This window comes from Rhinoderma darwinii, chromosome 7 (genome assembly GCF_050947455.1).
Source record: "Rhinoderma darwinii isolate aRhiDar2 chromosome 7, aRhiDar2.hap1, whole genome shotgun sequence".
Classification (NCBI taxonomy): domain Eukaryota; kingdom Metazoa; phylum Chordata; class Amphibia; order Anura; family Rhinodermatidae; genus Rhinoderma; species Rhinoderma darwinii.
This window is the reverse complement of record NC_134693.1, coordinates 43,827,298-43,888,245: the sequence shown is the minus strand read 5'-3', so window position 1 is coordinate 43,888,245 and position 60,948 is coordinate 43,827,298. Positions and strand designations below refer to the sequence as shown.

The following is a 60,948-nucleotide window of genomic DNA, read 5'->3' as shown; positions in this document are numbered from 1 at the left end:
GAAGCGCCGACCGCTATTCCTTTTGCTGTTTACAAATGATCAATTGAGTTTATCCCAGTTATTTCCTTATAGTCACTAGTTCTTGTCCGTGACAGATTGTTTGTCCGTATATGGCATATAATGTCTAATATGTAACAAAGGTCATATGATAAGACAGTTATATATCTCTCCAGAAACGTTTCTTTTGTCGGCTGAGTAAGATGTAAAATGGCTCTCCTTAATCTGCTTGTATTACTATCAATCTCTCATTTGTTAAATACAAGTAAAGGGTCTCTGGTAAAGGTTAACAATGGCGGATATGAAGATATTGTGTTTGCAATCAACCCAGATGTGAAAGAAGATATCAGAATTATTGAGAACATTCAGGTAGGACTATAGCACTAAGTACATGTGAGGAATATACTCAGTATCTTGTTATTCTAGTAGTACGGGAAACATTGGTTGATTTCTAAACGACCTATTAAATAAATAATGAAATAAAAGTTTAGGTACGGGTGGTATAATAGCTGATGAATGATGTGATTTACTGCTATAATGTTTAATGTTTAACTGAAGCATAGTTATAGGGTGGGCTGCCTGGCGGAGTATGTTTCCCGGGCACAAGGGGGGTGGAGTTACAAGTCAAACTGTCATAGCCAGAGTATTTAGGTACAGGGCTAGGGCAGCCATGGTGATGAATTGACATTATATCTGTGTGTGTGTATATATATATATACAGAAAAAAAGCAGAACAAAAGCAGCACCGTTTCTTCCAGTATAGGGTGCACAAGTACCTGTTCAGACACACTCCCAGCGTCTCACATAAACAATGAAATCCAATACACAGGAATATCTTGGAGTGCTGTCCTGTGTATTGGATTTTGTGTTATATATATATATATATATATATATATATATATATATATATATATATACATATACATATATGTGTATATACATACATATATATATATATATGTATATATACACATCATATCATTATATATATCTGTTTCTATGTGTATATATTGCGAGCAAATTGAAAAAAAAATGTAATCAAAATTAATCATCATGTGTAAATCTGTTGTAAATTCGCTGAAATCAAAAATTCAACATTATTTTTTATTTAACATTTGGGTGTCTTAAAAATTATTTTAAAGGCATAGTAGTGGCTTGGATAATATTGTATGATGGGAATTATGGCAGCATCTAGTAACACAGCACATATAAAGCATTGGATATCATGTGCTTAAGGCCCTGTTCACACAGACTATTTTGCAGGCAGAAAAAATCTGACTCAAAATTCACCCGCTGCCCTTGAGCGCCGCAGACAAAAAACGTAGCGAAAAATGCTTTCTCGGCGTCACATTGATTTCAATGGGAGGTCAGAGACAGAACCGTGGGAAGAAAGAGCATGTCACTTTTTTTTCCCGCGAGAGGCTAAAGCCGCGAGCAGGAAAAAACGCCTCCGGCTCCCATTGGAATCAATGGGAGGCGGTTTCAGGCATCAAACTATGTGTGAACAGGACCTTAAAGAGGCTCTGTCACCAGATTTTGCAACCCCTATCTGCTATTGCAGCAGATAGGCGCTGCAATGTAGATTACAGTGACGTTTTTAGTTTTTAAAAACGAGCATTTTTGGCCAAGTTATGACCATTTTTGTATTTATGCAAATGAGGCTTGCAAAAGTCCAAGTGGGTGTGTTTAAAAGTAAAAGTCCAAGTGGGCGTGTATTATGTGCGTACATCGGGGCGTTTTTAATACTTTTACTAGCTGGGCGTTCTGAGGAGAAGTATCATCCACTTCTCTTCAGAACGCCCAGCTTCTGGCAGTGCAGACACAGCCGTGTTCTCGAGAGATCACGCTGTGTCGTCACTCACAGGTCCTGCATCGTGTCGGATGAGCGAGGACACATCGGCACCAGAGGCTTCAGTTGATTCTGCAGCAGCATCGGCGTTTGCAGGTAAGTAGCTACATCGACTTACCTGTTGCGCGAATCACGTGCCGTGCGAGATTTTCACGCACCCATTGACTTCAATGGGTGCGTGATGCGCGAAAAACGGCCAAGCATAGGACATGTCATGAGTTTTACGCAGCGGACATACGGTGCGTGAAAATCACGGACTGTCTGAATGGCCCCATTCACTAACATAGGTCGGTGATACACGCGTGATTTTCACTCGCGTATCACGGACGTAATACACATTTGTGTGAATAAGGCCTTACAGTCCCGAACGGACACTGTTCTATTAGGAAGTGGAGTGGTGGTTATTGCTTAAATATACTTCTGCCGATGGCACAACAGTTTACAGTAGGACAATTATGAATGTGTGTGTGTCTGTATGTGCGTGTGTGCGTGCATGCGTGTGTGTATGTGTGTGTGTGTGCATATATATATATATATATATATATATATAAATATATATATATATGTATGTGTGTAATAAGACTAATTAAGGTACTTATTATAATGAAGGAATGGATTGCTGGAAGTGGAAATATTACCAGTGATAAAAGGTTTATTTTTGAGGCAGAAACTTTGCCTGATGAAGTTAGCAAATGGTAGAATTATATTATGTTCACACGGCTCGCAAACGCCCCGAAAAACGGCTGAAAATATGGGGGCTGAACCCCTCCAAACATCTGCTTATTGATTTAGATGGGAAAAACGGCATATCGTTCCGACAGGGCATTTTTTTTGCGCCTATTTTAAAAAACTGTGCGTAATAAAAGCCCCGTAAAAAGAAGTGCATGTCACTTCTTGAGCAATTTTTGGAGCCGTTTTTCATTGACTCAATAAAAAAACATCTCCAAAATCAGCCTAAAAAAAGCGCATCAAAAAACGCTTGATGCTTAAAAAAACAGCTGAAAATCAAAGGCTGTTTCCCTTGAAAACAGCTCCGTATTTTACAGCCGTTTTTCGTTTTGCGTGTGGGCATACACTAAGTGTAAATAAAATAGTGGATGAGCCAAGCTTGTGAGGCTGAGGCTAAACCTAGACTTGTTATGATTTATGGCTTTTATCACTGTCCATAGAAACAAAGTAGCTTGAAAATATTTTCAAAATTGCTCTAGTCAAGTCGCAAGCAATTTCTTTTTTTAATCTCTCCATGCAGTGATTTTTGAAAGCATTAGTTCCTTTTTTCCTTAAAGTGGTTGTTCACTATCTGTCCGTATAGGTCATCAATGTATGATCGGTGCATGTCCGACACCCAGACTCCGCACCGTTTAGCTGCTCCAGCTGCCTCCAGGCACCTGACCCTTCATTCAAGTGAATAGGTACAGAGCTGCAGTTCTGCAACATGGCCGCTATGCAGTGTACGGAGCCAACTGCTTCCGGCTCCGTACAATGTATACTATTCAATGCCTGGAGGCAGCCGGAGCAGCTGATCGGTACGGAGTCCGGGTGTCGGACCCGCACCTATCATATACTGATGACCTATCCGATGGATAGGTCGTCAGTTGTCTGGTAGTGGAAAACCCCTTTAATAGAGCAACATGAAAATCGCTTGGAAATCGCTCATTAAGGTTTTAAATACTCTATAGGATTTTTTTTTAGAATGAGTCCACATGTAAAAAGATAGGCATACTTCTACTGGAGCTCTAACTCCAGTCCTCCTGAAGGGCAGGAGGTACAATTTTTACTTCAGTAATATGGAAGCAAATGAAAACCTGTATTACGCTTGTGCTTAAGTACAAGAGAATCAGTCAGCACTGCTGGGACCAGTAGTCCTTCTGGACATTCGGCAGTTCACTGCGCATTGAGGCGCAAACAGGGGCTGCGGTATAAGTCTAGGGAGGTGCTGAGCTTCGTAGGTAAGACCATATATAACACAATGCAAGTAGAGAGAAAAAAGCTGCACTCACCTGATGTAGAAAATTATTAAATGCTTGTAAAAAGGTGTGGGGGGGGAGACGAAGACAGTGTCAAGCAACAGCCGTTTCACGTACAGCGCTTTCTCAAGCCCTTGAGGTGTGAGTGGCACGAATGTGTCCAGCTTGTGGGTTGCATCTGTGTGTCATGTGTCCAGCATGTGAGTGCGTGTGTATATGGCTGAATATAAAATATAAACCATACTATTTAGTTACATTATGGTGATATTTTAGCATTGTATACTGGTATAATTTGCAATCTTTATACGTCAGTATTAGGCCATGATCAAGCAATCAGTATTTGATTAGGACTAAGTCTCTGATTCCACAACTAAATCTCTATGAAATTCACTAACAATTCTGCATCCAATACAAGTGAATGGGCTATTTTATACCCCATTCACATGCAGCAGAAATAAGCGTGCTTGCATTTTTTTCCACTCCGCAAAAAAAATCCTCTAGAATAACGAGCATGTTCATTATTCTCGTAGAAAAACAGTGGATTCGTTGGAGTTGGAGCTATCAGGACTATTCCTCTTTACATTTACACCTGTTTTAATAAATCTCCCCATGTCTTGTATAGCTGAAAGGTGGTCCCATGTACTCCAGCCCAACACTGGCGGCTGCGTATGGCCTGCGGTGGGCCTGCTTAAAAATGCCAGGGCTGATTTTAAGTCCAAGTCCGGCCCTGCAGATGTGACATTAGAAGCAAAGTATAGATCGAGTTGCTTCCCAATTTCGGTTCTGAGCTTTAGCTCTTCTAGGAGGGTCTTATAAAGACACCATGGTCACAAACAAGGACGAAGGGTTGGAAAAGAGACGGTAAGAGCTATCATGGCATGGTTTGAAAAGGAAGAGAGTCAAATAGGAAGTACAGTAAGAGTTGTTAGGTTGTGAGAAGAAAATATAATCCTGACCTGTGGGGTTAAGAATCCTCCAAGAGTCAACCAATTGGTGTTCATTCAATATCTGTCGAAAGAGATGGAGTGTGAAAGCGGAGATATGTAAGGTGCCCCTAAAGATATTTAAAGCAGGATCTAAATGGAAATATATGTCACCCCCATTTTCAGGATCCTCTCAGCAAATTTATCTAAATCAGAGAGTGCTCGTTCTAGGAAAGAGATGTGTCCAGGGTTGGGGAGGTATGGAAAGGCAAGGTGGATTACCATATTGGAAATATTACCATTAATTAACCTCTTAACACCGAAGGACGGATATATCCGTCCTCAGCAGCTGCTAGTTCGCACAGGAGGATGGATATATCCATCCTGTGATAGCGTGGCTACTGACAGTTTACCTACGCGATCAGCGGCAGGAGCACGGCTGTTATACACAGCCTGGCTCCTGCTGCAACTGCCGGAATCGAAGCGCGCTCCGATTCCAGCAGTTTAACCCATTAAATGCCGCTGTCAATAGTTACAGCGGCATCTAATGTGTTTGACAGAGGGAGGGAGCTCCCTCTGTCACCCGATCGGCGCCGCCGCAAAGAAATAGCGGGTCGCCGTCGGGTTTCCATGGCAGCCGGGGGCCTAACAAAGACCCCCAGGTCTGCCTTCAGCAAATGCCTGTTAGGCGATGCCGGAGGCATGACCTAACAGATTGCCTGTCAGTTTTACACTGACAGGCAATAATGCTTTGGTACACTAAGTATACCAAAGCATTATATATGCGATCGGCAGATCGCATAGTGAAGTCCCCTGGTGGGACAAAAAAAAAAAATGTAAATCAGTTAAATAAAGTTTGTGAAAAAAAAATTAAAAATTACAGTCAAAATCAAATAAAACGACTTTTTTTGCCCAAAAAGTGGTTTTATTTAGTAAAAGTGTCAAAACAAATAACACATGCATATGGTATCCCCGCGATCGTAACAACTTAAACAATAAAATTAACACATTAAGTAAACCGCCGGATGAACGGCGCCCAAAAAAACCGCAACAAACTAGGTTGCTAGGATATATGGACGCGTCTCATTTCTAGCATTTGTGCAGTACAACTTTTGATCATGCGCAGTGGGGAGCGCTGGACGCCGAGAACACCGTGGATTGGTTTATGTTATGATTCGGATTTCCATCTTTATAAACTGCTGTAATTGTACTTTTGACTTCCTATTGCCCATAACGATCCATGATTTTTGTTTTACTACTGTGTTTGAAATGTATGTATTATTTAGACACTAATGTATATGCATATGTAATTAAAAAGGTGGAGCTCTAACCCCTATATGAGATCCACCATGCACTTTGTTTAATTGCTTGAAAAAAAAACCATTAGGGTTGAAACGTTGCATTGTTCGATGAATAAAGATTTTAAGCTTATTTTTGGATGACTGCTGCAGCTTTTCTTCTTTTAGGGCATGACCACACGTAGCGGAATTGCTCTGGAATTCTGCTGCGGACAGTCCGCAGCAGAAATCCGCAGCGTACACGTTTCTCCATTGCCTTCCACAGCTTTGTGGTTGGGTTCGTTTATACGTTGCGGACAATTCCGCTGCGTAGCATAGGCTGCGTAGCGGAATTTGGTGTCCGCAGCATACAATGGTTGTTGCGGACGTGTAGCGGACTCATTGCGGAATTTCTCCATTGACTTCAATGGAGAGTCAAGATTCCGCAATGAAGTCCGCAGATGTTATGCAGATGTTATGTGTGCTGCGGAGCGTATTGGTTTTACCTAACATGACATTTCTTCATTCTGGCTGGACCTATGTATTTCTAGGTCTACAGCCAGACTGAGGAAGTCAATGGGGCTCCTGTAATTACGGGTGACTACGTGTGTGCACCCGTAATTACGGAGCGTTGCTAGGCGACGTCAGTAAATAGTCACTGTCCAGAGTGCTGAAAGAGTTAAGCGATCGTCAGTAACTGTTTCTGCACCCTGGACAGTGACTACCGATCACAATATACATCAACCTGTAAAAAAAAATAGAAGTTCATACTTACCGAGAACTCCCTGCTTCTTCCTCCAGTCCGGCTTCCCAGGATGACGTTTCAGTCTAAGTGACGGCTGCAGCCAATCACAGGCTGCAGCGGTCACATGGACTGCCACGTCATCCAGGGAGGTCGGGCTGGATGCCGAAAGAGGGACGCATCACCAAGACAACGGCCGGGTAAGTATGAAATTCTTTTACTTTCACTAGGGAAAGTGCTGTCCCTTCTCTCTATCCTGCACTGATAGAGAGAAGGGAAGTACTTCACCTCAATACGCAACGGCTAGTCCGCATCAATTTAATGCCCATTTTGGGCAGAGCCGCAACAGAATCTGCAATGCAGATTCTGTGCGGCATTGATGCGGACAGTAGCGGAAGAATTCCGCCACGTCTGGGCATGCCCTTACTGATATCTGAGGGCTTATAGACTGCAGCCTGACACTGCGAGTACTGTTGAAGTACAATTACCAAAAGGACATTTTATGTCAGTTTGCTGGAGTACTGCTGATTTCCGAAATTTTGTGACCAATGCCTGACAGTACCCATAGACTATTATGGGATCCATTTAATGCATACATCATAAAAAAAAGTCATAAGAGTGTGTTTAACAGATCCCACAACAGCCTATTGGTAACAGATGCCACTGTTAGGCATCCTTCACAACCTAAGGCAGGGTTTACACGAGCATGTGCTTTTTGCGCACGCAAAAAAACGTGGCGTTTTGCCTGCGCAAAAGGCACTTAACAGCTCTGTGTGTCATCAGCATATGATGCGCGGCTGCGTGCTTTTCGCGTGGTGCTTTTCTGTTTTCATTCATCCTTTTCACAGCTGTTGCACGAATCACGCTGGTCGCACGGAAGTGCTTCCGTGTGGCATGCGTGGTTTTCATGCACCCATTGACTTCAATGGGTGCGTGATGCACGAAAAACGCCCAAAGAAGAACGTGACTTTTTTTCAGCGGACTCACGCTGAGTAAAAATCACGCAATGTCTGCACGGCCCCATAGACTAATATAGGTCCGTGCGACGCGCGTGAAAATCACGGACGTATATAACGTTCGTCTGAATAAGCCCTAAGTTTAACATATAATTTGGGAGCTTTTGCTGGCGTATACATCAAAAGGAGTCCATAAGCACAGTGTGAAAGGGGCTGTATTTGACAGAAGGGCTTTTAGGCCCCCTCATGCACCAGGGCCTGGGTGCAACTGCTATCGCTGCACCCCGATGAGCTTCACCTTTGACTTTATTTGAATGTATGTCAGCAAAGACTTAAGACATTATTCCTTAAAAGGGTTGTCCACTTTTGAAAAACTATTAAGCAATACTAATTAAATATTTATTAAAGTATTTTTTAAATATACTTACCATTTCAAAGTTGCAGATATCTTCTAATTCCGTCTAGTGTCATGCGACTCTTCCACCGTCGGAACTTTGCTCTTCCGCTGACGTCTCGTTCGATCTTCTTCAATCTTGACTTCTGGACGAGCTCCTCTTCTGGCCTTCTTGCTTCCTCTCTTCCCATTGCACCTGCGCGTTCCGACCTATTTATATTTTTCATGCATGCGCAGTAACATACAATATTTAGCGCATGCGCATTGAAAGCAATTTCATTGCGCATGCGCATTAACAGTAAGTTCGTTGCGCCTGCGTTTTATTAATTGCGCCTGTGCAAAAAAATATATTATTTTATCTATTTTTATTCGGCTTGACTTCGGCCATACACACGGGTTCGAGGCATGCTATTGGTTCAAAGCCTCCTCAATGCCTGCCCCGTTCTTTCTGTGATTACTCCTCAATGCGAGCACTATTTTATTTTCGTTCATGTTATTCCTCAGTGCCCGCGTGTTATCCCTCAGTGCCATTATCACTGTAGATACCATCTTTGCGGGGCACAAGGGCACTGACGGATAACATGAATGAAAATAAAATAGGGCTGGCATTGAGGCGTAATCTAAGAAAGAACGCGGCGGGTATTGAAGAGGCTTTAGACCAATAGGATGCCTCGAATATTAGTGTATGGCAGAAGTGAAGCAGAATCTAAAAGGCTCAAACATTTATTTCATTTTTTTGTACAGGCGCAATTAATTGTATTTAAAAGCGCAGGCACAATGAACAGACTTTTAATGCGCATGCACGATTGAATTGCTTTCATTGCGCACGCGCAAAATATTGTAAACAAACATCAGGATATAAACAATAAAGCATAAAGCTGATTTTAATATATAAAATTGTGAAAACGATAGTCAAGAGGGACTATGTTTCTGTCTTGTTATATTATTTGATATGACGTCTGTCTTGTTATATTATTATATAACAAGACAGAAGCATTGCAATGATTTAAATAAAAATAAAAAAGTTGTGGAAATCCCCTTTAATCCTTATATTTTCAAGTATCTGACATTTGATCTGGGTTTTTAAGGGGTTGTCCAGTTTCGCCAAATCAATATTATTTTTTGTACCATATAATTAAAAATTATGCAATATATTTCCAATATACTTTCTGTATTCATTCCTCACGGTCTTCAAGATCCCTGCTAGTTATAATTCAGAAGGAACATTAATTGTTTACTTCCAGTGGATAAAATTCTGTCCATGGTCATGAGATGTCACACAGGTGCTGAGATCGTTACAAGACACAGCTCTGATACACATACTGTAACTGTAACGAGCCGTGCACCTGTGTGTCCATCTCGTTCACACGCACTGTTTTCAGACGTAATTTGGGCGTTTTACGCCTCGAATTACGCCTGAAAAGAACGCCCCTAATACGCCTACAAACATCTGCCCATTGCTTTCAATGGGAATTACGATGTTCTGTTCTCACGAGCCTTTATTTTACGCGTCGCTGTCAAAATACAGCTGTAATATTAGTATTGCAGTGGTGTAACATCATGAATGGAATTCCTAAGCAGTTTAGTGTCCACCTCTTTAAAATGTGTACTGTATGCTTCAACTAGGGTTAAACTAGGTAAACATGGGACAAGTCTATAGCCTGGTCTCAAAAATGGGTAAATGCCCAAATAACAAACCGTTGAAATGATTTATGCAGTGAACAGGATTCCTCCTTTTTCTCACAGAAAAGTGTAGGTTGGTATTTATTCCTCATGTCCCTTAGCAAAAAGGCATCCAAGAAAAGGCAGATGTCTTACTAGTCGTTGTTAGTGAAATATTGTATCTTCTTATATAAGGCTACCCAAAATTCCAATTTCATATAAAAACTTTTTTTTTTTTCCGTTCTAGGAAATGGTAAAAGAAGCAACAAGTTATTTATTTCAGGCCACAAAGAAAAGACTTTTCATAAAAAATATTAAAATCCTTATCCCATCTACTTGGACACCAAGAAATGATTATACAAAACCAGCGACAGAAACATACAGCACAGTAAGTGGTTAAGCAATTGCTACAACTTAGAAAATATTCTCATCTTGAGCATGTTCTACGACTACATCCTATAGTTTCCCCCATGCCCTACATGTTAGTGCTAATTTTGTCCAAGACTGCACTAGGCAAAACGCCGGAAACCTTAACATCAATGCTTTTTTATCAGGACCACCCTTGTTTTCTCTCCAAAAAAGACATATATAACAATGATCTTTTTTAAAAATCTGTGGGGTTAGCACACAGCTTTTATTAGTATTCAATAGTCACGGTCATTCAGGTCTTAATAATTTTGGGGTCTGATCTGGGGTTTGATTTAGGTATCTGGAGTCTTATTTAGAGGTCTGGTCTGGGATCTCATTTAGGGGTTTGGTCTGGGGTCTGATTTAGTAGCCTAATCTGGGGTCTCATTTAGTGGTCTGGTCTGGGGTCTCTTTTAGAGGTCTTATCTGGGGTCTGATTTAGGGTTCTGGTCTGGTTTCTGATTTAGGGGTCTGGTATGGGGTCTGAATTTATTTAGGGGTCTGGTCTGGGGTCTGATTAAATTAGGAGTCTGGTCTGGGGTCTGAATTTTGAGGTATGGTCTGGGGTCTGATTAATATAGGGTTCTGGTGGTCTGAATTTGTTTGGTGTCTTGCTTCACTTTGATGCCTTCTCTTCCCCCCTTCTACATGTTTTACTTAGGGTCCTTAGCCCATTTTGGCCGTAACAACGGGTGCCGATCAACGAGGCAGCATGTTCATCGGTGCTCATTTTCTCCTTTCACAAGGAGCTATGTATGCGAATGAGCGCTCGTTACTACGATCGTTCATCCCCATACATTTCTATCATGTCGGCAGCATGTCTCCCTGTTTACACAGGGATATGTGCTGGTGACAACGATAACATTTTAGGCTGCAGAAACTATACGATTGGCACGATTAACTCGTTCATCGGCTGATCGTTGCCGTGTTCACACAGGGCAATGATCGGGAACAAGCGTTCTGTGAACACTCTTTTGCCTGAAATTTTGTCAGTGTAAAAGAGCCCTTACAGTATATGGCTGATACTATTTAAGATACCATAGTACCAGTATGCTCCAATCATTTAGCAGGTAATGCTGGTAATGCTGGAAGTTATGTTTTTTTATCGTGACTCAGCTAACAAGTGTGACTTAAATTTAACTTGAGGCTGGTAAATGTTTGTTGGGGGGGGGGCATTCAATTTATTATCTGATGTTAGAATATGCAATACTGTTACTAACATCTTCCAAATTAAAAGGTGGTTTACATTGTGCAGTATGATTGAAACAAGTTATGCAGTTGTATAGTGTTTCACCTAACTAGAGAAGAAGACTTTGCCCTAAATTAGTTATGTGCCAAAAATGGTTACCACTTTCTTTCCATAATGCAGCACTGAATTGGGATGTAGTCCTTGTAGTCGTAAATGAACATCTGCCAAATATAGAAGTCCAAATGCTGTGTACAGTCCCAAAGCATGAAGAATTTACCACGTGGAATGTACAAAGAACATTCTGGGTAGATATATCTGGAAAGTTTAGAGGTGACTTCTGTGGTCTACAATTGCAAGAGAAAATTATTGAAAACAAATATATTTACACGTCATACATATGGATAATATATTAATGTTTTGCATTTCAGGCAGATATAATTATTACAAACCCGTACCTGAAATATGGAGATGATCCTTATACCTTACAGTATGGACAATGTGGAGAGCCAGGAAGATATATCCATCTGACCCCAAACTTCTTAGTGGATGACAATCTTCTCTCAGTGTATGGACCTAGAGGTAAATGTTTCTACCAGATATATTATGACTATGAAAGTACTGTAACAACATGATACAACTTTGCTGTCCTTTTTAAATGAAGTATTTCATATGAGTCTTAATGTCTCTGCTAGAGATGAGCACAGGGGTAAGCAGGGGGAGGAAGTAGGAGCATCGTGAGAATGAAACAGGCCACTGGTAAGATTTCTATGTCATCCCAATGCTGGATTCTCAGCTACACCTGTCTGTAATGTTGTATAATCTACTCCATGTTGCTGCAGCTTATGTATATAAATACACACATATATATATACTGTATATATGTGATGGATAGAGATAGGAGAGCAGGATTCTCCTCTTCTATGCATGCAGTTTATAGAAGAGATGATAGCCGTTAGGCTCTGCCCACAAGCTCAGAGACAACTGAGAATTATAGATAGAGCCTGCAGAGAGGAACAGTGCTAAAAAAAAATGCAGAATACAAGTCATATAATGGCCAGAAATAGTGTTATTCCTCATGTAGGCACATATTACAGCTTATTCTAAAAAGTTAGGTACGCTTTAGGTTGGCCCTAGATATAATTCAGACCTTTATTTAACATTTAGTGCACCACTTAAAAAACAATGGTAGACGTAATCACACTTAATTCATGAAAAACGAAAGTTGTCTTAAAAAAAAAAAAAAGACTAAGCCCTAGCATTCGTATCCTGTAAACCAGTGGTCTATAATCTGTGGCTCTCTAGCTTTTGCAAAACGACAACTTCCAGTATTCCCTGGAAGCTCTAGAGACTAGAATTAATATGAACAGAGTTTTCCATCTCCGTTGATTACACATATGTATGTCACATTTCATTTGTGTTAATATAGAAACTGAAAATAATGTCACATCCATTATTTAATATCTAGGAAGAGTGTTTGTCCATGAGTGGGCACATCTTCGATGGGGCGTCTATGATGAGTACAATGAGGAAAAACCCTACTATGTTACAGGAGACCGCAAAGTAGAAACTACAAGGTATGCGTTCTATTATGTGTAAATGCTAAACTACTGCTCAAAATACTAGCTGCTGTGGTATGATTAAAGAAGATCTCCAGGCTCCTTCCTCATTGAGGTTCATCTGTCTCAGTATATACATCTCAGTTGCCTGGTAATAGTATGTATAATCACTGATGCTTATATTTTCTAATCATTAAAGTGTAATCGCTGCATTAAAAAAAATTAAAAAATAAGGAAATCTCCCATGCACTGACTCTCTGGTGAGTTTGTGGTGGGCTTGTGCTTATGCACAGGAGCCTATTGAAAAAAGCAGAGCTGCAATACAAAGCATGGGAAGAGCCAGAACAATAACCTGAGCCTCTAATGATACGGGACTTGAATTTTAGACTAGCTTAGATTCAGATTAGTCGATATAACTAAGGGGAAGAACCTGATCTTAGCTATAAAGCCACCAAACAGCCAAAAGTAAAGGATAAATAGCAGGTAAGCACTTCCCAAATGTATTAATTTACTAGTAATTTTAGAACTTCTAACGTAAGTGAAGATCATCGAGTGTAGTGGTATTATTCTGGGGGATCCACTCAGTTTTGGCATATTAGAGTGGACATAAAAATATATGACATTTCAATGGACCTTGGGAACATTATCCTGGTATGTGTTTATTTGGTTATACGCGTCTCTCGTTTTTTTCTCTAGGTGTTCCTTTGATATTTTAGGTACAAATTTAATAAAAACAAGTGACTGTCATGGAGAAAACTGTCCTATAAAGGCTTGCCACTTTGATTCAGCAACTGGACTTTATGAAGAAGGTTGTGTATTTCTGCCAGATACATTCCAGTTTTCACAGGACTCTATCATGTATTCACAGGCTCTGTCCACGGTGAGTATTAAGTCTATAAATTCACTTTACTACCAGACAAGGATTTTTCAAGGACAAGTCCACCTTAAGAAAAAAATAAAAGTCTTGGACACGTTTGAGAAGGTAGTTTTGGTGGGCAAGAATATCCACCAACGTTTTGTGGAGGCTTCAGACCAATCTCATTTGGCTCTTGTTTCCGATCTCTTCCACGGTCCTAGATTTGAAAACCCATTGATTTTAATGGTTCTGTATTATGCATGTGTAGTAAACCTCTAGTACATGATATATCCTGGTATAATCTAATGACATGTCAGGAGAGTGTGTAAAGTATAATCCCTCTTTATGCTGTGAATCACATTTTACTTGTAAATTGTCATGAATATTGATAAGTTTTAGTAGTTCTCCTTTAAGTTTTAACTTGTGTATTCAGTGATTTGGATTGGCCATTATGCACCTACATAAACATTTTATAACAGAACACTTATAAATCATATTAAAGCAGTTATCCTTATTATGATACTTATTATCATTGTTCTCATTATAATTACTATTAATATTATTACTCATTGTATATTAGAACAATAATTAGTAACATTTTGGATAAGTAACAATCTTTTCTAATTCTTATGAGAGAATTGTCAGGATCTTATAATACACAGACACTACACACCTGTGAGCACATATTCTGCTCTCCTGCCACACTGTGTGCTGTGGCCAGTTGCCCACCACTGATCTAGAGACGAGATTCTCCGGTTTTAACCGATTAAGGCCACATGCCCATGGCTCTAATACGACACTCTATAGTCCCATACTATACCTCCATGTGCCTCCAATTTCATACTGAAGCATACAGACGTTTCTGTCTCATAAAACCATAAAAGGCCCTGTTCACACAGAGTTTTGCTGCAGGCAGAAAAATCTGCATTTTGAGGCAGATTTTGACCTGCCTGCAAATTCTTGCCCTGATTTTCGTGGAGTTTTTTGCCCGCGGCCATTGAGCGCCTCGGACAAAAAACTCTTTCTCTGCCTCCCTTTGATTTCAATGGTAGGTCAGAGGCGGAACTGCAGCAAGAAAGAGCATGCCGCTTTTTTTTATTGCGAGCTGCTAAAAACCGCCATGGAAATAAAAAATTCCTCCCATTGAAATCAATGGGAGGCAGTATTGGTCATTTTTTTGCTGCTGATTCCGACGCGGTTTCCATGTCAAAATCAGCGTCAAAGAACTCTGTGTGAACTGGGCCTAAAATGGATGAGGTTAAAAAAATAATTACATGCTCCCTTGTATGCCCTATTAGGGCATGACCACACATGGCGGAATTCCTCCGCAACTGTCCGCATCAATGCCGCACAGAATCTGCGTTGCAGATTCTGCAGCGGATCTGCACAAAATGTGCAGAAAATTGATGCGGACTGGCCGCTGCGGACTGCAGGAAAAGTGCTTCTCTTCTCCCTATTCAGTGCAGGATAGAGAGAAGGGACAGCACTTTCCCTAGTGAAAGTCAAAGAAATTCATACTTACCGCCCGTTGTCTTGGTGACGCGTCCCTCTTTCGGCATCCGGCCCGACCTCCCTGGATGACGCTCCAGTCCATGTGACCGCTGCAGCCTGTGCTTGGCCTGTGATTGGCTGCAGCCGTCACTTACACTGAAACGTCATCCTGGGAGGCCGGACTGGAGACAGACGCAGGGAGTTCTCGGTAAGTATGAACTTATATTTTTTTTTACAGATACATGTATATTGAGATCGGTAGTCACTGTCCCGGGTGCAGAAACAGTTACTGCCGATCGCGTAACTCTTTCAGCACCCTGGACAGTGACTATTTACAGACGTCTCCTAGCAACGCTCCCGTCATTACGGGAGCCCCATTGACTTCCTCAGTCTGGCTGTAGACCTAGAAATACATAGGTCCAGCCAGAATGAAGAAATGTCATGGTAGTAAAAACAATACGCTCCGCAGCACACATAAGATCTGCGGACTTCATTGCGGAATTTTGACTCTCCATTGAAGTCAATGGAGAAATTCCGCCATGAGTCCGCAACCAGTCCGCCACTGCTCCGCAACAGACAGAGCATGCTGCGGACACCAAATTCCGCTCCGCAGCCTATGCTCCGCAGCGGAATTGTACGCATCGTGTAAACGAACACTGCTAAATTAAAGTGAAAGTCAATGGAGAAACGGCTCCGCTGCGGATTAACGCTGCGGAGTGTCCGCAGCGGAATTTAAGTGAAATTCCGCTATGTGTGAACCCGCCCTTATAGAGGTATTTTATCAGTGAGAAAATGCCAGGGAAGACGCTATAAAGTGGCACATGGAGTGACTGCGGGTCCATAAGACAGACCTGTAAAAGCTCTATGTGCCACTGTACAGCTTTGTTATGTGCATGGGGTGTAATATTCACAGCTGTATGTTATGATGAGTGGAAGTAAAAAATACCTATCATTAAATACCTATCCCCCAATATATATATATATATTCTCAGCGAGTATAACCTTATTTAGTTATTCCTTTCTATCTGAATACTTCTCAGAGTGCTTCTTTAAATATTAATATTTAAATATTAAATATAGAGCCTGTTTATGCATACATTTATTTGGACTAATTATCAATACATTTTTCAGGTAACTGATTTCTGTGACTCCAGTACCCACAACACAGAAGCTCCAAATCTACAAAACAGAATGTGCAATTTTCGCAGTACATGGGATGTTATCAAGAACTCCATAGATATAAGCTCCAGTCCGCCAAGTCCTGACATCAGTCTTCCTGTCCCATCCTTCACTTTGCTGCAGTCTAGAGACAGAGTGATTACTCTAGTCCTTGATGTATCTGGAAGCATGTTACTGGTGGGTTCCAACATAGTTCATCTCTTGGAACAAGGCAAAAAGAGACAACGTTTATTCTCTTATGGACTTTTAACATAACTACTTTAATTCACTATATAATTCTTTATAAGGCCTCATGCACACGACCATAAGGGATTTTGCTGTCCGCAAATACGGACCCTATGGCTATGGATACACATCCGTAGCCGTCCGCAATTGCGGAAGCACCCATAGAGTCCATGCCACAATTGGCAATAAGAATACGACATGTCCTATAATATGCAGATCATTTCTACGGCACGGACACATATCCGTAAATATACGGAAAGGAGTCCGTGGCCAATAGAAATGAATGGGTCCGCAATTTCATCCATAATTACGGATTTCGGAATTACGGCTGAAAATTACGGTCACGTGCATGAGGCCTTCGTCTTTAAAAAGCCTCATTCACACGCGTCGCACGGACCTATGTTACTGAATGGGGCCGTTCAGGCTGTCAGTGAATTTCACGCAGCGTATGAGCGTTGCGTAAAACTCACGACTTGTCCTATATTTGGCCGTGTTTCGCGCTGCACGCACCCATTGAACTCAATGGGTGCGTGCAAATCGCGCTCCTCACACGGAAGCACTTCCGGGTGCCATGCGTGATTCGCACCACAGTAGTAAAATGAATGAATGAAAACAGAAATGCACCACGTGCTTTTCTGTTTACAAGCATAAAAACAGAGTGTCATAATGATGCCCGCTGAATGAAAATCATGCAGCCGCGAACCATATGCTGATGACACACGGACCTTTTGCACGCGCAAAACGCCGCGTTTTTTGCACGGGCAAAACGCACATCCGACCTTAATAACATGCCATTTTTAGGTCTATCATTCTCTTCTGATTATTTTCTTAATATATCCTAATAACGGAGCACTATTTATCTGCTAGAGAGCTGCATATTCCTCCATAGACAGAGTTAAAAAAATTACATTTTTGCTGCCTTCAGTTACCACTAGAAGGAGCTTAATGCATAATATTTCATAATTGAGTTCAATGTATAAACTGTATCAATTTAGCTCTTAAGCTCCTCCTAATGGACACTGCAGGCAGGCAGAATTTTATCTGAATTCTGGCTGGACAGGGGATTTGGATCTGTGTATTATAAAAACAGAAATCCAGCCACTATAAAGATATATAAAGAAATTAATAAGCATAAGAATTTGGACCTTTTTAGAATATGACGGGTAATTTATTGAGAAAGGTTGAACCTGATGGACCTATGTCATTTTTCAACCTATGTAACTTTGTAATATCAGAAAAAAATTGTGTTTAAAGGTGTTTTCCACCACCGGACAACTGATGATCTATTCATCGGATAGATCATCAGTATATGATCTGTGGGTCAGACACCAGGACCCCGCACCGATCAGCCACTCCTGCTGTCTCTGTGCACCAGACATCCATGCCGGAAGCAGATGGCTCTCGTCACGGAATAGCAGCTGAGCTGCAATACTGCAGCTCTGTTCCTATTCAAGTAAATAGAAGCAGAGCTGCAGTTCTGCAGCGCGGCCGGTATGCAATGTACGGAGCCAACTGCTTCCGGCTCCGTACACTGCATACTGTGCAATGAAATCCGGTGCCTGCAGGCAGCCGGAACAGCTGATCGGTGCGGGGTCCAGGTGTCAGACCCCCACAGATCATATACTGATGACCTCTCCGGTGGAGAGGTCATGAGTTGTCCGGTAGTGGACAACCCCTTTAATGGTGGACATTACACAAGTATTTCTGCCTCTTTCCATTTACAGCTGATTTTCTGCCATTTCTTTTACAATCAGTCTTTGTCATCATAAACGGAATTAATAAACTATGGCAAAGATTTACTAAAAGAAACATTTTATACGCCAGTCTCAGACTGAATCATGTTGGAATCATTTGTTACAAATTTATTAAGAGGTGCACGCCTCCTAATAAATTTGTTGCATCTTAGGTTGTCTATGCACCACAAGGTGAAATTTCCGCACAATTTTTGCTATATTTTATGCCAAGTTATATGCCAATTTCTGGCGTAAATTATAGTAAACTTGTCGGGCCGTGGGTAGCTTCACCACTTCCGTTCAGCCACTTTAGGGGATTGTCCACACGTAATAAAGTTGCTTCAGAAAATTTCCGCAGCAATTCCGTAGCAGACATTCCAGCTGCGAAAATTTTTTACTGCAGAAAATGGTGCGTAGTTTGCTGCATTTTTCTTAATGTTGGAAGATGGTGACATCACTTCTGAAAAACGCAGCAATTCAGTCCACTTTCCGCAGCAGTAATTGACATACGCACCGCAGGTCAATTTTTGGTTGGAATTTTTACGCAGCGTGTGAAAGAGATTTGTTAAATCCCACCCACTTTGCTGCTACTGTATTCTGCTGCGTATTTTCCCTCCGCAATTCTGGACAGAAAATGTGCAGCAATTCCGCTACGTGTGGACAAGTCCTAAAAAGGCACGAAAGTGGCATATAAAGGTAAAAGATCACAAACATTTGCACAAAAAAATTTGTGCGCCAAAAAGCGCTACTTTTTATACGCCACTTTAGTGGCGAAGAACTCTTTATGTATTCCCCCCTAAATATCTGTTAATCAATTTCTGCTTCAGGAGAAATAAAAAAAATAGAGGTCTCCAATAGAGGAAGCCCTGTGGCTGCAAAATGTTCAATATGTCAAGATATATATTTGAAGTTTCTGTAAATTGTTTTAGTTCATGACTAACATGTTAGGGGTTTGGGATATATACAGTGTGTATGTATATATATATATATATATATATATATATATATTTACTTATTTTTTGTATATATATATATATATATATATATATATATATATATATATATATATATATATATACTGTAGTATCTGACCCAGATTTTGGATAATTAAATAAGGTGTTCAAATACTAAATCCTTTATGGCTAAATATAGATAGTAATCTAAAAATGACACTCATGGGTCAGATGCTACATAATATTGTCACTGCATTTCCTTTTTATGCAGGAGATATATTATATGTCTGTTGTCTATTTGCTACATTTGGAATTTCACCATTGTTTTTTTAATAATGTTTCTAAAAGAAAATATTTTATGATAGATCATATGTGATCTTGAAAAAGACAAATAAATGAAAACAAAGATGTAAGTATTACATACAAATAATACTAAATTAAGATATATAAACTAATACAGTATCACATTGTGTCGAATGAGAAAGTAGCACGCATGTGAATTATACTTGACAATTCTGTGGTGCTTACTGCTTACTATTATGCCTCATGAACATGGATGAGCAGTGTGCAGGTGGATGTATGGCGGAGTACCTGTGGCTCTATACTACAAACATTAGGCAATCCAACTTGCTCCATACTGGGCTGTATGATGAAGTTATTCTCCCTAGAAAAAATGCTTCTAGGGAACAACATCCCAGTAACTCAGATTCTGATGGAGCATGCTACAATTTTTTTTTCTTCAGATTTCTACTAAATCGGACAGAAAAAAAACAACTTTGTATGAAGTCATAGGAATAGGAAGGTACAGTAGGGCCCCATAGAAGTGTATGGGTGCCGTTTTACAGCTCCATACAACTCGGAGATTGTATGGAGATGTAATACACTCATATACATAAGCACTAATAATATAGTTTTAACTTTTTGTCTTTGTCCTTATTTCATGTATTCATTTTTAAACATACAAATCTGTACAAGGAATATATTTAATCAATTGCAGAACGATCGTCTAGGACGACTACACGAGGCTGTGGACATATTCCTTACCCAGATTTTTGGAACCTCAACTTATGTTGGAATTGTCCAGTTCTCCGGGACTGCATCTGTCATTTCGTCACTAGAGAAAATAAATGAACGACATTGGGAGAAGCTGAAATTACTGATTCCATCTTCAGCAACTGATGAAGGGATTAACATTTGTTCTGGGATTGTCACTGGACTAGAGGTAGTGTACCAGCATTTCTGAATCTTAAGGCTGGGTTCACACGACCATGTTACGTCCGTAATGTACGGAACGTATTTCGGCCGGAAGACTCGGACCGAACACAGTGCAGGGAGCCGGGCTCCTAGCATCATAGTGATGTACGACGCTAGGAGTCCCTGCCTCTGCGTGGAACTACTGTCCCGTACTGTAATCATGATTACAGTACGGGACAGTTGTCCTGCAGCGAGGCAGGGACTCCTAGCGTCGTACATCACTATGATGCTAGGAGCCTGGCTCCCTGCACTGTGTTCGGTCCGGGTCTTCCTGCCGAAATACGTTCCGTACATTACGGACGTAACATGGTCGTGTGAACCCAGCCTCATAATGCAGCTTAAATTAAAAGAAAAAACTCTTCTCAAATTCCTTTTTTGGGTTAAAGGGATTGTTCCACTATTACATTTTATTGCAATATAATTCAGCGTTAAAAATTAATTTGTTTTGTAATTTATCTTATGTTACAAAAATGCTTCAGTTGCGAGATATTATCTTCACTTCATAATAGTGGCGCCCACTGGTGTTCAATCTGTATTGTAATGCGACGTCCTCCTACTGAGCTTAATGAGGGAGGACGCACATGCTCAGTTCAACTCTGCAACTGCCACTAGCCAATAGAAAATGACTTCTCTGCTTGTCAGTAAAAAAGTAGAGAAGCTTTAACTCAAAAACACAGCTTGTAGTGTGGATGGAGACTCACACTGCATGAAACACACAGGAGAGCCAGCAGTCTGTTTAGATGAAGAGAGAGAGCCTGCATACAGTACTGCTTACATACAGTGTTGAGCTCTCCACTCTCCTGCTCATCCTCTCACGGTGTGTAAGCTGCAGGCTCTCCCTTTCCTTGAGTTACATAGGGCTGGGCTCTCCCTATAAAAATACATGTAATGGGCGACATTTGTAAAGCTTCTCCAAGAGAGGAGCAGAGGTAGTGAAACAGAACAATCTGACTATACAATCTATGACAGGGAGAGGGAGGAGCTTCAGCAGAAAGTACACGCCCCCTGAGCTGCCAGCCTGAAGAAAATCTAGCAGAGAAATTGGAGCAATGCATTTGGAGATACTGGACTGGTTCTAGCTTTGTTAGAAAGAGATTGTCATTGACTTTATTATGTCTATATTTTATTTTTTATTTATAATAATATTTCTAGGGCAATCCCTTTAAGTGTAGCTAAAAAGTTGGAGTTTTCCATAGCCTAGATTAAGTCTATCCATAGATATGAGATAGATTGTTTGGATCACGACACCTCTGATTTTTTTCAGATGTACATCATGCTACACTCTTAAGGGCAATTAATAAATCAAAATAGGTCTCTCACACCACACAGGGGGAGTACTACACTATAATATTTGTATTGGACAGAAACTTTGTGCAAACACAACCCAATTGGATACTCCCACTAACTGTGATTTATTTTGTATATAGTGAAATTTAAAACTAAAAATGTTAAATGATATACTCTAAAAAATGTATATGATGTCAAACCACAGACACAAAGGACGGACATGTGCACATTAAAATATTTTGTCCATGGACCGCCGGTATTACGTTTATCAGTACTTTACTTTTATAGTGCAGGTAGCAGAGGTACTGATATCTAATATATGTTCCCACAGCCACTGAGATTTGAATGTTCCAAATGAAATAATAATATTATGTTGGGGTTATTACTCCTATTTTTCCAGGTGAGCACCGGAGGTACTCCTTCTATTTGAATAGCTGGTATTGCAGGCGTTCCTCTTGCATTATAACTCAGATGACAACACTGGCATTTAACATGTATCCCAGTTTAAAAGCACTTTCAGCATTTATATTAATGTATATATGGGTGGCATTCCTCGTATTTTCTGCAGCTTAGTGCTGGAGACATTACTCCTATCTAGCGGAAATTGGAGGCATTTCCCATATTAGCTTGGACGACATGAACAGAGCTTACCACTCGTGTCCTCTGCAATACCTAAATACACCTTATATTTATATCAGTGGCGTAACTACCGCCGTAGCAGCCGTAGCGGCTGCTACGGGGCCCACGGCATGAGGGGGCCTGTCTCACCCGCCAGCACGGGCCCCCACCATGGCCGGAGGCTCCGCTAGCAGCTGCTATGGCTGCTACAGCACGACGCCACTGAACACTACGGCAGAGCATGGAGGTATCTCCCCACTCTGCCATTAAACAAAAGACATGTATCCCCTATCCACAGGATAGGGGATATATGTGTGATCGCTGGCATTGATAGGGAGAACGGGGGACTGAAAGTCCCCTGAAGTTCTCCATCACAAACCTCGGACTTCCGGGGTATGTGTCGGCAGCTCCGTAGAAATGAATGGAGCGCCGGTCACGCTTGTGCGCATGCGTGACCAGTGCTCCTTTAATTTTTATTGAGCTGCGCAGACGCCGTAAGTCAGAGGTTAGTCATGGAGGACTTCGTTGGACTTTCAGTCTCCCGTTCTCCCTATCAATGGCAGCGATCACACATGTATCCCCTATCCTGTGGATAGGGGATACATGTCTTTTGTAGGACACACTGTAGGTCGCATTTTTTTGGGAGGGGGGATGCTGTATGGCGTTCCCTACAGGGGGGGCTGTATGGCGTTCCCTACACGGGGGGCTGTATGGCGTTCCCTACAGGGGGCTGTATGGCGTTCCCTACAGGGGGGGCTGTATGGCGTTCCCTACAGGGGGGGCTGTATGGTATTCCCTACAGGGGGGGGGCTGTATGGCGTTCTCTACAGTGGGGGCTGTATGGCGTTCCCTACAGGTGGGGGCTGTATGCCGTTCTCTACAGGGGGACAGGGGGGGCTGTATGGCGTTCTCTACAGGGGGGCTGTATGGCGTTAGCCCCCTCTGTAGAGAACGCCATACAGCCCCCCTGTAGATAACGCCATACAGCCCCCTCTGTAGATAACGCCATACAGCCCCCACTGTAGAGAACGCCATACAGCCCCCACTGTAGAGAACGCTATACAGCCCCCACTGTAGAGAACGCCATACAGAGCCCCCCTGTAGATAACGCCATACAGCCACCTCTGTAGATAACGCCATACAGCCCCCTCTGTAGACAACTCCATACAGCCCCCTCTGTAGATATCTACAGTGGGGGCTGTTTGGCGTTATCTACAGGGGGGCTGTATGGCGTTCTCTACAGAGGGGGCTGTATGGTGTTATCTACAGGGGGGGCTGTATGGCGTTATCTACAGGGGGATGTATGGCGCTATCTACAGAGGGGGCTGTATGCCGTTATTTACAGGGGGGGGCTGTATGGCGTTATCTACAGGGGGGGCTGTAAAAAAGGCACTATCTACAAGGGGGGGTTGTATGACACCCTGGGGAGGGGGGGCCCCAGTCAAAAGTTTGCTATGGGGCCCAGTCTTTCCTAGTTACGCCCCTGATTTGTATAGAACAGCAGTCCACATGGATGTGATTTAGTCTCCCTACATGTTTCACCACTTAAAATAGCATCTTCAGGGGAGAACGTCTGTTTTGTATGTACAGCCTGTTATGGCTATGGGGTATGTGGACCCCCTGGGCCGCTCTGCCGTAGCGGAGTAGCAGCTGCTCAAACAAAATGTCAATGACAGGCACTAGGGAGGAAGTACCTGGGTTGCTGGCTTGTGCCGAATAATCAGAAGCAGGCTTGTGCCAGACTATTGGAACTTGTCTCGGATACTCGACTTGAACACAGAAGTAATCTCGTACAATGGACTTGGCAAGGACACAGATGGTGAAGTCGTCTCGGACACTTGACTTGAACACAGAAGACGTCTCGAACAAATGGTAGTTTGAAAAGTTTGAGGAAAAAAACTGATAACTGGTAAAACCCTTATTGAGTAGTGAGGATTTAAAACAAGCAAATGTAATATCAAATATTGTATTATTTCCTACGCGTTTCGAGGCCGGACCGGCCTCTTCATCAGTGCTCAATGAACGCTGTGTATAGGAATAGAGACAGCAGCAGCGGCGCTGTCTCTATTGCTCCCGGTGGTCATGTGACTGGTCACATGATCGCCGGGTGCCATTACTGACAGACTGCTGCTGGGTATTACTAGACCCAGCACAGCCCAGTTAGTGACAATCGTCACTATGAGAGGGCTGATTTCCCCTGTAACTGGGGCTGCTGTGCAGCCCCAGTTACAGTGGAAAAACATGGTGTAAAAGAAAGAAAAAATATATATAAAGTTCCCCAAAGGTCTTTTTTGACCTTTGAGGGACAGACCATAGTAATAAAAAAAGAGTAAAGTAAAGTGCAAAAAAAAAATAAATAATAAATGCACATAAAATACCCACCCCAAAAAAAAACGTTCCCCCCCCCCCCCGCCAATCATTGTTGTAACGCTAGCGCTGACCCAATTACCCTAATATAGACATGTAATATATTAAAATTTACGGTAGACAATGACTATCACTAATAAAAGGTCTATTTTAGGGTAAAAATATGTTAAAATTCAGCTAAAATTCAAGCTCCAACTACCGTAATGTTATATGTATTTAATGTGTTTGTATTTATCACAAATCCAGGTGAATGCAAATTTAGATGGTTCAGCAAGAGGAACTGAAATTGTGCTGGTGACAGATGGAGAAGACACTTATGACACCAGGCTTTGTTTTCCAAATATAACATCAAGCGGAGCCATTATACATGTCATAGCTCTTGGACCTAATGCAGAAAAAGAACTTGAAAATATTGCAAGAATGACTGGTAATACAAAGCACACATTAAAAACAATGTGACATAGATTAAACCAAAGAATAGCAAAGATTATACACACAAGACGCCTAATGCTTTACATCTGGATAGTAGTGATGTATGTGCCAGACCTCATGTAGGAACACACTCACAGTACATATATATGCAAACCCAAAAGAACACAAAAGAGTGCATACAGGCCAATTGTTGGTAAAAATAAGAAGTGATTTATTAGATATACATTGAAAATACAATTAAAAATGTGTCTCAGAATAACAAGCCTGGACGCCAATAAGTTGAGTGTAGATGTTGAATACAGATTTTACAAGCTCTATGTAGTTTCCCCAAATAAACAGTGGAATATGTTGAAAGATAAGACTCAGTGTGGTCGGTTGGGCTTGATCTGGTCAACCGTTCACTTATTTGTCTACTGAACACGACTGTAAAAAAAACTCTGGAATTGCGGACTGTAATACGGTTTGCAATTACGGACCTGTTCAGTTCTATTGGTCGCGGACACCTTTCCGTATCGCTACGCATAGGTGTCCATGCCGTAGAACTGTGCCGGAAATTATGGAGCATGTCCTACTTTTTGTATTTTACGGGCTGTGCTCCCATACTTTAGACCCCATGCACACGGGCCGTGATTACGGGCACGGCCGTGTGCATGAGGCCTAATCTCTGTTAATATAAATCCAGCGAGTCTGGTAACATCAAAGCTAGATTTTTTGTTATAACGAAATCTATAATTTTTTTAGGAGGACAACGATTTTTTGCTTTGGATCGTTTGGACAATAATGATTTAATTGACGCCTTTCGTGGACTTTTGCTTGTAAATGTAGAGATTCAGAAGACTATTCAGGTGATGCCTTTAGATGTGTAGAGTTATGAAATAGATTATTATCAAATAGATTATTTTGTGTGTGAAACATTGGCAAGCAGCCAGTGTTATATTTTAAATATATGGATTTGCAGAGGGTTTGGAGCTCTGTGTCACCCAGCTCCAACTGCTATAAATATATATAAGTTAATTAATCAACACAGAATTTTGGACACGGTCTTAAAAGGTAACAAAAAAGTAAATATTTATTGTTAAAAGGTTATTCCCATCTTAGACATTTATGACATATTCACCCGGTATGCCATAAATGTTTAATATATGCGGTTCTCAGCTCTGGGATCCACACCTACCTCCACAATGTTGGATACACGTCTCCCGTAGGGTGAGGCAACCATCACATCTAGGCAGAGAATGAATGGAGAGGTAGTCGTACATGTGCACTGCTTTCTCCATTTACTTCTATGAGAGTTACGCTGCTATATGCCAGAAAGTGTTTAACCCCTATAACAACATTTCATGTGCAGTTACGTCGCTGCAGTTAAGTACTTAACGCAACAGCATGTAACTGTAGGTGACAGTGATGGAGCAGGCTCACAAGCTAAGCCAGCGCGATCACCAGCGGGTGTCAGCTGTATATTACAGCTGAAACCCTGCTCTAAGGCCAGGACCGGAGTTAGCCTAGGATCCTGCCAATCAAAATCGATCGCTGCATCTAGGTGGTTTTTAGCACATCGGCACCTCTGTGACGCGATTGCGCGGGTGCCGATGGTTGCAATGGAAACTGGAGGCCTAACAATGGCCCTCTGGTCTGCCAAGTATGGAAGCCCTTTAGGCCCCACCAGGAGGCAGGGCCTAAAATGCTTGCTGAAAGTGGCAAGAAGACAGCTCAGGCTCAGCAGCTGAGCCTGCGCAATCACTCGCGGGTGTCAGCTGTATGTTACAGCTGACACTCTGCTTTAATAGCCAGGATCAGAGCTAGCCCCAAATCTGGCTGATTAACCCCTTAAATGTAGCGATCAAAATAGATCGCTGCATCTAGGTGGTTTTTAGCACATTGGCACCTCTGTGACGCGATCGCGCGGGTGCCGATGGCTGCAATGGCAACTGGAGGCCTAACAATGGCCCCCTGGTCTGCCAAGTATGGAAGCCCTTTAGGCCCCACCAGGAGAAAATGCTTGCTGGAAGGGGCAAGAAGACAGCTCAGGCTCAGCAGCTGAGCCTGCGCAATCACTCGTGGGTGTCAGCTGTATGTTACAGCTGACACTCTGCTATAATAGCCAGGATCAGAGCTAGCCCCAAATCTGGCTGATTAACCCCTTAAATGTAGCGATCAAAAGCGATCACTGCATCTAGGTGGTTACTAGCGATTGGCACGACCAAGACATGATCGTGGGGGTGCCGATGGTTGCCATGGCAATGGGAGACCAGATGATGGCCTCCTGGCCTTCCATGTACGGAAGCCTATTAGGCCCTGCCTGGAGGCAGAACGTAATAGGCTTGCTATCAGTGTATAACTGACCACTCTAATACACTGCACTATGTAGGTAGTGCAGTGTATTATAAAAGCGATCAGGGCTTCATGCCCTCAAGTCCCCTAGTGGGACAAAAAAAAGTCTAAAAAAGTAAATAAAAATGTTATACAAAAGTATAAAAATAAAAGTTTCAAGTTAAAAAAACAATAACCGCTTTTTTTCCCATAAGTCTTTTATTATATGAAAAAACTGAAAACATTTAAAAAAGTTGCATTTCTCTGGTAAAACCTTCTGTGTCAGAGAAAAATATGGATTAGAATGAAATTTTGCAAAAAAATGAAATTTGAAAATTTCACCTCCACTTTGCTTAAATTCCTGTGAAACACCTAAAGGGTTAAGAAACTTTCTAAATGCTGTTCTGAATACTTTGCGGGGTGCATTTTTAAAATGGAGCAATTTATGGGGGTTTCTAACATAAGGCCCTTAAAACCACTTCAGGACTACACTGGTCCCTAAAAAAAATAGGTTTTGGAAATGTTTTTGAAAATGTGAGAGTCTTGTATCCTCCTAGGAAAAAAAAAAGAAGAACGTTCAAAAAACAATGGCAACATAAAGTAGACATATGGGTAATGTTAACTAGTAACTATTTTGGGTGGTAAAACTATCTGTCTTACAAGCAGATATATTTAAATTTCGAAAAGTTTTTCACAATAAACACTAAATGTATCGACCAAATTTTTCCACTAACATAAAGTACAATGTGTCACAAGAAAAAACGCTCAGAATCATTTGAATAAATAAAAGCATTTTAAAGTTATTACCAGATAAAGTGACACGTCAGATTTAAAAATTGGCCTGGTCAATAAGGCCAAAACAGGCGGAGTCCTAAATGGGTTAAGGTGGGAATACCCCTTAAAATATTTTTTTTTTATCTAAATAGGTTTCAAATCCTTTGTTTATTAATCTCTTAAAATGGCTTTATAGCGGCCGCAGCTCCGTTTTTCTGATATAGAGCTAAAAATCCCATGCATAGACATAAATTTAAAACATAAGATGCAGGCTACCTTCAGCTGCGACTAGAGAAAGTATGGGAGCTAGCTGCATACTGTTATATGTTGAACTCCATGCCCCTCTAGTGGCGGCTGCAAGTAGCTAGCATGTTATGTTTTAAACGTATGTCTGAGCAGGGGATTTGGAGGTCTGTATGTGTTAGAAAAACAAATCTCACTAAACACTCTATGTGTGTATATATATATATATATATATATATATATATATATATATATATATAGTATAGCTATATTAAGAAATGTATTTGCACTGAATTGTAGACCTAGAAACCTAGAAATACATCATGATAATAAACAGAGATTCACTTTAAAGGGTTTATGGCTGACACTTGTAAAAATTTTCATAAATGTAATTTATCTCATATCTATAATTTATGGTCAGTCGTTTTTTTATTTAGGTAAAACTTCAGCCTATTGCTTTTTCTCAACCTATAAATATAATGCCTATGGTTAGGGTGCTCTGGTATCTTGCTGGTTTGTGGTACCACTATTGCAGGGATTAGATCATTAGACCTGTGAATAGAGTAATATTTGCTACGTATTGCACCTTCAGACATAATGACATAATCCTGTTCTATGTTTTTTCCCAGTTCTCTTATCAAATACATTGCAATTATTTCTACTGATCTAATATTTACTAATATTATGTCTTTATTATAATAGCTGGAGAGTACGTCTCTAGAGCGTCAACCAAGAACATGTTTGAATGGCACCGTCTTCATTGACAGGACAGTGGGGAACGACACCTCTTTTATGGTCAGCTGGCAGACAGCTGTACCAAATATTCATTTACAAGATCCAAAGGGGATCATTTATAATGAAGCACAGTTCAGCAGCAATTCCAATTCAAAATTATCCAGTCTTCAGCTTTCGGGAACAGCAGAGGTAATGGGGGGAATTTATGAAGGGCTGTACACCACTTAAGTGGCGTAAAAAAGTTACAAATTTCTGCGCACGGCCGTTATGTGCAAAAATTTGCAACTTTTACCATTTTGCGCCACTCTCAACCCTTTGAAAAAGGCTTAACGGAAGGGGCAGGGCCATCAACAGCCCGACAAATTTACTATAATTCACACCAGAAATAGGGGTGAATTATAGCCGAAATCCTTGTCAGCTTGTAGATGGCGTAGATTTCACTTTGTAGCACACGGCCAGCACAAGATGCGGCAAATTCGTTAAAGGGGTATTTTCATCTCAGATATGCCATAAATGTCCAATAGATGTTAATTCCACCTCTGAGCCCCTCACCTATCTCTAGAACGGGCCCTATGTTCCCCGTCCTACCTTGTTACGCTGTCACTGCTCAGAAACAGCCAAGCTTGTTAAAGAAGTGAATGGGAGTTACGCAAACAGCATTGCGCAGCGGGCTAAGCTGTTTCCAGGACTTGGGAGCTACGGAAACAGCATAACGCGCTGTGCTACGTTGTTTCTGTAACTCCCTTTAACTTCTTTGGGAGTAACAGAAACAGCATAGCTCAGCGCGCCCGGCTGTTTCCATACTCCCAGCCATCTCGTAGCTCAATGGCCGGGGACCAGCTACAGCGGGAGAAAGTAGGACGTGGTTCTGGGAGCCCCATTCTAGAGATAGATGCAGGTCCCAGAGGTGGAAGCCGCATGTGTGTCTGAGATGAGAATACTACTTTAGAAGGCATGTGAATCTTACTCCAGCAGGCTTCAGTCTAAGACTGGCATGTAAAACACCAGCCTTAGTGAATCTGCCCCAATGTTGTATAGGATGAAACATTCAAAAGACTGCAAAAGATTGCAAAAAATAGGTAGATGGTGGTGCTGCTTGACAAACTTGGAAAATAACTGGTCTACTCATATATAAGTTTTAAAACATTTATTTAATCAGGTGTAAATAAAACCGTTGCATTTTGGAATCTGGACCAGACCGTTCCCTTTCTCAAGCACGGCTGCTATACAGTGGTTGGAGCATTCTGCTTTCGGCACCGACCATTGCAAAACTTCCGGTGCTGGGGGCAGCCGAAAACAGCAGGTGTCAGCCCCCCACCAATCATATAGTGAAGTTCTATCTTTTATTGCAAAGGGCCTTTGTAGGGTGAGTTTCCGTGTAAATTGATGAAGATCCATGAACAGTTCAAAGTTATCCAGATTGTTGGTGGGACAGAAAGACAAGCCTTTTCCAAGGACCTAAATTTCATACAGGGTTATGACTCATACAGATGTTAAAAATTTTGATAGTACTTTTTTCTTGTTAGGTTATCTAGATAATACAAAAACGAACTACAGGAATTTTATTTATTTACTCTTTTATTTTTATTTTTTTGTTATCCTTTTTTTAATCAATATACCCCTTACAAGGTCATAAGAGATCCTTGTGGGACAATTTAACGTTATTCTATTATACCCTGTAATGGTGGCTCTCATATCAACCCTAGTTAGAGGGAAGATACAGCCTTGATCCTTACACTATAGAGCTGATCTAGATCTTTTAAGGTCCAGGGTCAAAGCACACTATGCGTATTAAGTGCGGTTTTGCCACACGTACTTGCGTGCAGCAAATCCGCAGCGTGATACAATCCCAGCATAGTCAATGAGATTCCAGTAAATCTCATGTACACGCTGCATTATTTTTTCGGGATGGAAATTGACCTGCGGTGCATATTTTAAAGAGGCTCTGTCACCAGATTTTGCAACCCCTATCTCCTATTGCAGCAGATCGGCGCTGCAATGTAGATAAGAGTAACGTTTTTTTTTTTTTTTTAAATGAGCATTTTAGGCCAAGTTATGACCATTTTTATATTTATGTAAATGAGGCTTTCTAAAGTCCAAGTGGGCGTGTTTAAAGTAAAAGTACAACTGGGCGTGTATTATGTGCGTACATCTGGGCGTTTTTACTTCTTTTACTAGCTGGGCGTTGTGAATGGGAGTGTATGATGCTGACGAATCAGCATCATCCACTTCTCTTCGTTAACACCCAGCTTCTGGCAGTGCAGATACAGCGTGTTCTCGAGAGATCATGCTGTGACGTCACTCACTTCCTGCCCCAGGTCCTGCATCGTGTCGGACGAGCGAGGACACATCGGCACCAGAGGCTACAGTTGACTCTGCAGCAGCATCGGCGTTTGCAGGTAAGTCGATGTAGCTACTTACCTGCAAACGCTGATGCTGCTGCAGAATCAACTGTAGCCTCTGGTGCCGATGTGTCCTCGCTCGTCCGACACGATGCAGGACCTGGGGCAGGAAGTGAGTGACGTCACAGCGTGATCTCTCGAGAACACGCTGCGTCTGTGCACTGCCAGAAGCTGGGTGTTAACGAAGAGAAGTGGATGATGCTGATTCGTCAGCAGCATCATACACTCCCATTCACAACGCCCAGCTAGTAAAAGAAGTAAAAACGCCCAGATGTACGCACATAATACACGCCCAGTTGTACTTTTACTTTAAACACGCCCAGTTGTACTTTAGAAAGCCTCATTTGCATAAATATAAAAATGGTCATAACTTGGCCAAAAATGCTCGTTTTTAAAAAGAAAACAACGTTACTCTTATCTACATTGCAGCGCCGATCTGCTGCAATAGGAGATAGGGGTTGCAAAATCTGGTGACAGAGCCTCTTTAAAGTCTGCAGCATGTCAATTCATCTTGTATTTCCACTTGCAAATTGTATCTGCCTAGAGCTGAGTAAAATAGCATAAAAAACCGCAGCATGAAAACGCACCGATTTACACAGCAACATGTAAAAACCACACCAAAAACGCATCGAAAAACGCGCGATCTGGAGTTGTTTTTACCTGCGAATTTCCTGCGTATTGTTGCAATTTTTGTGCGCATTTTCCGCAGCAAATTATGCAACGTGTGCATGTAGCCTTAGAGTGGAAGGGTACAAATGAACACATATGTGCCAAAGAGTGTAGGATATTGTCAGTGGTAACATAGTTACACAGTTAATAAGGGTTGAAAGAAGGCATAGGTACATCCAACCAATGACCCTACAGTGTTGAGTCAGTGGAGGGCACAAAAAACCCTATGAGTAATCTAGTAAATATAACTTGTGATATTAAATCTTTCAAGAAATGCATCCAGGCCACTCTTGAACTTGTGAAACGTGTCAACCATAATAACATCCCGTGGCAGTAAGTTCCATAGTATGGTCTGACAAGTGAATGGGAGGAAGCTGTAATAATGTAAACTGGCGATACGAATGTGTCTAAATTTTAAAGTATGGAGCAGCATAAGCGATGAAGTGGAAGAAGCACTCTCTGGAGCACCGTGGCCCCTTCAAACAGTACCATGGCCCAAACGATCAGATATTGATGACCTATACTGAGGATAGGCCATACATTTTCTATCACCGGATAACCTCTTTAAGTTTACTGTCCACCAATATCCCCATGTCCCGCTCAGTGGGAGTTTTACCCAGTTTTACTCTTTAATACGCAATTGTAAAAGTTGTTTTCTCGGCCCAAGTGCATAACCTTACATTTATTTTGCTCTCCAAAAGCCAAATGGCGCTCCCTCCCTTCTGAGCCGTACACTGTGCCCAAACAGAAGTTTACATCCAAATATATGGCATCGCCATACCTGGGGGAACCCTTTTAACAACTTTTGGGGTGCGTGTCTCCAGTGGAACAAACTGGGCACAACATGTTTGTCACTGAAATAGCATATCTAGGTAAAAAGTTAAATTATTAATTTGCACCATCCGCAGTGCAACCATTTATTGAAATGACCTGTGGGGTCAAAATGCTCACTACACCCCTTAATAAATGCCTTGATTGGTATAGTTTCCAAAATGGGGTCACTTCACCGGGATTTCTTTTATTATTTCACAACAGAGTCTCTGCAATTGTGAACCAATACATTGTAAATCGCCAAATCAAATGAGGCCACAATTTTGCATGGTACTCTTTCACTCCTGAGCCCTGCTGAATGTCCGGGCAAAACATTAGGGCCACATGTAGGGCGTTTTTAAAACCGGGAACCACGACATAATAATTAGAGATCTGTCTTTTCATGGTGGCACAAGCTTGGCACCGCATATTGGACACTGAAATAGTATATCTATAGAAAAATGACAATATTCACTCTGTAACATTGAATGCACACTAATTTCTGCAAAACACCTGTGGGATTAACATGCTCACTCCACCCCTAGGCAAATACCTTGAGGGGTGTAGTTTCCAAAATGAAGTCACTTCTCGGGGGTTTCCACTGTTTTGGTCCCACAGGAGCTCTGCAAATGTGCCATGGTGCCCAGAAATCAATCCTGCAAAATCTGCGCTCCTTCCCTTCAGAGCCCTGTCGTGTGATCAAACAGCAGTTTGACCTCATATAGGGTATTGCCATACTCGAGAGAAATTGCTTTACAAATATTGTGGTTCTTTTTCTCCTTTTATTTGTTGAGAAAATGAAAAATTTTAAGCTAAAGCTACATGATATTGGAAATAAAATGTAATTTTTATTTTCATTGCCCAATTCTAATAAAATCTATGAAACACCTGTGGGGTCAAAATGCTCACTACACCCCTAGATGAATTCCTCAAGGGGTTTAGTTTCCCAAATGGAGTCACTTTTTGGGAATTTCCACTGTACTGATACCTTAGGAGCTTTGCAAAAGCGACATGGTGGCGAGAAACCAATCCAGTAAAATCTGCGCTCCAAATGCAAAATGCTGCTCCTTCCATTCTGAGCCTTGCCGTGAGCCCAAACAGCAGTTTATGACCACATATGAGGTATTTCTGTAATCTGGAGAAGTTGCTTTTCAAATGTTGGAGGAATTTTTCTCCTTTATTCCTTGTGGAAATTGTTGTTGTTTTTTTTAGCTAAAACTACATCTTATTGGAAAAATCGTAACTTTTAAATTTTCACATCCAAATTCTTTTAAAATCTATGAAACACCTGTGGTGTCAAAATGCTCACTGCACTCCTAGATGAATTCCTTGTGGGGTGTAGTTTCTAAAATAGGGTCTTCTTTGGGGTGTTTCCTTTGTTTTGGCCCCACAAGACCTCTTCAACCTGACATAGTGCCTAAAATATAATCTAATAAAAAGAAGGCCCCAAAATCCACTAGGTGCTCCTTTGCTTCTAAGGTCTGTGTTTCAGTCCATTAGCACACTAGAGCAACGAGTGGGATATTTCTAAAAACTTCAGAATCTGGGCAATATTGACTTGTGTTTCTGTGGTAAAACCTTCTGTGTTACAAAAAAAATGCATTAAAACGGAATTTCCTGGAAAAAAAAAAAAAATGAAATTTGTAAATTTCACCCCCACTTTGCTTTAATTCCTGTGAAACGCCTAAAGGGTTAAGAAACGTTCTAAATGCTGTTTCGAATACTTTGAGCTGTGCAGTTTTTAAAAAGGGTTATTTATGGGGGTTTCAAATATATAGGCCAGAACTAAACTGGTCGCTAAAAAAATAGGCTTTTGAAATTTTTGTGAAAATGTGAGAAATTTCTTCTAAACATATAAGCCTTGTTGAGTCCTATAAAAATAAAATGGTGTTCGAATACAATGCCAACATAAAGTAGACATATGGGAAATGCTAATTAGTAACTATTTAGTGTGGTATAACTGCCTGTCTTAGTGGCAGATACATTTTAAATTTAGAAAAATGCTTATGTTTTAAAATTTTCTAAAAATGTTGGTGTTTTTCCACAAATGAACGCTGAATGTATTGACCAAATTTTACCTCTGACATGAAGTACAATATGTCCTGAGAAACCAATTTCAGAATTGCTTGGATAGGTAAAAGTATTCCAAAGTTATTACAACTTAAAGTGACACATGTCAGATTTGAAAAATGAGGCTCTGTTAGGAAGGTCAGAAAGTAGCTGCAGCGGGAAGGGGTTAAACTTTGCAAAAAAAAAATGCTTAACTGCTGTAATTAATGTTTATTTTCAGAGAGGCCGCTGGGATTATAAACTTTGTAACCCCTTTACATCAAATCAAGTCATAGGCCTTACTGTGACTTCAAAAGCAGCAGATGAAAATGTGCCACCGATTATTGCCAGCTGCCATATGAACAGGAATACAAATAATTACCCAGACCCTATGGTTATCTATGCATCTGTTAGCCAAGGCCTGCTGCCTGTGGCTGGAGTGAAAGTGACTGCTATCATTGAAGCAGATAGTGGAAACACAGTGACTACAGAGCTGTTGGATACTGGTGCAGGTAAGAAATCTGCATGAAAAATAAGGGCTCATGCAGATGCCATATTACGGCTCTGTACAATCTCTAAGTTGTACGGCGCCCATAGAAATCTAAGGGCCCATATCTTTTATTTATATGGAGACAAACCAAAGGTTTTTCTATTGGATTCATGTGAAATCAGACAGGAAAAAATTCCCTTGCGCCATCGAATTCTGTCTCGTAGAGATATCCATATTGGTGGCACATACATCCTTTTGTATTGTTTATATAGAAAGTGCAGCAGGGTGTGTGTGCTTTATGGCATCTGCCCTGAATTATAGTTAATTGTCAGAAAAAAGCCAATTGACTAATTCAGTCTCCATGAAGTGATGTAGAACAGCTTCCCTCCTCCAGAGAGTGACAGAAGAGAGGATTACTGAGTCTTATCTGTGTGTATAGTGTAGCTTTTATGGCATGTTCAGACGTGGCGGAATTTTTCCGCTGCAAATGTTGTTGCAGATTTGGGGCAATTACGCAACGAATCTGAACCAACATTTGCATATTTGACAGATAGTTCAGACGTTGCAGAAAACACAGCGCACTTGCCACAGATTTCAGTTTTTGCATTGCAAAGGCTGAAATCCGCAGTGAAATTCCGCTTCTTCTCCGCAACAGACAGTGCATGCTGCGGACTAAAAATTCTGCACCGCAGCCTATGGTCCGCAGCGGAGTTTTCCGCAACGTCTGAACTAACTTTCCTAAAAATTTATAGAAACAAATGTAAAAAACGGCCGCTGGAGAATTCCACTGCGGACTGTCCACAGCGGATTTCCACAGCAATTCTGCCATGTCTGAACCTGCCCTTATAGTGGTTATACAACAGCACAGCATTTGGCATTTAACAAAGCTTAACATTCATGCATGAAGCATTAACATACAACCTTTATATAGACCCCCTTACATCTCCCCTGGGCTTAAAGAGGCTCTGTCACCAGATTTTGCAGCCCCTATCTGCTATTGCAGCAGATAGGCGCTGCAATGTAGATTACAGTAACGTTTTTATTTTTTAAAAACGAGCATTTTTGGCCAAGTTATGACCATTTTCGTATTTATGCAAATGAGGCTTGCAAAAGTACAACTGGTCGTGTTGAAAAGTAAAAGTACAACTGGGCGTGTATTATGTGCGTACATCGGGGCGTGTTTACTACTTTTACTAGCTGGGCGTTGTGTATAGAAGTATCATCCACTTCTCTTCACAACGCCCAGCTTCTGGCAGTGCAGACACAGCCGTGTTCTCCAGAGATCACGCTGTGTCGTCACTCACAGGTCCTGCATCGTGTCAGACGAGCGAGGACACATCGGCACCAGAGGCTACAGATGATTCTGCAGCAGCATCGGCGTTTGCAGGTAAGTCGATGTAGCTACTTACCTGCAAACGCTGATGCTGCTGCAGAATCAACTGTAGCCTCTGGTGCCGATGTGGCCGACACGATGCAGGACCTGTGAATGACGTCACAGATCTGCACTGCCAGAAGCTGGGCGTTCTGAAGAGAAGTGGATGATACTTCTCGTCAGAACGCCCAGCTAGTAAAAGTATTAAAAACGCCCCGATGTACGCACATAATACACGCCCACTTGGACTTTTGCAAGCCTCATTTGCATAACTACAAAAATGGTCATAACTTGGCCAAAAATGCTCGTTTTTTTAAAAATAAAAACGTTACTGTAATCTACATTGCAGCGCCTATCTGCTGCAATAGCAGATAGGGGTTGCAAAATCTGGTGACAGAGCCTCTTTAAGGGATGCCTGCTCTCGTCCGTTGCACTTGCGAGCAGGGTGCAGTTAAAAAATTTTTTGCCAGAGTGGCCAGCAGTTGCCTTCCATTAGTCTCTCATTTCCTAACTGTATAGCAGGGAGGTTCATAGAGGGTTCTGCCAGCCCTCTGTGCTATTATCTTGTCTTTCCATATGGTCATCACTTCCTTTAGGTCTCTGACCATATGCTCCAAGGAATTCACTATGGCTTTCAATGCCTTTTACAAAAGTTGCATACTGTTCTGCCTTCTCTTTGGTGACACACCCTAGCTTGACAATCAGTATTCTCTTTAACCAACTGGCTATAGCATTACAGATGGTTGCATTCATTTCTTGCTTCTATACCCCATGTTAGCATTCATACCTATTGTTTGCAAGCACCAGTGCTCAATCCATTGAATATACAGAGCATTTCACTGCCGTTTCCCTTTCCGCCACACATATAAATATTTTGCTCATAAAAAAAAGCCTAGTGACTGTTTAAAACCTCAGTAACCTAAGTCTTTCTGCAATAATATTTCAACAGGCTGTATGCGAATATAATACTGCACAAACCATGATCCAAAACAGGATGTAGGAGACTAAACAATGCAGTCCCATTATTCCCAATATTCTATTATACTATCAATAATCATGTTTTCATGAGATATACAGTACCGTGCTCATTCAAGTCATTTTATTTCTTAATATTCTCTATGATATTTTCCATATAAAAAGGACTGTAGGCTATGGCTATTTTCTACAATCATTGACTATATCGAGTATATGACATGACTAGTATTTATGACACTTCCTTCAGACTTTTTATGTTTTCAATACATTTTACTCAGAATTCTTTGACATTTATATGGTTCTTAAAAGGTTCTGACTTAGCAAGAAATGATGGAATCTACTCCAGATACTTCACCTCTTTTAGTGCAAATGGAAGATACAGCTTGAAAGTGCGGGTTATCAGTGAAGACAACAAAAGTCAACTGACGTTACCAAAGAGTCGTGTTCTTTATATACCTGGCTACGTCGACAATGGTAGGAATCCTCCTGATATAGGACTTTTTGAAATAGGGCATTGCCTCCTTACTAATCCCAAAATAAGAAATGTATTACTAATATACGGCTAGTAGGATGGGCCCGGGAATAATCTCTATGCAGTTAGATATGATTAAATAAGTATATATTAGTGTCGACAGTACTCCAAACTTTCTTGCGCTTAGAGTGGTATATAATTATTTATTTTTTATTTAGCCCTCTTATTCTTGAATACAATGCAATACAATACAATGTTTGTTTAAAAAATGTCCTACCTCCCTTCCTGCGGCCCCCACTGAACTGAGCACCGCTTCATGCAAACATTGCAACAGCGCTCAATTTGGTAGATGCCCCCCGACTCACAGTTTGTGCAATGTACGGGACACCGTATATACATTTTAAAAAAGATATCTCCTGAGAACCCCATTAAGTATTATTTATTAACATCTGTGGTTAGTAGGAGTGCTAAACATCTGAACAAGGATCCACAATTCCGAAATGTCACTGCTATTGTGAAACCACAGATCTCTGTGTTTACATGCATTTGATTGGATCCTTGGCCCGTGGAAATGAGAACGTGCACCTAGTCCCTATTTTCGATATAGTAGCCAAGTGTGACCATTGCAATATTACAAATTACTATCAAGCAACCAGCTCAAAATCCAAAGTGTGAACAATAAGAAAATCTGAACTTTTGTTGGTCATACTCATTCCCATTTTACCACTCAGTCAAACAGCAGGATCCAATCTATTCAATATAAACATCCCCAGTTTAGCCATATTACATGACATCAGGCTATTAGCTCCTATCTCAGTACATTTGTTATGTTTTCTATTTAAACATAGGCATCAGTTATGCTATAAAGCTGCAATCTGTCCCCAAATTAAAGGTCAGTTATTGTTCACACAGGGTTGATGCACTGGAAAAGTTCACAGCATGTCTGACCCAGAACCCACAGGGAGTTCCGGCCAAAAGTCTGCACCAAATTTGTACAGATTTTGGGCCGATGTGGTAAGCAGAGCCGATAAAAATATTCCATACTCACCTCCCTGACGTTGCCATAGCAACACATTCCTTCTTTCCACATCTGGTCTTAATGCAGTCGACCTCCTATGATAACACTACATCCAATGTGAACATTGCAGCCTGTGATTGGCTAAAGCGGTCACATGGGATGAAACGTCATCACAGGAGGCCAGCAGCAAAGAGAACATCCGGGGGAACAAGGAGCCATCGCTATGGCAACGCCATTGTGGTAAGTATGGTTTTTTTTTATGTTTTAAAGGAAATATTTCTTTTTGTTCCTACTTGCGATTTTAGCTGCGGATTCGTGGCTTTTCCGCAGCAAAATTGCAACATTTCCAATTTGTTGCAGATTTTGACATCCCATTAAACTCATTGGGAAAAATACACAACAAAAATGCAATGATTCCGCAGCATAACATAACATGTGGATTAAAAGTCTGCACTGCAGGCAAATTTATGCACATTTTCTTGTCTGATTTTTTTCACAGCGTGTGGATGAGATTTGTTAAAATCTCAACCACTTTGCTGCTACCGTAATACGCTGAAGATTTTCGGTCCGCAAATCCGGACGGGAAATCCACCGTTTATCCACTCTGTGTGAACATACCCTTAATCTCCTGGGGCTAAGTTAGGTGCAATGAATAAATAGGAACTTTTATTCACTGCAACCATTTAGATGTTAAGTATGGAATGTAGGTTAGAAAACAACTCACACCTTTGCGTAATAGTACGTCAAGGATCTGAGGGTGTGCGGACAATTTGGCATTCTATTAAGTCAAACATTTACCAGCAGGAAGATGGAGTTGGTTTCTGTTTGTTTCCGTTCCGTAAAGTTTCCATTTTTTTTGCGGAAACAATACGTAGTCCCCTACACTATTGTTTCCGCGGAAAAACTGAAATCAATGGTTATACAAAACGGAAGCTATGGTTTCCATTTGGCTTTCCGTTAATCGGTTCCTCCAATGGAAAGGTCTAATGAAACTGATGAACGGAAGTCCGCCGCTGATATGAACAGGCCCATACAAAGCCAAAATCACTGGACCTGACAGTTAGTTACAAAATAAATAATAATAAACATAAAAATAACAACACAAAGCACCATTTTTTAATGAACTAATAGACAGTCACCATAAAAATAACCCCAACATATTAGGTATCCCCATTACCGTAACAAGATGCACTATAAAGACAATATGGAGCCATTTATATATAGATTTTTCTTTATTTATCTTTCAGGCAAGATCACTTTAAATCCATCAAGACCTAAAGTTAGTGATGATGACCTGCAGCTTAATTTTGGATCATTTAGCAGGACAGCATCTGGTGGATCTTTTGTTGTGTCCAATGTACCTTCGGGGGTGCAGCCAGATATTTACAAACCCGAGAAAATATCTGACTTGGAAGCAAGACACGAACAATTCAGGATCGTGTTATCTTGGACAGCAACTGGGGATGATCTGGACCAAGGACAAGGTGAATAAATGACCTGCTAAAATAAGATCATTTACTACACAAACTTATGTGGTCATAAATGTAAAAATATCACTTGTATTTGGATATATATATAATATAAAAATGTCAAAAAAGCAGCACCGTTCAAGTTGTACAGGGTGCATAGTCCTTGTCCGAACATACAACCAATATCCCAAATTACCCAGCAAAATCCAAAATCCAAGGCAGCACTCCAAATTCAATGAAAAAATAGGATCAGCTTAATCACCACTTGCGATTTTGATTTTATATATATATATATATATATATATATAGTTATTTGGGATGGGTAGATATGTGCTTTTGCACAAAGCACTGTAGACTGTTTGAAAATGCCATTTTTTGTGTGTTTTGAGTTGTGAGTTTTACATATGGACAAGGCCGCCATCAGAACTTTTGGGGCCCCATACAGTGAGATTGGTCAGGGCCCCTGGGGGTTTACCGTGTGAGCTTTAGTGGGAGGGAAGTGAGCAGAATGCTCAGCGGGAAGCATAGTAAGCAGCGACCACCGGGGAAAGTTGTCAAAGGTGTTTTCTGAAATATTAAATTTAATATGACCTTAGGTTGAAAATAGATCAAATTGTAATGTACTTCTCTTAGTAATTCTGTGCCATTCCCGCACCGCAGTTACCCGTCTGTCCCCAATCATCTCTGTTTACCTTACAACGACGTGATGTGTTCATGTCACGTGATTGTGGCAGCCAGTCACCGCCGTACTAAGTAAGGGTACTGGAGGTGTGGGAACGACACAGTATTTAAAGTGAACACAAACACGATTACACTTATTTTTAAAGTTCTAGCCCTATTGAACCTAATTTAAATGGAATCCGTCACCGGGTTTATGCTGCCCTATCCTAATGTCTATCCACACTTCGCATTGTATAATCAGTTACTTTGATCCATTTTTAGATCAGAATAAAGATAAAAACGGATCCATTAAAGATCCCATTGAAATCTAAATAACAAATGCAAACAGGTTACAATCCATTTGTATTTGTTTTACATTGACACTAATGATAAAAATAACCCATCCGTTAGACATCCGTTTTTTTTTAAACTGAGAAAAAGTCCTGTACTTTGCACTTTTATCTCCGTCAAAAAAACAGATGGCTGGCATAACGGACTCAAACGGACGCTAACAAATTCAATTAAAAATATCATGGATTTTAATACGATTTTTAACAGATCTGTTCTTATCCTTATTCTCATCTTAAAACGGATCAGAGTAACAGATTATGCAACGCAAGTGTGAACTCAGCCTAAAACAAAAAAATGACAGAAAATGCAATATTACTTTAATCTCACCCTAGAAACCAAGATTCTTCCACATCTGAACCAATATTCTCTCAACCCATGCATTTTACGAAACATATTTAACATTATGATTATACAATTTAAACAATATTGATCAACGATAAAAAAAACATGTCGATTTTCAAACTCATGAGAACTGAGGTTGAGATTAGTTGGAAATAGTAATTTTAATAATGTTAAAATAGAAACCACATATTTCTATCTATTGCATTGCTGTAAATATTCATATATAAAAGTTCTTCATCATTCAAAATCATCTTTAATATGTGATGTCACAAAAAAATGCTGGCTGAGAGGTCACCACTGCGCCCAGAGCTCAAATCATGAGATTGATTCTAGCCAAACGTCTGCAGACTTTTAAGCTGTCGTCATGTTTACATGGTCTTCCTCCAGTTGCCCCAGTTTCCCTCAAGAGCCTAGAAAACACATTAGTGGAATAAATGGCTTTTGACAAAATGATACAGAGCCGGGTTATTTAACCACAGCCACAGTGCCTACTAAGTGTACAGAGTTTGGGATAAAGAATAACGTCTAAGTACAGTCATGCTGAACTCTCCGTACTTTAATAAAATGTTATTCTAAATTTATTTTTTTCAGCTTCAAAATATGAACTCAGAATGAGCAATGACCCAAAGGGAATCAGAAACCACTTTGAAACTAGCACGCTGGTGAACACTGCCAGTCTCATCCCACAGCCAGCTGGATTCAAGGAGAACTTTATGTTTGCACCTGAAAATATTACCATAGGAAATGGCACTGTCCTTTACTTTGCAATAGTTGCTGTTGACAAAGCTGCGCAGAAATCAGATATGTCTAACATTGCACAATCCGTTTTCTATAATGTCCCGCTGCCACCTCCTACTACATCAAGTGCAGAAACAACTACATCAAGTCTCATCACTTCTGCATTGAATACACCCTCTGAAGACCCTAATGGGAAAATTAGCCCAATAGCCATAACTGTTATAGTATGTTCTGCAATAATTCTAATATGTCTTCTTGTATGTATAGTCATTTGCATTGTTGCCTGCCCAAAAAATAAAGGACGCCGAGCTTAGAATTCATGTGGATTGGTAACATTATAAGGTTTTATTCAAACGAACGGGAATTACGTCCGTGCAACGCGCGTGATTTGCACGCGCGTTGCACGGACCTATATTAGTCTATGGGGCCGTGCAGACATGTCCGTGATTTTTACTCAGCGTTTTGCGCGAATCATGCACCCATTGAAGTCAATGGGTGGGTGAAAACCACGCATGCCGCACGGAAGCACTTCCGTGCAAACAGCGCGGTTCGCGCAACAGCTGTCAAACTCTGAATGTAAACAGAAAAGCAACACGTGCTTTTCTGTTTACAAACATCCAAATGGAGTGTCATAATGATGGCGGCTGCGCGAAAAGCACGCAGCCGCGCATCATATGCTGCTGCCACACGGAGCTGTTAAGTGGATTTTGCGCACGCAAAACGCTGCGTTTTTGCGTGCGCAAAAACGCCACGCTCGTTTGAATTCAGCCTTAGGCCGGGTTTACATATGTAAGCCGTATTTAGAAAAACTTGTCCGTTTTGTCCATCGCATCCAATCACTGTGCACTTTCATTATTCCAAAGCCATGTAAAGGCTCGTCCACACATAGCGAAATCGCTCTGTATTGTCCCGTATTTGCACCAGAATAAGCACCATTTTCTGCAGTTAAAAACACAGTTAATGGTGCGTTTTTGCCGCAGCGGAAAATCTGCTACTTTCAACCAAATTTCTGTAGCAATTCTGTTATGTGTGGACGAGCCCTAAGATATGAGAGCTGAACTTTAATTAGTTACTATGGACATCCAGGTCAGTTTTTCTGTTAGGCCTCATGCACACGACCGTAGCCATGTGCGCAGCAGTGATTTTCAGGTCGGCCGGCCGGCCGGCCGCGGAGTGTTGCCCGCGAGCCGCCCGCAAATCGCGGGCCATACACATGGCAGCGTGCATTATTTTCTATGAGCCTGGACCGCAAAACACAGCCGTAATAAGACATGTCCGTTCTTTTTGCGATCCAGGCTCCTGGGCCATGCACGGACCGTGTAAACTCTCCAAAAAATGGCTTAAAAAATGGAAGCTGAACGGCCTCCAAACATCTGCCTATTGATCTCAATGCATTTTGTTCCGACAGGGCGTTTGAAAAAACGGCGCGTAAAAAAACGCCCTGTAAAAAGAAGTGCATGTCACTTCTTGAGCCATGTTGGAGCGGTTTCTCATTGTGTCAATAGAAAAACAGCTCCAAAAATGGTCGCAAAAAAACACATCAAAAAACGTTTGATGCTTAAAAAACGGCTGAAAATCAGAGGCTATTTTCCCTTGAAAACAGCTCCGGATTTTACAGCCGTTTTTTGTTTTGCGAGTACTAGTTTTACATTTTTATTTTGTCCTTTTAGGGCATGGCCAGACGTGGCGGAATTGCGTTGGAATTCCGCTGCGGACAGTCCGCTGGGGAAATCGCAGCGTACACGTTTCTCCATTGCTTTCCACAGCTTTTTAGTTAGGTTCATGCACACGTTGCGGAAAACTCCGCTGCAGACCATAGGCTGCGGTGCGGAATTTAGTGTCCGCAGCATATACTGGCTGTTGCGGATGTGTAGCGGACTTGTTGCGGAATTTCTCCATTGACTTCAATGGAGAGTCAAAATTCCGCAATGAAGTATGCAGATGTTATGTGTGTTGCGTAGCGTATTGGTTTTACGAACATGATATTTCTTCATTCTGGCTGGACCTATGTATTTCTAGGTATTTCTAGGTCTATAGCCAGACTGAGGGCCCATGCACGCTAACGTAAAAACGCCCATAATCACGGGCCGTTATTACGGCACGAGCAGGCCCATAGAAGTGAATGGGGCTCCCGTAATTACGCGTGACTACGTGTGTGCACCCGTAATTACGGGAGCGTTGCTAGGCGACGTCAGGAGATAGTCACTGTCCAGGGTGCTGAAAGAGTTAAACCATCGGCAGTAACTGTTTCAGCACCCTGGACAGTGACTTCCGATCACAATATAGATCAACCTGTAAAAAAAATAGAAGTTCCTACTTACCGAGAACTCCCTGCTTCTTCCTCCAGTCCGGCCTCCCGGGATGACGTTTCAGTCCAAGTGACGGCTGCAGCCAATCACAGGCTGCAGTGGTCACATGGACTGCCGCGTCATCCAGGGAGGTCGGGCTGGATGTCGAAAGAGGGACGCGTCACCAAGACAACGGCCGGGTATGTATGAATTTATTTTACTTTTACTAGGGAAAGGGCTGTCCCTTCTCTCTATCCTGCATTGATAGCGAGAAGAGATGTACTCTTCACCTGAATACGCAACGGATAATACACATCAATTTAATGCCCATTTTAGGCAAAGCCGCAACAGAATCTGCAACGCAGATTATGTGCGGCATTGATGCGGACAGTGGCGGAAGAAATACGCCACGTCTGGTCATGCCCTTAAAATGAAACAGATCTCAGAAATGGAGGAAAGATTTCTGACATTCATTCCTGTAGCTTTCTAGATGTTTTCATTAGAATTTCCGACTTCAAAATGTTATGTAAAAGAAAAAATAAATAAATAAATATTTCATGTAATGAAAGTGAAACTCCGCCTTTGGAGCGATGTGAATTCATAAGAGAAATGCATTATCAATAATAATAATAATAATAATAATAATCATAATAATAATAATAAAAAATAAATAATGATTATAAATAATAATGATAATATACCAAAAACAATAATTTTGTGCATGTAGCACCAACATATTCTGCAGCGCTTAACAAATGGGGAATTAACCAAGGCCAGAAATGGATTCATAAGAAAACACTGACCATCTCCTTTCATTTGTGTTCATTCCTGTGTTTGGCTCAAAAAACTAAGCCAAAAAGTGCCACAAAAACTGCATTAAAACTGTGTATGTGATCCTGGCCTAACAAGTAAAATGACAAATAATCAAAATAAATAAACAAACAATAACACAAAAGGAAAGCCCATATGAGCTTACAATCTAAGCAATATCTAGCCTCTAACCACCCAGCACTATTAGGCCAGGATCATACACACAGTTGCTAATGAAGTTTTTGGCTTTGTTTTTTGTGCCAAAGCTAGAGGCGGATCCAAAAGTAAGAAAAGGCATAAAGAAAAGACTGAGGCGTCTCCTTTCTTTTGAGTCCACTTCTGGCTTTGGCTCAAAAAACTGATCCAAAAACTGCGTAAATACTGAATGTGTGTGAACTTCAGTATAATGGCTGTAGTATGTGATCCTGGAGGGGAATTCGATTGTTCTGCCATTGCCCTGTCCTATTACCTTAATTGCTCCTGCACAGATAGGAATCCATTCAAAGTCTCGTGTATTGTGCCAGATTTCTGCTTCTAGGTGAGAGATTATCAGTAATATGTTTTCCAATAGAACATTGCACAATTTTGTTTCTATCGGATACATATGGAATCCGACTGAAAAAGAAACTATGTATGCCTTTGAATTCAGTAACACACTAAGGCCTAATTCACACGAGCATATTTCACGTCCGTGTTACGCGCGTGAAAATAACGCACGTCACACGGACCTATGCAAGTCAATGGGGCCATTCAGACATTCAGTGTTTTTCACGCAGCGTGTGTCCGCTGCGTGAAACTTACCGCATGTCCTATACTTGTGCGTTTTTTGCGCATCACGCACTCATTGAAGTCAATGGGTGCGTGAAAATCACAGACAGCACACGGACGCACATCCATGTGCTGTGCGTGATTCACACAACAGTTGCTTAAGGAATGATTTTGAAAAAGAAAAACACCTCCTTCAGTTTATTTTGCTGACGAGAAACGCATGACATACTGATGACATACGCATGTAAAAAACGCAGACACGCACCATACACTGATGTCACACAGAACTGCAATGCAGGAAAAACGCTGCGTTTTTTACGTGCGCAAAACTGACATGTTCGTGTGAATAAGGCTTTAGGCACGGACCTATATAAGTCAATGGGGCCATTCAGACATTCCGTATTTTTCACGCAGCGTGTGTCCACTGCATGTCCTATACTTTAAAGTTTTTTGCACATCACGCACCCATTGAAGTTAATGGGTGCGTGAAAATCACGCGCAGCACACGGACGCATTTCTGTGTGCTGCGCGTGATTCGCGCAACAGTGGTTCAAGAAATGAAGGGAAAAATAAAACCACCTCCTTCATTTCATTTTCTAAACATCAAAATCGCATGTCATAAGGATGCCATATGCGAGAAAATCACGCGGCCACGCACCAAACACTGATGTCACACAGAACTGCAATGCAGGAAAAACGCTGCGTTTTTTACGTGCGCAAAACTGACATGTTCGTGTGAATAAGGCTTTAGGCACGGACCTATATAAGTCAATGGGGCCATTCAGACATTCCGTATTTTTCACGCAGCGTGTGTCCACTGCATGTCCTATACTTTAAAGTTTTTTGCGCATCACGCACCCATTGAAGTTAATGGGTGCGTGAAAATCACGCGCAGCACACGGACGCATTTCTGTGTGCTGCGCGTGATTCGCGCAACAGTGGTTCAAGAAATGAAGGGAAAAATAAAACCACCTCCTTCATTTCATTTTCTAAACATCAAAATCGCATGTCATAAGGATGCCATATGCGAGAAAATCACGCGGCCACGCACCAAACACTGATGACACACAGAACTGCAACGCGCAAAAAAAGCAGCATTTTTTTGCACGCGCAAAATGCACACGTTTGTGTAAATAGGGCCTAAGATACAGGACGGCTTCATAGAATTTAGCTTCCATTTCATCAAGTGCCTTAACGATTTTCTCTTGGTCGCTTACGACTCTTTTTGCTCTCATCAATTGACTGATGGGTAGGGACTTCACCATTCTTCTCAGATGGCTGCTATTGAAGTATAACAAATTATTTTTGTCAGTGGGTTTAGTATAGCGTTCAGTGGAGAAATTTGAACCATCAAACTTTACAAGGACATCAAGAAATTGTATGGAATCATGCGAGCTCACTTAAGTAAATTTGACCGTAGGATCTATGCCATTAAGGAAGTCATGAAATTTGTTCAGTTCATCTGAGGAACTGAACAAATGAGGAACACGTCGTCTATGTATCGCCACCACCTCAGTACCTGACTGAAGTGGTGGGACACATAGACTGCCGTCTCCTCCAGGGTGCGCATGTATATGTTAGCGTAAGTGGGTGCCACGTTTGACCCCATGGCAGTACCTTGTATCTGTACATAGAAGTTGTCCCTGAAAATAAAATAGTTTTCAGTAAGAATGATACGTAGGAGACTGATGATGAAGCTCTGGCAATCATGTGTGTATGTGGAACTTTGTAGCATGTTTGCTACTGCCTGCAGCCCTCTATCATGTTCAATTGAAGTGTAAAGACTTGTGACATCGAAGGAGGCCAGGATAATGGTGTTGGAAGGTGGTAACGTGACTTTGTTTAACCGTTTAAGAAAATTGTCTGTATCCCTAATATAAAAGGATGGCCCAGTGGAATACAATATCCTGTCCAAAAATATGGCTATATGGCAGAAGATAGATTCCCTCCCTGAGACTATGGGTCTGCCCAGGGGGTTAATAAGAGTTTTGTGTATTTTCAGAAGCACATACAGTACCGGTGTTCTGGGAAAATCGATTATGAGATATTTTAATGTATGTTCATCAATAAAGCCACCATCCCTAGCCCCCTCCACAATGGTTTTTATTTTCCTAGCTATAGTAAATTTGGGATCCTGGGCTATTCTTTTATACACATTGTGATCACTGAGTTGTCTCTCTATTTCAGCGCTGTAGGAGCTTGTGTCAAGGACGACAATTGCACCCCCCTTGTCAGGTTTAATCGTGATTGAATGATCCTGTGTCAAGAACCCTAAAGCCTCAATCTCTCCTTTGCTCATATTGGGATAATCTGATTTGTCATTATTATGCAATATTTTAAGGTGTTCAATGTCATTCCTTACAGCAGTGCTGAACGCATCCATGACAGGTGGATACTGGGACTGCACAAAATGACTTTTGTTAAAAAGTTTTAGATCCTTAAGGCAAATCTCAGTGGTCACGGTCTTACTATCAAGTGTATGGTCTGAGAACCAACGCTTCAATTTGATTGCTCTGAAAATTTTAACAGGTCAGCCTCTAGTTGAAGCCAATCGGTTCCTGTGGATGGACAGAACGATATTCCTTTGTTCAGAACATCCGTCTGTAGAGGTGTAATTGTCTTGGATAAAATATTTACCACTATATTCTCCTTTTCTGCGTGGCTCCTCTTGTCTGTGGTGGTTGTTGTCTCTGGCTCTTTGGCTTTTGATGTCCAGTAGCGATGTCGTCTACCCCCTCTGTGGGTACGTCTCTTACTGGAGCAGATATACTTGGGGACAAATCTAGAAAAAGAATGGTTAATGGAAGCTCCTTGAAGATGATTGCGTGTCCTACGTCTCCTCACATCCCGAGGCTGCATATTAGATTTCCTGTGATCGTCAGTATTCCAATTGTACACCTTTCCATTCGCATAGTCGTCACAATCTCTAATCCATTTCTTACGCTTCACTTCCTCCTGCTCAGTTCTGATTTTATCTGAACTCGCTGTCAGTCCCGAAAAAAATCTATCACACTCCTGTGTATCAAGTAGGGCTCTTAACATACCATCTGACTCAGACACACCGGCCTTTACTGTAATAATCTCTTGCTTTAAAAAGTCAATGTTAAGCAATATTACATCAAGTGCATACTTGTTAGAAAGCTGCTGTAGACGATTACAAAACAAAGTATTCTGGGAGAAAAGGTTCGGTCTAAGTGCAGATCTCATACCACTAGGGATCCGTTTATTCTTATAATATTCGCTGAGTGTAATCAGGTCACGTAGGGTTCATGGACCCACAGGGCTGTACCGCCTTGGCGGTATAGCAGCTGGCCAACAGGGCGCAGGTCAGAGTCTATAATTCATATAGAGTACCTGTGTATCTTGTGATACATGTGTTTTTCATTTTTTAATCTAATAAAATTTATACTTTTTCAAATATTTAAGTGTCATAGACTTTGCTTTGTTGTAGGTTGTTGTTCTCTAATTAGTTAAATGACATCATTGTTATTCGTGTATAATATTTGGCATATGTATGCCTCCCACTACATTCTGGTTATAAGCATGGGATTATTCCCATCATGGTAGAGATCTCTGCTTTAGGTTCCATCCCCTTATACTTACATTGCAGCTCACCTCAGTCTTCTCTGTGGAGTCTTGCTGCTGCTGCTGCTGCTCATGGAGCTGCGGTCATGTGACCAGCAGGTCTCTAAACAGTAGTAGGAACTTCAGAGATGAGATCATGTGACCTTATGTCTAAAGGATCTTTTGCAGGACATATGCAATGCCGTTTCGTCACGGTTTTTGCCACGATTCGCGGCAAAATCGTGGCAAAAATGTGACAAAACGACATTGTACTTTGGCCAACCAAAACGCCCTATGATGAGCCGCCATTGTATCTATCTATCTATCTATCTATCTATCTATCTATCTATCTGTCACGAAGCGGGTAGTGGACCCACTAGGCCGTACCGCCGTTTCGGGGAGGCAGCTGGCCAAACAACAGGACACCCCAGAAATACAATGTCCCGCACAAGGGTACATACAGGGGGCTAGTGTGAATCTCATTGCTCCAACATATTATATATAAAATTGTATGAGGGTAATACCTATCAATCTATAATGCTATATACAGGGGGCTGTATGGTGCTATATACAGGGGGCTGTATGGTGCTATATACAGGGGGGCTGTATGGTGCTATATAGAGGGGGGCTGTATAGCACTATATACAGGGAGGGGGCTGTATGGCGCTATATACAGGGGGCTGTATGTTGCTATATACAGGGAGGGGGCTGTATGGCACTATCTACAGGTGGGCTGTATGACGCTATCTACAGGGGGGCTGTATGGCGCTTTATACAGGGAGGGGAGGGGGCTGTATGGTGCTATATACAGGGGGTGCTATGTGGCGGAATCTACAGGGAGGCACTATCTACAAGGGAGGGTTGTGTGGCACCCAGGGGAGGGGGGCACCTGTCAAAAGTTTGCTATGGGGCCCAGTCTTTCCTAGTTACGCCCCTGGGCTAGGCCAATAGATGTTAGATAATTACATCTATTCTGACATACCCTGCATTTTACAATGTGGAAAACACTCACAAAAAAGCTTTTTTTTAGCTCTGACCTTTGATGTCTAGTAAGCCGTGTCTTTAATAGTATGAGTGATTTATGTGAATATTGCATGTGTCCGTTTCTTGAACAAACAGGAAAAATCCCATAACATTTTATTGCCAATAAAGCAGCCACTGCGGAATATACACAATTTAGCAGTATCAGCAAGGTATAGAATTTAAAGGGGCACAAAATATTTTTGTTTCAGAAATATAATAGTATAATGAAAAATTATGCAGTATTCTTAAAAAGGTGAAGAAAAACAACACATATAAATATATTACAAAATTGCACACATTCATCATACAGCTTTTACATATATAAGACTAGAAACCCCTAAACTTTATGTACACTGTTCTACAGAATTAATTTTTATGAGATTGCACTCATGATAAGGGGTATATTGGTGTCACCTTCTCAGTTACAAATCCTATTATGGAATCCTCTATAACAATGAATAGTGTTGAACAAATGGGCCGGGAATGTTTGTATTTGTGTGTGTGGGAGTATGCACCGCATGATCGATGAAGGGACAGCAATGAATGGTTCTTGCCTTTGGTAAACTAAAAACATTTATGAAAGTGGGCGAATTTCCACATGGTTGTAATGTTAACAATAGGATCAATACCATGGAGTTCCACCCACCCTATTCTGTACATCACATTTTCAAGTCTGTCTTTTGCATTATTCTGTAAATTCCTGATAGAAAGTGCTGGCAATGAGGCAAAGGTAAAAATTGGGATTTACCTAGATTGTATCAAAGTGGCCAATTTCACTGAACTGAACATATAGGAGATATAAAAATAGCCTCAGTAGTCTCACGAAAAAGCCGGACAGGAGCAGCTTCTCTAACACCCAGCAATTAGCTGTTATTGCCAGAAGAGATGCGCGTCTAACCATATAATTTCCATGCATCGAGCATTGAATGGTGCACTATCCAATGTATGGACACACCACACCATACAGAACGGCTCTTCGTTTTGGCTCATAGTCGGAAGTTAAGAATGGAGTTCACCCCTATAAAGTCCATATGCCCTAAAAGGGTTATATAGACATTGGTTGGCCTCGTGAGACAATCCCTGACATAATCATACTAGTAACTACAGTTAACTGATAAGAGGAGATGATCACAAAAAAAGGTGTTTGTCATCTACTGACAAACATAGAAACTTTGCAGAAGGAATTTGGCTTTATCTTCAGAGGAACAAAAAAGGAAAATTTTTATTTAATTTTTATTTGGATACTTTTTTTTTCTCCAAGCTGGACATTTCCACCACAGGTAAAGATTGCTTTCCTATAGTAATCTAAAACTTTAAGAACTTTAAAGAGGTCTATCTTTTAACACCATGTAATTTTAAGGTTCAACATTCTTTTCTGATTAACTTTCAATAATTCTTTAAAAGTCTGCAGTAATATGCGACCCAGAACCCACAGAAAATTGTGTTCCGCACCGAAAGTCCGCACCAAATTGTGTTTATTTTAATTTTGCCGGAGACTAAAGAAACTCCCTGATTCTTATATCCAGGGCCGGCCTTAGGGGTGTGTGACCTGTGCCATTGCGGTGCAAATTTTTTTTTTATCGCAACGAACGTCGCATTTTATTAATTTTTTTGAAATGCTCCTTACCATCAAGCATTTACATATGAAAAGTATAGAAATATTGGGATTACACTTGTGTTATAAATTATGATACCAAATAGTTGCAGACTCCTTTATCACATCTAAAAGCATTTAAGCCAAATCCAAGTATGTCTCATGTAAATACACTTTTGGGATTCTAGTTTGTGTTGTCACTCGGACAAGTTTGTATTAACTGTTTCCTTTAAAATAAAACTGTTTAGTTCTTATAATAACAAGTACAAATTTAAAACAATAAAAGTAGTATATTCATTTTTCTTTCATATTTTGAACCTTTCCTTTCCAAACTTACTTACCTCATTGGAACTGAATTGTAGCCATTCAAGAAAATTTCATTTAAAAAAATACCTTCGTCAATACCTAGTTGAAGATACTACCATTTTTTATTTCATTTAATTATATTTTATTTTTATGAGAATTGCTTGCCTTGTTAATCCCGAACACCATCTCTATCAAGAAAGGAACTTCTGTTTTATATACACTAGAGGGCATTCTGCCGTGCTTTTGCCAGCCACAAGATTATTTGATCTATTACACTGCATACAAGTATGCTGCCAGTTCAAAAAGTGTGCAAATAAACATCTAAAATTACCCTGAAGAAAAACATTTAGATAAAACATTATTTCAGCAAATTTACGTTGATATTTCAGATGCATTTATAATGATTTTGGCTTGCGGAAATTAAAACATAAAACATTTTAATATTATTGGAAGCGGGTGGCTATTAGGCATATTTAGCTGTTCTGGCTACCCATTAGTGGTTTATATTAGGAAAGAGACTACCCAAAGAGGGTCGTCTGGGTAGTGAATTTTCCTGGTGAAACATTTCCTTAGTGATTCTATCGCACCGATAAAATCTATCTGGAAAAAAGCCATGTAAACTTGGTTAACTTGTTGGCTGCCAAAGAACAGCCTGTGGGGATCATTCGAAATAAATATGTCTAAACTCAAATTTATACTGACTTTTATATTCTGTATACTGTGACAAAAAAAAAAAACGATTTATAATTGGAAATAATATATTAAAGGCATTGTATGAAATTAGAAAAATGTTCTGCTTTATTCCAGAAACAGCACCACCCTGCAGCTCAGCCCCATTTACTTTCCCTAGTAATGACTAGTTATTAAGGCCTCATGCACACGACCGTAGTGTTTTTCTGGTCCGCAAATTCCAGGACTGTGTTCCGTGAAATGTCCTCCGCAGTTCATCCGTATGTAATCCGCAAAATGCGGATGAAAAAAAAAAGCCTAGGTAAAACAGGATGACGACAGAACTCATTCCCGGTCGTCGCCTAGCAACACTTCCGCAAATCCGCAAACTGCGGTTGACACACGGAGGTGTACCCGCATTTTCCACGGGCCCATTGACTTCTATGGGCATGTCCGCATCGAATTTGCGGGCCGTAATAAGACATGTCCTGAGTTTCTGCGGCACGGATTTGCGGACATGCGGAGACCCGTGAAAACACGGATAGTGTGTATGGGCCCACAGAAATGAATGGGTCCGCAATTCTCCCGTGGATTTGCGGGGGAATTGCGGACGCAAAAACACGTTCGTGTGCATGGGGCCTTAATTGTCAGAATTCTATCGCTGACTATATAGCAAATATCTCTCTGACACATCTGTGCCTTCTCTGCCTGCTTACACAAAATTTATCATCGTTTTTCGCATACATGAGCAACAAAGATAATGTAAATAAATAGAAACTAATTTTGTCCGTGTGTTGTCCGTTGAAATAACTGACAGCACACGGACCCATGCAAGTCAATAGGGCTATTCAGATATGTGTGATTTTTTTTTGTGCAGCGAGTGTCCGTTGTGTGAACTCACTGCATGTCCTATTTTGATCTATTTTTGCAGACCTTGTCGTCCATTGAATCTATGGGTGCGTGAAAAACAAGGACAGCACACGGATGACATCCGCAAGCATACAATATTTTGTATTGTATGCTTGCGGTCCGGCTGGGGGTTCACTCCGGGGTCGCGAGGTGTCCGGATCTGCTGCACTCTTGTCTGGGCGCTTGGCCTCTGTATGAGCAGTGGTTACTTGTGAAGTGAAGATCTGCCAGGCTGGAGCACTATGTGATCGAGTGCAGGCCTGGAAGATGGGTGCCGATGCTGAAGAGGACACTGAGCTGGTGGGTCACGTTCAACTGGTGAGGGCTTGATCAGAACATGCATACACAAGAGAATCACAAGCAACAATGAGAAGACTGAACAGATTCAAATACTACACTCTTGGCCCTGATAGGTAGCAGACAGAGAAATGAGATTGGCTCTGCATCTCAAACCAGGGCCACCCAGAAGCAAGGCTAGTAGTCATGACAACCTTAAAGTGATAGACGTTTCCTAAAACCAATATGTCAGTACCTGGGTTTCAACTACTGAGAGCTGATAGATATGTGCAATTGTGTGGAAAAAAAGGAGTTGATGTAGTTTTGTACATTAATACAAATGGTGTCATCAAGGGCATGCGACTGTTCGGGTGCGTTACTGCTGTTGCAATGTTGAGATTTTAGCGGTGACTCTGTATACTTACTATATACCCTCGTGAATTTTCTGCAGTTATCGTGGTTAGTGTTTATACTTCACCATCGGCGGATAGGGAGGAGGCGTTCAAGTTATTGGCTAACTTTGGCGCGGTCCTCCCAACAAAATAGCCAAATGGTTTTATTGTAATTTCAGGGGATTTTAATCATGTGTCTGTTGACTCCATACTACCAAAATGTAAGCAGTATATAAAATGCACAACCAGAGGGGAAAGAACATTAGATCTTTTGTATGCCAGTGTAGCAGGTGAATATATCTCAGTGACTTTGCCGCCCCTGAGAAAATCTGACCATAATCTGATCGTGCTACACCCTGTGTATAAACCTGTTGTATTAAAGCACAAAGTGATTACAAAAAGTTTTCAGGAGTGGAAAAAGAAGTGGAGGATGAGCTTCAGGCTTGCTTTGAAACCAATGATTGGGATGTAATTCTGAGGGAAGGGACATTGACGAGGTTGTGGATGTCGTCTTGGAGTACGTTAATTTTTGTACAGATAAAATTGTCCCTACTAAAAGGGCGAAATGCTTGCTGAATAATAAACCTTAGGTCAGTAAAGAACTGAAAGATGTATCGAACAGGAAAAAGCAGGCATTTAGACTGCAGGATAAGGAATTGGTCAAGGATGTCCAAAGGGAATTGAAGGGGGAAACTGAGGGAAGGTATGGAAGCATATACAAAGAAATTAGGGAATAAGCTATCAAGAAATTATATCAGAGAGGTGTTGACGGGCATGAAAAAAAATGACACTATTAAAATTTAGGCAGGTAATTGATATTGGAAACCTGGCAGGGAAAATGAGTTAAACGTGTTCTTTAACAGATTCAATGACATGGGTCGGGTGTCAGGTATGGCACAGGGAGATCAGATGGGCTCCTTTGGGGGGGGGGCTGTCGCAACTGCCGCTTAACCCATTGGCACAGGGAGGTCAGGGGGTCTCCCTTGGGGAATCTTGCAACTGCCTGTCAACCCATTGGAAGCTGGAGAGGAGGCGCCATTAATTTTGCACCCTGCTGAGATTAGTAAGGATTTGGGGAAGTTATGCGTGAGTAAGGCCGCTGGACCTTGATATAATTAGTCCAAGGGTCTTGAAAGTGTGTGCTGTACAGTTAGGTGAGGTTTTAGCTTATTTGTTTAACATGAGAATGGTTACACATCGTGTGCCAAGCTTATGGAAGACCTCGTGGAGTATCCCTGTTCCAAAAACTAGTACTCTGGGGGACTTAAGTGGTTACTGTCCTGTGGCACTTATGTCGCATATTATGATAGCATTTGAGCGGATAGCATTTTCATATTCACCCACATGTGGGGGTGGATGATGCTGTACTTTATCTGTTGCAGAGGGTGTATTCCCACTTGGAGGGTCAAGGTTATGTAAGGACAGGGTCGGCCTTAGGGGTGTGTGAGCTGTGCAAGCGCACAGGATGCTGCACCCTCCCAGCTTGTAGGGGGCGCCACTGGGCTCTACCTCTACTTTGTGCTCTGTTCTTAGTTACACAAATGGTGTAAATAAGAGCCGTGGAACAAGAGAAGAGGAGGAAGCTCCGCCCACAGCCCATCCTGCAAGAAACCTGTGATCCTGTCATTGTCCATTTATGAAAAATGGGGGGAATTTCGTTTTTTCCAATTATTTAAAAAATAAATAAATAAAACAATGATGTGGCGTGTCCCCCCTCCCCCCCCCCCCCCCAATTTCCATACCCAGCCAGATACAACACAGCAGCAGCAGCCTAGAATTACCAGAGTGGGAAGGGCCACTGTTTTTGGGCTTTCCCAGCCTAATAATACCAGTCTGCGGCCCCCCCAGTGCTCGACCATCACTACAGATGGTCAGGTACTGGATCATACCCGGCTCTTCCCAGTACCCCTGGTGGCGGTGGGTACCAGGCTAATAATGAGGGTTAGTGTTAGCCTCTGCAACGGCTAACACTCAGCCTGCCTTAGTAATGGACGCTGTCAATAAGCCAGCAGCTATTACTAAAGCGGGAGTAGAAAAGTTTAAAAGAAAGTACAAAGACATAGATAAAATACTTTATTGAAATAAACCCCCCCCCCCCCACACACACACACACACACAATCGTCATTAACCATTTTATTGAAAATAAAAAAGCGGTCATCTAAGTAGTCCTCGAATCTGACGTAGTCCAACGACCGAACCTGTAAAAAAAACACCACAAAAACCCATTAGTAATACATGTGGTAAGCTTAGATACAGGGCCCATCAGACAGGATCAGACATGGGCAATGTATCTAAGAATATCATGTAGTAGGCTTAGATACAGGGTCCATTTGTGATACTGTCTGTTAGACCCTGTATCTAAGCCTACCACAAGGCATGCTTAGATACAAGACCTCAGCAGACAGTAATCTTATACTGTATAAGATTACTGCCTGCTGGGGCCCTGTATTTAAACCTAATGTGGAAGGCTTAGATACAGGGTCCATGTGTTATACTGTCTGTTAGACCTTATATCTAAGCCTGCCACAAGGCATAGATACAGGCCCCCAGCAGACTGTTACACTTAACTCCTCTTCGGCTCCAGGTGCAATGGATGTCCCAACACCATCTAGTGTTGTGACATCATCTGCGGCGCACAGCGTCCTGATATCGTGGCACGAGAACATGTCAGGACTTCCGCTGCGCTCGGGAAGGTAGATGGGTAAGTATGTGTCGTTACTATAGTAACAGGGGCCCGTGCAGGGGCGTAACTAGGAAAGACTGGGCCCCATAGCAAACGCTTGACCGGGGCCCTCCCTGGGTGCCATAAGCAGCCCCCCTTATAAATAGTGCCTCCTGTAGAATGTGCCATACAGCCCCACTGTAGACTGTGCTATATAGCCCCACCTATAGACAGTGTCACACCCCATTTGTAGAAAGCGCCCCCACCTCCCCCTTGTAGATAGTGCCATACAGCTCCCCTGTAGATAGTGCCATACAGCCCCCCTGTAGATATCGTCATAAAGCCCCCAATGTATATAGCACTAGACAGCTCCCACTGTATATAGTGCCACACAGTCCCCCTCCCTTGTATATAGTGCCACACAATACCCCTCTGTAGAAAGTGCCACACACAGACCCCTGTAGACTGCGCCACACTCAGCCCCCTGTAGATAGAACCACAGCCCTCCCCCTTGTAAATAGTGCCATACAGTTCCCCATTTGTATAGTGCCACCCAGCTCCCCATGTGTACAGTGCCACACAGCTCCCCCTTGTGTATAGTGCCACGCAGCCCCCCTTTGTGTATAGTGCCACACAGCCCCCCCCCCCCTTGTGTAAAGTGCCACAAGGCAATGGCGCATCCAAGAAAGTTGTATCAGCCAGGGAGATGTCACTCAAACATGGAAAGGTGGGTCTGGAGGCAGGACTACGTGATTCTTCAGGATAGCGGCACCGCACCATGACCCTCTAATAAGTAATTAGCATATAGTGTGCGCCGTTTTAAAAGTGGATTTTTAGAATTTTGCTGCATCTGAAAAAAACATACAAGGGAATGTTTGGAAATATTTTGCTGCATCTGAAAAAAACATACAAGGGAATGCTTGGAAATATTGTCAGGTCATGTATTACCGCATGGTGGCGGTTCAAGGGGTTAAAACTACCAGACAGGTTCCCATTAAATATACAATGAATTGAGAACAATTCCATCTGCCCTGCATTTTTCTTATTATAAATATATCCTATATAATGACAGATCCAGAACCAAGCTCTGACATATATACAGCACCAGAACAAAGCTCAGTACATAGTTACAGCACCAGAACCAAGCTCAGTACATATATACAGCACTAGAACCAAGCTCTGACATATATACAGCAGCAGAACAAAGCTTAGTACATAAATACAGCACTAGAACCAAGCTCTGACATATATACAGCACCAGAACAAAGCTCAGTACATAAATACAGCACTAGAACCAAGCTCTGACATATATACAGCATCACAACCAAGCTCAGTACATATATACAGATCTAGAACCAAGCTCAGTACATAAATACAATACCACAACCAAGATCAGTACATAAATACAGCACTAGAACCAAGCTAAGTACATATATACAGCACCAGAACCAAGCTCAGTACATAAATAGTGCACTAGAACCAACCTCAGTACATAAATACAGCACTAGAACCAAGCTCAGTACATAAATACAGCACTAGAACCAAGCATTGACATATATACAGCACCAGAACAAAGCTCAGTACATATATACAGCACCAGAACCAAACTCAATACATATATACACAGCACCAAAACCAATCTCATACGTATATACAGCACCAGAACCAAGCTCAGTACTTGCATACAGCATCAGAACCAATATTAGTACATATATACAACACCAGAACAAATACAGCTCAATTTAGTACAACCCCTGCCGTATAGGTTTGTACGGCATAAAACTACAGCTCCCAGCATGGCAGAACAATGGTGAAGATATGCTGGGAGATGCTATTTCACAAAAAAAAAAAATCATACCAATCATCATCTTGCTGCAGATCATACAGTGACTACAATACTGATTAGAGGCAGAATAAGTGACTCACCGGTGACGTCTCAGATTCTAGTTCTTTTCTTCTCCCTCCGGTCCAGACATCTATGATGGATTTCTACCGGCCATGACCCACTTCTGCAGTTTTCTTCAGCTTCTCACTTTTAAAACATTTCTGCACCTATAAACGAAGTGAAAATTCTCAACACCTCTAAATATAATAAAGCACCATACACTGCACCTCTAACTATAATAGCACTACACTACACTAACTATAACTGTGTCCCTGATTATAATAGTACCATACACTGTGTCCCACACGCACACACCGTGTCCCCTGTAGATAGTGCCCCCATAGCCCCCTGTAGATAGTGACCTACATAGAAGCCCCTGTAGATAGTGTCCCACATACATCCCTCTGTAGATAGTGCCCACATATGGACTCCAGAGCTGCAAGGCAAAAGTGCTAACCACTGAGCCACCATGCTGCCCTACATATAGCTTCCCCTATAGACAGTGCTCCACGTATAGCCCACCTCCGTAGATAGTCTCACATATAGCTCCGCCTGTATATAGTGTCCCACATATAGCCCACCCCTGTAGACAGTGCCCTACATATAG

At 41.5% G+C, this 60,948-nt stretch overlaps 1 protein-coding gene across 1 annotated transcript; it reads left to right on the top strand.

Moving 5' to 3' along the window:
- The first annotated feature begins 207 nt into the window (after positions 1–207).
- Positions 208–43,508, top strand: LOC142657446 (calcium-activated chloride channel regulator 1-like). Its single transcript, XM_075832476.1, has 14 exons — positions 208–366; positions 10,015–10,155; positions 11,793–11,943; positions 12,830–12,938; positions 13,617–13,800; positions 16,399–16,623; positions 20,355–20,579; positions 25,130–25,310; positions 26,057–26,160; positions 29,345–29,566; positions 35,549–35,819; positions 38,454–38,618; positions 40,882–41,118; positions 43,048–43,508. The coding sequence occupies exons 1-14, from the start codon at positions 208–210 to the stop codon at positions 43,506–43,508; spliced, it is 2,835 nt and encodes a 944-aa protein (XP_075688591.1).
- The last annotated feature ends 17,440 nt before the right edge of the window (positions 43,509–60,948 follow it).

Bases quoted from the DNA above. Each gene is read 5' to 3' on its own strand.
- LOC142657446 (XM_075832476.1), top strand. From the start codon at position 208: ATGGCTCTCCTTAATCTGCTTGTATTACTATCAATCTCTCATTTGTTA. The intron at 26,161-29,344 runs GTGATGCCTTTA...TTATTATAATAG, and splicing joins AGATTCAGAAGACTATTCAG to CTGGAGAGTACGTCTCTAGA. The intron at 29,567-35,548 runs GTAATGGGGGGA...GTTTATTTTCAG, and splicing joins AGCTTTCGGGAACAGCAGAG to AGAGGCCGCTGGGATTATAA.